Source organism: Arachis stenosperma, chromosome 10, assembly GCF_014773155.1.
Source record: "Arachis stenosperma cultivar V10309 chromosome 10, arast.V10309.gnm1.PFL2, whole genome shotgun sequence".
Classification (NCBI taxonomy): domain Eukaryota; kingdom Viridiplantae; phylum Streptophyta; class Magnoliopsida; order Fabales; family Fabaceae; genus Arachis; species Arachis stenosperma.
Window position 1 is genome coordinate 47,314,390 of NC_080386.1, and position 72,089 is coordinate 47,386,478.

General features: G+C 39.0%; 2 non-coding genes across 2 annotated transcripts; one reads left to right on the forward strand and one right to left on the reverse strand.

Annotated features, from left to right (window-relative positions):
• The first annotated feature begins 19,687 nt into the window (after window positions 1–19,687).
• LOC130959075 (small nucleolar RNA R71) lies at window positions 19,688–19,795 on the forward strand. The gene has a single exon (XR_009078170.1). It is a non-coding gene; the product is annotated as a small nucleolar RNA R71 (small nucleolar RNA).
• Window positions 19,796–34,741: 14,946 nt separating this feature from the next.
• On the reverse strand, window positions 34,742–34,845 carry LOC130958700 (small nucleolar RNA R71). Its single transcript, XR_009077808.1, has one exon. It is a non-coding gene; the product is annotated as a small nucleolar RNA R71 (small nucleolar RNA).
• Between the last annotated feature and the right edge of the window lie 37,244 nt (window positions 34,846–72,089).

Consider the following 72,089-nt stretch of genomic DNA (forward strand, 5'->3'; position numbering starts at 1 on the left):
GCGGGACTTGTAGCTTTTTGCTTCTGAACAGTTTTGGCATCTCACTTTTTCCTTTGAAGTTTAGAATGATTGGCTTCTCTAGGAACTTAGAATTTTGGATAGTGTTATTGATTCTCCTAGTTAAGCATGTTGATTCTTGAACACAGCTACTTATGAGTCTTGGCTGTGGCCCTAAGCACTTTGTTTTCCAGTATTACCACCGGATACATAAATGCCACAGACACATAACTGGGTGAACCTTTTCAGATTGTGACTTAGCTTTGCTAAAGTCCCTAGTTAGAGGTGTCCAGAGCTCTTAAGCACACTCTTTTGCCTTGAATCACGACTTTAACCACTTAGTCTCAAGCTTTTTGCTTGGACCTTCATGACACAAGCACATGGTTAGGGACAGCTTGATTTAGCCGCTTAGGCCTGGATTTTATTTCCTTGGGCCCTCCTATCCATTGATGCTCAAAGCCTTGGATCCTTTTTACCCTTGCCTTTTGGTTTTAAGGGCTCGTGGCTTTTTCTATTGCTCCTTCTTTTTTTTTTTTTCGCTAATTTTTTTTTTCACAAGCTTTCTTTTTCACTGCTTTTTCTTGCTTCAAGAATCAATTTCATGATTTTTCAGATCATCAATAACATTTTTCTTTGTTCATCATTCTTTCAAGAGCCAACAATTTTAACATTTCATAAACAACAAGATCAAAAGACATATGCACTGTTCAAGCATTCATTCAGAAAACAAAAAGTATTGTCACCACATCAAAATAATTAAACTAAATTCAAGAGCTATTTTCGAAATTTATGTACTTCTTGTTCTTTTGAATTAAAACATTTTTCTTTTAAGAGAAGTGAAGGATTAATGGAATTTATTCATAGCTTTAAGGCATGGTTACATACTAATGATCATGAAATAAAGACACAAAACATAGATAAACATAATACTAAAAACCAAAAAATAGAAAGAAATAAAGAACAAGGAATGAATCCACCTGAGTGAGGGTGGCGCCTTCTTGAAGGTCCAATGGTGCTCTTTGAGCTCCTCTATGTCTCTTCCTTGCTTCTGTTGAATGATTCATAGTAATTTTGGTGTTCCTCCCCTTAGTTGCTTCCAATATTTGTGTGGAGGACCACTTATCCCCTGAGGTATCTCAGGGATCTCTTGATTTGCAGCCACATGTTCTACCACTGAGCTATGATGGCTTATATTAGTCTTTCCATCTCCCATGACTTGGAGGTGGAAGCTTTTTTTTGTCTTCCCATTTTCTCTCTCTCTTTTTTTTTTTTTTGCAAGCCTTTTTCCTTGTTCCTGCTCATATAGGGAAGAAAAGAACAAGAAAAGAAAGAGGAATCCTCTATGTCACAGTAAAGAGGTTCCTTATTGTTAGTAGAAGAAGAAAGGAATAAAAGTGGAGAATCCAATCACAATGGTGAGGATAGAGGCAGTGATTGGAGATGAAGAGAGGTGAAGAGAAATGTTAGTAAATAATTAATTAAATAAAATAAGAAAAGAGAGGGAGAATTTTCGAAAATAATTTTGAAAAAGGGGTTAGTAATTTTTGAAAATTAAAGATAAGATAAAATTAAAATTAAAATTTAAAACAATTAATTAATTAAAAAGAATTTTTGAAAAAGAGGGAGGTATTTTCGAAAATTAGAGAGGGAAAAGTAGTTAGGTGGTTTTGAAAAAGATAAGAAACAAACAAAAAATTAATTAATTAGTTGAAAAAGATATTAAAATCAAATTTGAAAAGATAAGAGGATAAGAAGTTAGAAAAGATATTTTAAAATCAAATTTTTGAAAAAGATAAAATTTTGAAAAAAAATATGATATAAAAGATATGATTTAAAAAGATATGGTTTTGAAAAGATAAGATTGAAATTAGTTTTGAAAAAGATTTGAATTTTAAAATCACAATTAATGACTTGACTCACAAGAAATCACAAGATATGATTCTAGAACTTTAAAATTTGAATCTTTCTTAACAAGAAAGTAACAAACTTGAAATTTTTGAATCAAAACATTAATTTTTGATGCAATTTTCGAAAATATGATGTAAAGATAAGAAAAAGATTTTAAAAATATTTTGAAAAAGATTTTTTGAAATTTTCGAAAATGATAAAAAATGGAAAAGATATGATTTTTGAAAAAGATTTTAAAAAGATAAGATTTAAAAAGATAAGATATTTTTTTGATTTTTGAATTTTTTTTTTTGATGAGAGAGAAAAACACTAAAAATACTCAATGCATGAAAAATTTGGATCAAAACACATGTTGCATGCAAGAACACTATGAATGTCAAGATGAACACCAAGAACACTTTGAAGATCATGATGAACATCAAGAACATATTTTTGAAAAATTTTCAATGTAAAGAAAACATGCAAGACACCAAACTTAGAAAATTTTCATGTTTAGACTCTATGAATGCAAGAATGCATATGAAAAACACCATACAACACAAAACAAGAAAATATGAAGATCAAACAAGAAAGTTCATCAAGAACAACTTGAAGATCATGATGAATGCTATGAATGCATGAATTTTTCGAAAATTTTATGCAAGAAAAAAGATGAACATGCAATTGACACCAAACTTATGACTTGACACAAGACTCAAACAAGAAACACAAAATATTTTTGATTTTTATGATTTTCTAATTTTTTTGTATTTTATTTGATTTTTTCGAAAAACATATAAGAAAAGGAAAATAAGAAATTCAAAATTTTTAATATGAATTCCAGGAATCATGCAATGTTAGTTTAAAGCTCTGGTCCAGGAATTAGACATGGCTTAATAGCCAGCCAAGCTTTCAATGAAAGCTCCAGTCCAAAACACTAGACATGGCCAATGGCCAGCCAAGCCTTAAGTGACAAATCAAGCATACAGCAGTTGATATTTCATCCAACTCTATATACTTATTATTGGAAGCCTCAGTCCAAAAGAATTTAGACATGGCTTTACAGCCAGCCAGGCTTCAACATGCTTCATGAAACTCTAGAATGCTTATTAAAATTTTTTTTTTTTTGAATAATTTTCGAAAATAGGGAGAAGATTTTGAAAAGATTTTCAAAATTTTTTTTTTAATAAAATAAAAATTACCTAATCTGAGCAACAAGATGAACCGTCAGTTGTCCATACTCGAACAATCCCCGACAACGGCGCCAAAAACTTGGTGGACGAAATTGTGATCACTGTTCTTTGATTTGATTCATTGTAATTGGATTTATTCAATAATTGTCCTTATTTGAAGTCACAACTCCGTTCAACTAACCAGCAAGTGTACTGGGTCGTCCAAGTAATAACCTTACGTGAGTAAGGGTCGAATCCACAGAGATTGTTGGTATGAAGCAAGCTATGGTCACCTTGTAAATCTCAGTCAGGAGGATTAAAGATTTATGGGTTTGAAAATAGAAATAAATAATAAAAAGGATAGAAATACTTATGCAGATTCATTGGTGGGAATTTCAGATAAGCGGAATGGAGATGTTGTAGAGCTCTCGGACGCCTGCTCTCCCACTGCTTCTACTCAATCCTTCTTACTCCTTTCCATGGCAAGCTGTATGTAGGGCATCACCGTTGTCAGTGGCTACATCCCATCCTCGCAGTGAAAGCTAATGCTCACGCACTCTGTCACAGTACGGCCAATCACCGGTTGGTTCCCTCCCCTACTGGAATAGAATCCCTCTTTTGCGTCTGTCACTAACGCCCAGCAGGTTGCAGGTTTGAAGCTCGTCACAGTCATTCAATCCCAGAATCCTACTCGGAATACCATAGACAAGGTTTAGACTTTCCGGATCCTCATGAATGCCGCCATCTATCTAGCTTATACCACGAAGATTCTGTTGGGAAATCTGAGAGATACACATTCAAGCCTTGTTGCATGTAGAACGGTAGTGGTTGTCAATCACGCGCATTCATAAGTGAGAATGATGATGAGAGTTATTAGCTCATCACATTCATCATGTTCTTGGGTACGAATGAATATCTTGGAATAAGAATAAGATAGAGATTTGAATAAAAGAAAATAGAACTTCATTAATCTTTGAGATACAGCAGAGCTCCACACCCTTAATCTATGGTGTGCAGAAACTCCACCGTTGAAAATACATAAGTGAAAGAGGTCCAGGCATGGCCAAATGGCCAGCCCCCTAAAACGTGATCACTAGATCAAAAAAATACAATCCAGGATGAGATTATGATAGTAAAAAGTTCTATTTATAATAAACTAGCTCCTAGGGTTTACATGAGTAAGTAATTGATGCATAAATCCACTTCCGGGGCCCACTTGGTGTATGTTTGGGCTGAGCTTGATCAATCCACGAGCTGAGGCTTCTCTTGGAGTTGAACTCCGAGTTATGACGTGTTTTGGGCGTTCAACTCCGGATCATGACGTTTTTCTGGCATTTAACTCCAGACAGCAGCGTGTACTTGGCGTTCAACGCCAAGTTACGTCGTCAATTTCCGAATAAAGTATGGACTATTATATATTGCTGGAAAGCCCTGGATGTCTACTTTCCAACGCCGTTGAGAGCGCGCCATTTGGAGTTCTGTAGCTCTAGAAAATCCATTTCGAGTGCAGGGAGGTCAGATTCCAACAGCATCAGCAGTCCTTTTGTCAGCCTTTTTCAGAGTTTTGCTCAAATCCCTCAATTTCAGTCAGAATTTACCTGAAATCACAGAAAAACACACAAACTCATAGTAAAGTCCAGAAATGTGAATTTAACATAAAAACTAATAAAAACATCCCTAAAAGTAGCTTAAACTTATTAAAAACTTCCTAAAAATAATGCCAAAAAGCGTATAAATTATCCGCTCATCAGATACTCCGGCCTTAGGTGCCATTGATGGTAATGGAAAAACAAAAAGCTTATGCTTTTACCACACCAAACTTAAAATATTGCTCGCCCTCGAGCAAGAGAAGAAAGAAGAGAAGAAGAGGAAGAAGAAACTATGGAGGAAAAGGGGAAGTGATGGTTCGGCCAAGGGTGAGAAGAGGGGGTTGTGTTGTGTGAAAATGAAGTAAAATGGAAGGGTATTTATAGGGATAGGGGGAGTGTGTATTCGGCCATTTAGGGTGGGAATGGGTGGGAAATTGGTTTTGGGAATGGTGAAGGGAGTAATTGGGAAGAGAGATTGAGGTGATTGGTGAAGGGTTTTGGAAAAGAGTGTTTATTGGGAAGAGAGATTCAGAGATTGAAGTTGTTGGGAAGTGTGACATGGGGAAGAGTAAAATAGGATTAGGAGGTAAGGTGGAAATATGGTAGGTGGGGATCCTGTGGGATCCATAGATCCTGAAGTGATCTTGTGGGGTCCACAGGTCCTGAGGTGTCAAGGAATTCCATTCCTACACCAAATAGGCATGTAAAATGCCTTTGCACACCATTCTGGCGTTTAAACGCCCATTCTGGGCGTTCAACGCCCATGTAAAGCATGTTTCTGGCGTTGAACGCCAGTTTCATGCTTGTTACTGGCGTTCAGCGCCAGTTTTTCCTCTCTAGGCACATTCCTGGCGTTCAGCGCCAGAATGTTGCTTGTTTCTGGCATTCAGCGCCAGAATGATGCTCTGTTCTGGCGTTGAACGCCGGCCAGATGCATCTTACTGGCGTTGAACGCCAGCCTGTGCTTCCTCCAGGGTGTGATTTTTTTTCTTCTGCTGTTTTTGATTCTGTTTTTAATTTTTATGATTTTTTCGTGACTCCTCATGATCATGTACCTAATAAAACACAAAATAACAATAAAATAAAATAAAAATTAGATAAATAAAATTGGGTTGCCTCCCAACAAGCGCTTCTTTAATGTCAACAGCTTGACAGTGGCTCTCATGGAGCCACAAGGTGATCAGGTCAATGTTGTGTAGTCCCAACACCAAACTTAGAGTTTGGATATGGGGTCTTAACACCAAACTTAGAGTTTGGTTATGGCCTCACAACACCAAACTTAGAGTTTGACTGTGTGGGCTCTTCTTGACTCTAAACTGAGAGAAGCTCTTCATGCTTACTCTCTTCTGTCACAAAGGGATGGCCATGTGCCTTAAACACAAGGTAGTCCCCATTCAATTGAAGGACTAATTCACCTCTGTTGACATCTATCACAGCTCCTGTTGTGGCTAGGAAGAGTCTTCCAAGGATGATGCAATCATCCTCTTCCTTCCTAGTGTCAAAGATTATGAAATCAGCAGGGATGTAAAGGCCTTCAACCTTTACTAGCACGTCCTCTACCAATCCATAAGCTTGTCTCAATGACTTGTCTGCCAATTGTAATGAGAACAAGGCAGGTTGTACCTCAATGATCCCCAGCTTCTCCATTACAGAGAGTGGCATAAGATTTATCCCTGACCCCAGATCACACAGAGCTTTTGCAAAGGTCATGGTGCCTATGGTACAAGGTATTAAGAACTTGCCAGGATCTTGTTTCTTTTGAGGTAGAATTTTTTGAATCCAAGTATCCAGTTCATTAATGAGCAAGGGAGATTCACTTTCCTAAGTCTCATTACCAAATAACTTGGCATTCAGCTTCATGATAGCTCCTAAATATTGAGCAACTTGCTCTCCAGTCACATCTTCATCCTCTTCAGAGGAAGAATAGTCTTCAGAGCTCATGAATGGCAGAAGGAGATTTAATGGAATCTCTATGGTCTCTATATGAGCCTCAGATTCCTTTGGATCCTTAATAGGAAACTCCTTCTTGCTTGAGGGACGTCCCAGGAGGTCTTCCTCACTAGGATTTTCGTCCTCCTCCTCCCTTCTGCATTCGGCCATATTGATTATATCAATGGCCTTGCACTCTCCTTTTGGATTTTCTTCTGTATTGCTTGGGAGAATACTGGGAGGAGTTTCAATGACTTTCTTACTCAGCTGGCCCACTTGTGCCTCCAGATTTCTAATGGAGGATCTTGTTTCACTCATGAAACTGAAAGTGGCCTTTGACAGATCAGAGACTACATTGGCTAAATTAGATGTGTTTTGTTCAGAATTCTCTGTCTGTTGCTGAGAAGATGATGGATATGGCTTGCTATTGCTCAGCCTATTGCGTCCACCATTGTTAAAGCCTTGCTGAGGCTTTTGTTGATCCTTCCATGAGAAATTTGGATGATTTCTCCATGATGAGTTATAGGTGTTTCCATAAGGTTCACCCATGTAATTAACCTCTGCCATGGCAGGGTTCTCAGGATCATAAGCTTCTTCAGAAGCTGCCTCTCTAGTACTGTTGGATGCATGTTGCCATCCATTCAGATTTTGAGAGATCATGTTGACCTGTTGAGTCAACACTTTGTTCTGAGCCAATATGGCATTCAGAGCATCAATTTCAAGAACTCCTTTCTTCTGAGGTATCCCATTGTTCACAAAATTCCTCTCAGAAGTGTACATGAATTGGTTGTTTGCAACCATGTCAATGAGTTCTTGAGCCTCTTCAGGCGTTTTCTTCAGGTGAATAGATCCACCTGCAGAATGGTCCAATGACATTTTCGAAAATTCAGAGAGACCATAATAGAATATATCTAATATGGTCCATTCTGAAAACATGTCAGATGGACATCTTTTGGTCAGCTGCTTGTATCTTTCCCAAGCTTCATAGAGGGATTCACCATCTTTTTGTTTGAAGGTTTGAACATCCACTCTCAGCTTGCTCAGCTTTTGAGGAGGAAAGAATTTATCCAAAAAGGCAGTGACCAGCTTATCCCATGAGTCCAGGCTATCCTTGGGTTGTGAATCCAACCATATTCTAGCTCGGTCTCTTACAGCAAAAGGGAAAAGCATGAGTCTGTAGACTTCAGGATCAACTCCATTCGTCTTTACAGTCTCACAGATCTACAAGAACTCAGTTAAAAACTGATAAGGATCTTCAGATGGAAGTCCATAAAACTTGCAGTTTTGTTGCATTAAGGCAACTAGCTGAGGTTTCAGCTCAAAGTTGTTGGCTCCAATGGCAGGAATGGAGATGCTTCTTCCATCAAACTTGGACGTTGGCTTTGTGAAGTCACCAAGCATTCTCCTTGCATTATTATTATTTTTGGCTGCCATCTCCTTCTCTTGTTCGAAAATTTCTGAAAGGTTGTTTCTGGATTGTTGTAATTTAGCTTCTCTTAATTTTCTCTTCAAAGTCCTTTCAGGTTCTGGATCAATTTCAACAAGCGTGCCTTTATCCCTGTTCCTGCTCATATGAAAGAGAAGAAAACAAGAAAAGAAGAGGAATCCTCTATGTCACAGTATAGAGATTCCTTTATGTTAGTAGAAAAAGAAAGGGGAGAAGAGTGAAGAAGAATTCGGATTTTTAGATGGAGAGAGGTGAAGAGAAGTGTTAGTAATTAAATAATTAAATAGAATAAGAAAGGAGAAGGGATATTTCAAAAATAATTTTTGAAAAAGGAGTTAGTAATTTTTGAAATTTAGAGATAAAATGTAATTAAAATTAAAACATGAAACATTTAGTTAATTAAAAAGAATTTTTGAAAAAGAGAGAGATATTTTCGAAAATAGAAGAGGGAGAAGTAGTTAGGTGGTTTTGAAAAAGATAAAAGACAAACAAAAAGTTAGTTGATTGAAAAAGATATTGAAATTAAATTTTAAAAAGATAAGAAGAAAAGAAGTTAGATAAGATATTTTGAAATCAAATTTTGAAAAAGATAAAATTTTAAGAAGGATAAGATAAAAAGATAAGATAAAAATTTGAAGAAAAAGATATTTTGAAAAAGATTTAATTTTTAAAATGACTTAACTAACAAGAAACTACAAGATAACATTCTAGAATTTAAAGATTGAACCTTTCTTAACAAGAAAGTAACAAACTTCAAGTTTTTGAACCAATCACATTAATTGTTAGCTAATTTTCGAAAATATGATATAAAGATAAGAAAAAGATTTTGAAAAATATTTTTTTTTTTAATTTTCGAAAAATAAGAAAAAAAATGGAAGAGATATGATTTTTGAAAAAGATTTTGAAAAGATAAGATTTTTAAAATTTGAAATTTTGACTTGACTTGTAAGAAACAACTAATTTTGAAAATTTTTGACCAAGTCAACCCAAAATTTCGAAAATTTGGAGAGAAAAAAGGAAAAGATATATTTTTTGATTTTTGAATTTTTAATTATGAGAGAGAAAAACAACAAAAATACTTAATGCATGAAATTTTTAGATCAAAACAATGAATGCATGCAAAAATGCTATGAATGTCAAGATGAACACCAAGAACACTTTGAAGATCATGATGAACATCAAGAACATATTCTTGAAAAATTTTTGATGCAAAGAAAACATGCAAGACACCAAGCTTAGAAATCTTTAATGCATGGAAAATATGAATGTAAAGATGCACATGAAAAACAAGAAACGACACAAAACAAGAAAACATCAAGATCAAACAAGAAGACTTATCAAGAACAACTTGAAGATCATGAAGAACACTATGAATGCATGGAATTTTCGAAAAATGCAAGGAAAAATTTTAAAGCATGCAATTGACACCAAACTTAAAAATTGACTCAAGACTCAAACAAGAACACAAAATATTTTTGATTTTTACGATTTTATGATTTTTCTGATTTTTATTAATTTTTTCGAAAATAGAGTTTGGAAAAACGAAAAATAAAAGAAAAATTTTGAAAAGATATTTTTTTTTGAAAAGAAAATTACCTAATCTGAGCAACAAGATGAACCGTCAGTTGTCCATACTCGAACAATCCCCGGCAACGGCGCCAAAAACTTGGTGGACGAAATTGTGATCTATTGTCTTTGTACTTGTATGAAATTTAATAATTGGCTCTATTTGAATTCACAACTCCGTTCAACTAACCAGCAAGTGTACTGGGTCGTCCAAGTAATAAACCTTAGGTGAGTAAGGGTCGATCCCACAGAGATTGTTGGTATGAAGCAAGCTATGGTCACCTTGTAAATCTCAGTTAGGCAGATTAAATTGGTTTATGATTTCGAAAATTAATAATAAAAAGAAAATAAAAAGGGATAGAAATACTTATGTAAATCAATAGTGGGAATTTCAGATAGGTGTATGGAGATGCTGTGCTACTCTTGAAACTCTACTTCACTACTCACTTTTCCTTCAATCCTTCTTACTCCTTTCCATGGAAAGCTGTATGTAGGGCATCACTATCATCAATGGCTACTTTTAATCCTCTCGGAAAAATGGTCCTATGCGCTGTCACTGCACGGCTAATCGTCTGGAGGCATCACCCTTGGTTGATAGCTACATCCCATCCTCTCAGTGAAAATGGTCCAAATGCTCTGTCACAGCACGGCTAATCATCTGTCGGTTCTCAATCAGGTTGGAATAGAATCCATTGATTCTTTTGCGTTTGTCACTAACGCCCAGCCTTCAGGAGTTTGAAGCTCGTCACAGTCATTCAATACCGGAATCCTACTCGGAATACCACAGACAAGGTTAGACTTTCCGGATTCCCAGGATCCTACTCGGAATACCACAGACAAGGTTAGACTTTCCGGATCCCCATGAATGCCGCCATCTATCTAGCTTATACCACGAAGATTCTGGTGGGGAATCTAAGAGATATGCGCCCGGCCTAAAGTAGAACGGAAGTGGTTGTCAATCACGCGCGTTCATAGGTGAGAATGATGATGAGTGTCACGGATCATCACATTCATCAAAGTGTTGTGCAACGTATATCTTGGAATAAGAATAAGAGAGAATTGAATGAAAAGTAATAGTAATTGTATTGAAACTTGAGGTACAGCAGAGCTCCACACCCTTAATCTATGGTGTGCAGAAACTCCACTGTTGAAAATACATAAGTGAAAGGTTCAGGCATGGCCGGATGGCCAGCCCCCTGAGTGATCAAGAGACCGAATAATCAAAGGCTAAACAGTCAAGAGATTAAACTGTCAAAAGATGTCTAATACAATAGTTAAATGTTCTATTTATAATAAACTAGCTCCTAGGGTTTACATGAGTAAGTAATTGATGCATAAATCCACTTCCGGGGCCCACTTGGTGTATGCTTGGGCTGAGCTTGATCAATCCACGAGCTGAGGCTTCTCTTGGAGTTGAACTCCGAGTTATGACGTGTTTTGGGCGTTCAACTCCGGATCATGACGTTTTTCTGGCGTTTAACTCCAGACAGCAGCATGTACTTGGCGTTCAACGCCAAGTTACGTCGTCAATTTCCGAATAAAGTATGGACTATTATATATTGCTGGAAAGATCTGGATGTCTACTTTCCAACGCCGTTGAGGGCGCGCCATTTGGAGTTCTTTAGCTCTAGAAAATCCATTTCGAGTGCAGGGAGGTCAGATTCCAACAGCATCAGCAGTCCTTTTGTCAGCCTTTTTCAGAGTTTTGCTCAAGTCCCTCAATTTCAGCTAGAAATTACCTGAAATCACAGAAAAATACACAAACTCATAGTAAAGTCCAGAAATGTGAATTTAACATAAAAACTAATGAAAATATCCCTAAAAGTAGCTTGAACTTACTAAAAACTACCTAAAAACAATGCCAAAAAGCGTATAAATTATCCGCTCATCATAAATTCACTCCAACAAGTTATGATCAGATAATCAGAGTAGCATCATGAAGGTCAAGTTATGACTAGGTTAACCAATCTATCAATAAATATTTCATGATATCCATGGTACGTGCATGCCATTCAGCATGTAATTTAATCCAAAATAATCAGTTTATCCCAAGAAAGTAATCCAGCTTCCTCAAGAATAACACTAATAACAAATACCAAACCTGTTGGTACTTGGTTTCCAATTAGAGAATAACACTAATAACAACTAACAAACCCTAACAAATCAAGATGCAAAATAATAAAGCAAAATGCAAAATAATAAAGCAAAATGCAAAATAAAAAACCAAACCCTAACATAGTAAGAAGCAGAAATTACACAAGATTGTAAAACCCCAAATATCAAAACAACAAATCCTCAACAAAATTGCAAACCAGAAGTTTCATACACACCATTGATCTCTGTTCAGTGCTTATGTCTCGGTTCATCGTCACTACCATCTCAGTTCTCCATCGCGGTTCGTCATCACCAAGGCCAACTTGTCGTTCTTCACTGTTTTTCGTCACGGAGAACAAAGAATGAGCGGTTTTGACCCAGACCAACTGAGTGGTTACGAGAGGGATAGAGAGATTCTGAGACAATAGAATGTTGAGCCAGAGTGGTGAGTGGTTCCGGTCACATCTTCGCATCTCCACCCCATATCAGTCACCATCGCACCTCTTTCTCGCCCGCAGCTTAGTTCCCGTCGCAGCTCGCCTCGCCTCCTCTGTTCTGTTGCTCTCTACCGGTCGTGGTTTCGTTACTCAATGCCTCCCTGCCATTAGTCGTCGTCTGTCCAGTGCCGGCGCCGTAAATGAGTGTTTGAGAGATTAGAGTGTTTGGTTTTAGAGAAAAAGGGGCAAGGGTTTTTCAAGAGGATTAAAAGGGGAAAAGGATTTTTACTTTTTCGAGACATTAGAATGGTTTCAGATAATTAGAAGGGGAAAGGGAAAGGGTTTCTGCGCGATGGTGCAGTGAGAGCGTTTATGCGCGATGGTAGGTGGTCAGTGGCGATAGTGAGTGTGGTGAGAGGGTTTTTTCACGGGTCAGTGCAAGGATGAAGGGGCTTTGGAGGGGAGTGATGACCTAGGAGGGAATTGACAAAATTTTTGCTCAGTGTAGGTTTCCATTCGCGTAAAAGAGGAAAAAAAGTTACCAAGTGATAAGTATTTTGCTCAAGATACATTAGGCATCACTTTTTAAGTGCACCCAAAACTTAAAAAATAGGTTACTCTTTAAAAGCGTCTCCTTTGATACGAAAAGTGAATCTATAGATATCAACCTACGGCTACGCTTTATAAGTGATTTCTATAATACCTAAGGCTACGCTTTTTAAATGATGCCGCATTTGTGTATCCTTTTCTCTTATAAAAAGGCAACACGGAGAAAAGCGTAGCCTATTCTATGAATAGGCTACGCTTTTCAAATGTAGCTTAAAAAAGTGTGGCTGAATGGGTATTTTTCTTGTAGTGTATGATGGAGGAGGTTGCTGCTATAAAGATTGTTCATATACTTGAGGCTCCTCCCACCTTTGATTTTTCCATCCTTGATGCAAACCTTCATTGAAATTCCCATTTCCTACAACATAGTGAGAACTAAACTCACAGTAACAAGAGAAAATAGAAACAAAAGCTAACAAGAAATAAAGAGAACAAAATCCTACAACTAGCAAAAACTAACAAGGAAACAAAAAGCAAACATATTCACACTATTCACATATATACAATAACCAATAACAAGCGCACATTTGCGATTTCCCGGCAACGACACCAAAAACATGATGTGAGAGAAATCATCAGTTTATAATTTTCACAAAATAATCTCGTCGAAATATAGATCTAAACCAATAGATAACCCTCAATCAATGTTTAATTTGTTTGTTACTTAAGTCAAACCAATAAAAACCGAGAGTATTTAAATCTCGGGTCGTCTCTCAAAGGAATTGCAGGGAAGTGTGCATATTATCGTTTGTGAGATATTTTAGGCGTTTTGTGGTGTGCGAAATTGTGAACAATACTTTTCACAACTCTCATAATCCCTGGTCATGAACTCCAAAAACTTGGTGGTTCAATTCCATGGCATTACACAACTTCGCACAACTAACCAGCAAGTGCACTGGGTCGTCCAAGTAATACCTTACGTGAGTAAGGGTCGATCCCACGGAGATTGTTAGCATTGAAGCAAGCTATGGTCATCTTGTAAATCTTAGTCAGGCAAACTCAATTATATATGATGATGAACGAAAATAATATAAAGATAAAGATAGTGATACTTGTGTATATCATTGGTGTAAGAGCTTCAGACAAGCGTATGAAGATGCCTTCCCTTCCGTCTCTCTGCTTTCCTACTGCCTTCATCCAATCCTTCTTACTCCTTTCCATGGCAAGCTCGTGTAGGGTTTCACTGTTGTCAGCAGCTACCTCCCATCCTCTCAGTGAAAGCAATTGCATATGCTCCGTCACAGCATAGCGGAATTCATCTGTCGGTTCTCAATCAGACCGGAATAGAATCCATTGATTCTTTTGGCGTCTGTCACTAACGCCCCGCCCTCAGGAGTTTGAAGCACGTCGCAGTCATTCACTCATTGAATCCTACTCAGAATACCACAGACAAGGTTTAGACCTTCCGGATTCTCTTGAATGCCGCCATCAGGTCCTGCCTATACCACGAAGACTCCGATTAAAGAATCCAAGAGATATTCACTAAGCCTCAGATGCTTGTAGAACAAGAATGGTTCTCAGTCACCTTGTTCATGGGTGAGAATGGTGATGGGCGTCAATCATCACCTTCATCATATTGAAGAACAAGTGATATCTTGGACAAAGAACAAGCGGAATTGAATAGAAGAACAATAGTAATTGCATTAATACTCGAGATACAGCAGAGCTCCACACCTTAATCTATGGTGTGTAGAAACTCCACCGTTGAAAATACATAAGAACAAGGTCTAGGCATGGCCGAATGGCCAGCCTCCCAAAGGTCTAAGATAGCATAGAACAAAGATAGCTACCAAAAGTCTTCTAATACAATAGTAAAAGGTCCTACTTATAGAAAACTAGTACATAGATGAGTAAATGACATAAAAATCCACTTCCGGGCCCACTTGGTGTGTGCTTGGGCTGAGCAATGAAGCTTTTTTCGTGTAGAGACTCTCCTTGGAGTTAAACGCCAGCTTTAGTGCCAGTTTGGGCGTTTAACTCCCAATCAGGTGCCAGTTCCGGCGTTTAACGCTGGAATTTCTTGAGGTGACTTTGAACGCCGGTTTGGGCCATCAAATCTTGGGCAAAGTATGGACTATTATATATTTCTGGAAAGCCCAGGATGTCTACTTTCCAATGCCGTTGAGAGCGCGCCAATTGGGCTTCTGTAGCTCCAGAAAATCCACTTCGAGTGCAGGGAGGTCAGAATCCAACAGCATCTGCAGTCCTTTTGAGTCTCTGGATCTGATTTTTGCTCAGGTCCCTCAATTTCAGCCAGAAAATACCTGAAATCACAGAAAAACACACAAACTCATAGTAAAGTCCAGAAAAGTGAATTTTAACTAAAAACTAATAAAAATATACTAAAAACTAACTAGATCATACTAAAAATATACTAAAAACAATGCCAAAAAGCATACAAATTATCCGCTCATCACAACACCAAACATAAATTGTTGCTTGTCCCCAAGCAACTGAAAATCAAATAAGATAAAAAGAAGAGAATATGCAATGAACTCCAAAAACATCTATGAAGATTAGTATTAATTAGATGAGCGGGGCTTTTAACTTTTTGTCTCTGAATAGTTTTGGCATCTCACTCTATCCCTTGTAATTCAGAATGATTGGCTTCTTTAGGAACTCAGAATCCAGATAGTGTTAATGATTCTCCTAGTAACGTATGATGATTCTTGAACATAGCTATTTCTTGAGTCTTGGCCGTGGCCCAAAGCACTCTGTCTTCCAGTATTACCACCGGATACATACATGCCACAGACACATAATTGGGTGAACCTTTTCAGATTGTGACTCAGCTTTGCTAAAGTCCCCAGTTAGAGGTGTCCAGGGTTCTTAAGCACACTCTTATTTGCCTTGGATCACAACTTTATTTCTTTCTTTTTCTTTTTTTTTTTTTCGATTTTTTTTTTCAAGAATCATTTTTAATGATTTTTCAGATCCTCAGTAACATGTCTCCTTTTTCATCATTCTTTCAAGAGCCAACATTCATGAACCACAAATTCAAAAGACATATGCACTGTTCAAGCATACATTCAGAGAACAAAAGTGTTGCCACCACATCAAAATAATTAAACTATTATAAAATTCAGAATTCATGCAATTCTTTCCTTTTCAATTAAGCACGTTTTTATTCAAGAGAGGTGATGGATTCATAGGACATTCATAACTTTAAGGCATAGACACTAAGACACTAATGATCACAAGACACAAACATGGACAAACATAAAGCATAAAAATCGAAAAACAGAAGAATAAAGAACAAGGAAATCAAGGAACGGGTCCACCTTAGTGATGGCGGCTCTTTCTTGCTCTTGAAGATCCTATGGAGTGCTTGAGCTCCTCAATGTCTCTTCCTTGTCTTTGTTGCTCCTCCCTCATGATTCTTTGGTCTTCTCTAATTTCATGGAGGATGAGGGAGTGTTCTTGATGCTCCACCCTTAGTTATCCCATGTTGGAACTCAATTCCCCTAGGGAGGTGTTTAATTGCTCCCAATAGTTTTGTGGAGGAAAGTGCATCCCTTGAGGTATCTCAGGGATTTCTTGATGAGAGGGGTCTCTTGTGTACTCCATCTTTTTCTTGGTGATGGGCTTGTCCTCATCAATGGGGGTGTCTCCTTCTATGTCAGCTCCAACTGAATAATAGAGGCGACAGATGAGATGAGGAAAGGCTAACCTTGCCAAAGTGGAGGTCTTGTCCGCCACCTTGTAGAGTTCTTGGGCTATAACCTCATGAACTTCTATTTCTTCTCCAATCATGATGCTATGGATCATGATGGCCCGGTCTATGGTAACTTCGGACCGGTTGCTAGTGGGAATGATTGAGCGTTGTATGAACTCTAACCATCCTCTAGCCACGGGCTTGAGGTCATGCCTTCTCAATTGAACCGGCTTTCCTCTTGAATCTTGCTTCCATTGTGCGCCCTCTTCACATATGATTGTGAGGACTTGGTCCAACCTTTGATCAAAGTTGACCCTTCTAGTGTAAGGGTGCTCATCTCCTTGCATCATAGGCAAGTTGAACGCCACCCTCACACTCTCCGGACTAAAATCCAAGTATTTCCCCCGAACCATAGTGAGATAATTCTTTGGATTCGGGTTCACACTTTGGTCATGGTTCTTGGTGATCCATGCATTGGCATAGAACTCTTGAACCATCAAGATTCTGACTTGTTGAATGGGGTTGGTAAGTACTTCCCAACCTCTTCTTCGGATCTCATGGCGGATCTCCGGATATTCACCCTTTTTGAGTGAAAAGGGGACTTCGGGGATCACCTTCTTCAAGGCCACAACTTCATAGAAGTGGACTTGATGCACCCTTGAGAGGAATCTATCCATCTCCCATGACTCGGAGGTGGAAGCCTTTGCCTTCCCTTTCCTCTTTCTAGAGGTTTCTCCGGCCTTGGATGCCATAAATGGTTATGGAAAAACGAAAAAGCAACGCTTTTACCACACCAAACTTAAAATGTTTGCTCGTCCTCGAGCAAAAGAAGAAAGAAGAGAGTAGAAGAAGAAGAAATGAGGAAGAGGGGGAAGGTGGTGTGTTCGGCCAAGAAGGGAAAGAAGGGGTGTTTAGGTTGTGTGAAAATGAAGGGTTGAAGAAGGGTATATATAGGAGAGAGGGGGGTAATGGTTCGGCCATGATGGGTGGGTTTGGGAGGGAAAGTGGTTTGAATTTGAAGGGTGAGGTTGGTGGGGTTTTATGAAGGATGGATGTGAGTTGTGAAGAGAAAGATGGGATTTGATAGGTGAAGGGTTTTTGGGGAAGAGGTATTGAGGTGATTGGTGAATGGGGAAGAAGAGAGAGTGATGGTAGGGTCCTGTGGGGTCCACAGATCCTGTGGTGTCAAGGAAAAGTCATCCCTGCACCAAATGTTGCTCAAAATCACGTTTTGAGCTATTTCTGGCGTTAAACGCCGGGCTGGTGCCCATTCCTGGCGTTTAATGCCAGGTTGTTGCCCTTTACTGGCGTTTAACGCCAGTCTGGTGCCCCTTTCTGGCGTTAAACGCCCAGAATGGTGCCAGACTGGGCGTTAAACGCCCAACAGCTAGCATTACTGGCGTTTGAACGCCAGCTTCTTCTCCTCCAGGGTGTGCTGTTTTTCTTCCTGTTTTTCATTCTGTTTTTGCTTTTTTCATTGTTTTTGTGATTTCTTATGATCATCAACCTACAAAATAGATAAAATAACAAAAGAAAATAGTAAACTATAAAACATTGGGTTGCCTCCCAACAAGCGCTTCTTTAATGTCATTAGCTTGACAGAGGTCTCTCATGGAGCCTCAGAAATACTCAGAACCGTGTTGGAACCTCTCAACACCAAACTTAGAGTTTGAATGTGGGGGTTCAACACCAAACTTAGAGTTTGGTTGTGGCCTCCCAACACCAAACTTAGAGTTTGACTGTGGGGGCTCTGCTTGGCTCTGTTTTGAGAGAAGCTCTTCATGCTTCCTCTCCATGATGATAGAGGGGTGTCCTTGGGCCTTAAACACCAAGGATTCTCCATTCACTTGAATGATTAACTCTCCTCTATCAACATCAATCACAGCCTTTGCTGTGGCTAGGAAGGGTCTGCCAAGGATGATGGATTCATCCATGCACTTCCCAGTCTCTAGGACTATTAAATCAGTAGGGATGTAATGGTCTTCAATCTTCACCAAAACATTCTCTACAAGTCCATGAGCTTGTTTTCTTGAATTGTCTGCCATCTCTAATGAGATTCTTGCAGCTTGCACCTCAAAGATCCCTAATTTCTCCATTACAGAGAGGGGCATGAGGTTTACACTTGACCCTAAGTCACACAAGGCCTTCTTAAAGGTCATGGTGCCTATGGTACAAGGTATAGAAAACTTCCCAGGATCCTGCCTCTTTTGAGGCAGTTTCTGCCTAGACAAGTCATCCAGTTCTTTGGTGAGCAAAGGTGGTTCATCCTCCCAAGTCTCATTTCCAAATAACTTGTCATTTAGCTTCATGATTGCTCCAAGGTATTTAGCAACTTGCTCTTCAGTGACATACTCATCCTCTTCAGAGGAAGAATACTCATCAGAGCTCATGAATGGCAGAAGTAAGTCCAATGGAATCTCTATGGTCTCATTTTGAGCCTCAGATTCCCATTGTTCCTCATTGAGGAACTCAGAGGAGATTGGTACACGCCCACTGAGGTCTTCCTCAGTGGCGTCCTCCTCCTCTCTTTCCTCTCCATATTCGGCCATGTCTATGGCTTTGCACTCTCCTTTTGGATTTTCTTCTGTATTACTTGGGAGAGTGCTAGGAGGGAGTTCAGTAACTTTCTTGCTCAGCTGACCCACTTGTCCTTCCAAATTTCTGATGGAGGACCTTGTTTCATTCATGAAACTTTGAGTGGTCTTTATTAGATCAGAGACCATTGTTGCTAAGTCAGAAGTATTCTGCTTAGAACTCTCTGTCTGTTGCTGAGAAGATGATGGAAAAGGCTTGCTATTGCTAAACCTATTTCTTCCACCATTATTGTTATTGAAACCTTGTTGAGGTCTCTCTTGATTCTTCCATGAGAGATTTGGGTGATTTCTCCATGAAGAATTATAGGTGTTTCCATAGGGTTCTCCTAGGTAATTCACCTCTTCCATGGAAGGGTTCTCAGGATCATAAGCTTCTTCCTCAGATGAAGCATCCTTAGTACTGTTTGGTGCATTTTGCATTCCAGACAGACTCTGAGAAATCAAATTGACTTGTTGAGTCAATATCTTGTTCTGAGCCAATATGGCATTCAGAGTGTCAATCTCAAGAACTCCTTTCTTCTGACTAGTCCCATTGTTCACGGGATTCCTTTCAGAAGTGTACATGAATTGGTTATTTGCAACCATTTCAATCAATTCTTGAGCTTCTGCAGGCGTCTTCTTCAGATGAAGAGATCCTCCAGCAGAGCTATCCAAGGACATCTTAGATAGTTCAGAGAGACCATCATAGAAAATACCTATGATGCTCCATTCAGAAAGCATGTCTGAGGGACATCTTCTGATTAATTGTTTGTATCTTTCCCAAGCTTCATAGAGGGATTCTCCATCCTTCTGTCTGAAGGTTTGGACTTCCACTCTAAGCTTACTCCATCTTTGTGGTGGAAAGAACTTTGCCAAGAAGGCACTGACTAGCTTTTCCCAAGAGTCCAGGCTTTCTTTAGGTTGAGAATCCAACCATATTCTAGCTCTATCTCTTACAGCAAAAGGGAATAGCATCAGTCTGTAGACCTCAGGGTTAACCCCATTAGTCTTGACTGTGTCACAGATTTGCAAGAATTCAGCTAAGAACTGATGAGGATCTTCCATTGGAAGTCCATGGAACTTGCAATTCTGTTGCATTAGAGAAACTAATTGAGGCTTAAGCTCAAAGTTGTTTGCTCCAATGGCAGGGATAGAGATGCTTCTCCCATAAAAATCAGGAGTAGGTGCAGTGAAGTCACCCAGCACCTTCCTTGCATTGTTGGCATTGTTATTGTTTTTGGCTGCCATGTGTTCTTCTTCTTTGAAGAATTCGGTCAGGTTCTCTAAAGAGAGTTGTGCCTTGGCTTCTCTTAGCTTTCTCTTCAAGGTCCCCTCGGGTTCAGGGTCAGCTTCAACAAGAATGCCTTTGTCTCTGCTCCTGCTCATATGAAAGAGAAGAGAACAAGAGAAATGTGGAATCCTCTATGTCACAGTACAGAGATTCCTTGAAGTGTCAGAGGAAAAGAAAATAGAAGAAAAGAAGGTAGAAGGATTCGAACTTGATTAGTTTCGAGTTCGTATTGTGCATTAAGAAGGAGTAGTACTCCATAAATAGAAGGATGTGAGAAGGAGGGAAGACGATTTTCGAAAATTAATTAGAAAGATGTCAAAAACATTTTAAAAATTGATTGATAATTTTCGAAAATTGAAAGTGGGGAAGAATTAAAGTGATTTTTGAAAAAGATTTTTGAAATTAGAAGTCAAAAAGATTTGATTGAAAAGTTATGGTTTTAAAAAGATGTGATTGAGAAGATATGATTTGAAAACAATTTTTAAAAGATATGATTTGAAAGCAATTTGAAAAGATATGATTTTTTTAAAAAATATTAATGACTTGCCTAACAAGAAAAGATATGATTCAAACATAAAACCTTTCTTAATAGAAAAGGCAAAAAATGTTCAATCAAATCATTAATTGTTGGTAAGTATCTTTGAAAAAGGAAAGAAATTGATTTTGAAAACATTTGATTGAAAAGATATGATTTGAAAAAGATTTGGTTTTGAAAAACTTTGAAAACTTGAAAAAAAAAATTGATTTTGAAAACAAAATCTTCCTCCTAGCACCATCCTGGCGTTAAACGCCCAGAATGGTATACATTCTGGCGTTTAACGCCCAAAATGCTACCTCTTTGGGCGTTAAACGCCCAACCAGGTACCCTGGCTGGCGTTTAAACGCCAGTCTGCCTTCTTCACTGGGCATTTTTGAATGCTCAGCTTTTTCTGTATAATTCCTCTGCAGTATGTTCTGAATCTTCAATTCTTTGTATCATTGACTTGAAAAGACTCAAATAAAAAATATTTTTGGATTTTTAATAATCAAAATGCAACAGGAATCAATTAACAATGCATGCAAGACACCAAACTTAGCAGTTTGTGTGCTACTGACACTATATGAGACACATGAACACTCAAGTCAATAGAATTTAAAGATCAAAACAAAGAAGTACATGCATGGATTCGAAAAATATAACAAAAACATGCATTTGACACCAAACTTAAGATGAGACACTAGACTAAAGCAAGAAACATGAAGAAATAGAAAATATTTGATGTTTCTTGAAAATTTTTTTTTTTTATGGTTTTTGTGAATTTTTTTGTGTTTTTCGAAAATTAAGTGGGAAAAGGTATCAAAATTCTTAATGAGAATTCCAGGAATCAGTGCAATGCTAGTCTAAGACTCCGGTCCAGGCATTAGACATGGCTTCACAGCCAGCCAAGCTTTCAAGGAAAGCTTCGGTCCAAAACACTAGACATGACCAAAGGTCAGCCAAGCCTTAGCAGATCACTGCTCCAAAAGCAAAATTGATGAAAATCAACAAGCTCTTGTGGTGTTAAGTTGAAACCTCGGTCCAATCAGATTAGACATGGCTTCTCAGCCAGCCAGATTTCAACAAATCATCATGAAACTCTAGAATTCATCTTCAAGAATTTCGAAAAGATAAATACCTAATCTAAGCAACAAGATGAACCGTCAGTTGTCCAAACTAGAACAATCCCAGGCATTGTTACCAAAAGCTTGCTCAAAACTTGAACAATCCCCGGCAACGGCGCCAAAAACTTGGTGCGCGAAATTGTGAACAATACTTTTCACAACTCTCATAATCCCTGGTCATGAACTCCAAAAACTTGGTGGTTCAATTCCATGGCATTACACAACTTCGCACAACTAACCAGCAAGTGCACTGGGTCGTCCAAGTAATACCTTACGTGAGTAAGGGTCGATCCCACGGAGATTGTTAGCATTGAAGCAAGCTATGGTCATCTTGTAAATCTTAGTCAGGCAAACTCAATTGTATATGATGATGAACGAAAATAATATAAAGATAAAGATAGTGATACTTATGTATATCATTGGTGTAAGAGCTTCAGACAAGCGTATGAAGATGTCTTCCCTTCCGTCTCTCTGCTTTCCTACTGCCTTCATCCAATCCTTCTTACTCCTTTCCATGGCAAGCTCGTGTAGGGTTTCACTGTTGTCAGCAGCTACCTCCCATCCTCTCAGTGAAAGCAATTGCATATGCTCCGTCACAGCATAGCGGAATTCATCTGTCGGTTCTCAATCAGACCGGAATAGAATCCATTGATTCTTTTGGCGTCTGTCACTAACGCCCCGCCCTCAGGAGTTTGAAGCACGTCGCAGTCATTCAGTCATTGAATCCTACTCAGAATACCACAGACAAGGTTTAGACCTTCCGGATTCTCTTGAATGCCGCCATCAGGTCCTGCCTATACCACGAAGACTCCGATTAAAGAATCCAAGAGATATTCACTAAGCCTCAGATGCTTGTAGAACAAGAATGGTTGTCAGTCACCTTGTTCATGGGTGAGAATGGTGATGGGCGTCAATCATCACCTTCATCATATTGAAGAACAAGTGATATCTTGGACAAAGAACAAGCGGAATTGAATAGAAGAACAATAGTAATTGCATTAATACTCGAGGTACAGCAGAGCTCCACACCTTAATCTATGGTGTGTAGAAACTCCACCGTTGAAAATACATAAGAACAAGGTCTAGGCATGGCCGAATGGCCAGCCTCCCAAAGGTCTAAGATAGCATAGAACAAAGATAGCTACCAAAAGTCTTCTAATACAATAGTAAAAGGTCCTACTTATAGAAAACTAGTACATAGATGAGTAAATGACATAAAAATCCACTTCCGGGCCCACTTGGTGTGTGCTTGGGCTGAGCAATGAAGCTTTTTTCGTGTAGAGACTCTCCTTGGAGTTAAACGCCAGCTTTAGTGCCAGTTTGGGCGTTTAACTCCCAATCAGGTGCCAGTTCCGGCGTTTAACGCTGGAATTTCTTGAGGTGACTTTGAACGCCGGTTTGGGCCATCAAATCTTGGGCAAAGTATGGACTATTATATATTGCTGGAAAGCCCAGGATGTCTACTTTCCAATGCCGTTGAGAGCGCGCCAATTGGGCTTCTGTAGCTCCAGAAAATCCACTTCGAGTGCAGGGAGGTCAGAATCCAACAGCATCTGCAGTCCTTTTGAGTCTCTGGATCAGATTTTTGCTCAGGTCCCTCAATTTCAGCCAAAAAATACCTGAAATCACAGAAAAACACACAAACTCATAGTAAAGTCCAGAAAATTGAATTTTAACTAAAAACTAATAAAAATATACTAAAAACTAACTAGATCATACTAAAAATATACTAAAAACAATGCCAAAAAGCATACAAATTATCCGCTCATCATTTTGGTATGATGAACAAGAAAGTAAAGTTTATGACTAAGATCATATAAATGCTAAAAGAAACTCATGGCAAGGAGTAAGAGTCTAGGTTTCCTATCCTAGATCATTGACCACAACATGGTTATTACAAAGGGTTAATTCCACTTAGTTATCCTCTACATCGGAGGGTGAAGTCTAAGTGGACATAATTGATCCTAAAACCAACTAACAACCCTAAGTCCTCAATCTCAAGCTAAGAGTGCAAAAATCTACTCTAAAACCAAAAGAGGCATTTTAACGAACACTTGGAAGGTATAAAATAAAAGCATGATAAAATTGTAATAATAATAAAATCTAAAACTACCAGATGTAAGAAAATAATAATAATAACTCAAACAAACATCAAAAGAACATAAAACATCAAAATTGCATTAATAGAATCAAGATTAACAAGAGTTCATAAGCATAAAATCAACAAAATAAAGGAAATAACAAATAAAACTAAAAGAACAAGGATGCAATTAACCTAATCTAAGAGAACAAGAAAAGATCAAAACCTGAATCAAAACCTGAATCTAAGATGAAATTAACCTAATCTACCCTAATTCTAGAGAGAAGAGTAGAAAATAACCTAAAACTTGATTCTAAACTAAACCTAATTGCTCTCTCATTGTTCCTTCTTGAATTTGGCCTCAAATACTTCATAAATGAGTTGGATTTGGGCTTCAATGAGTTTAGAAATTGCTAGCTGCATTTTTTTTAAGTGAGTCATGTGCTGCGTGTCACGCATACGTGGGATGTCATGCGTACGCGCAACCGGTAGATTTTCAAAACTTCATTTCTTCATGAATTCTCTAGCTTTACATGCTTTTTCTTCATTTCTTTAATTCAATCTTTGCCTTCTAAGTCTGAAATCACTTAACAAACTTATCAAGGCATCAAATAGAATTAAAGTAAATTATGTTTGGCAAATTAAGGGCCTAAAAAGCATGTTTTTACTCTTAAGTACAAATTAAAAAGAATTCACAAAAGTATGCTATTTTAATGAATAAATGTGGAAAATGTTGATAAAATCCACTAAATTCAATACAAGATAAACTTTAAAATTATGGTTTATCAGCGAGACTGTACATTAAGGAGTTAGTGAGGTTGCACGGTGTGCCAACGATGATAGTTTTGGATCGAGATCCCCGTTTCACGTTAAGGTTTTGGGGAGCTTTTCAAAAAGCTTTCGGTACGAGACTATATCTCAGCACGACGTATTATCCACAAATTGCCGGACAATCAGAAAGAATGTAAGAACCGAAAGTTAGTAACCGTTTAATTAAAATAAAATAATAAATTAATTGCTCGGAATAGGTTCGAAAATTTAGAAGTATTAATTAGAAAATTTAAGGGTGAGTGATAAACCACTATTTTATAGTTTATCTTGTACTTAATTGAGTGGATTTTATCAACTCTTTACCCACTTATTCATACTATTTGCATGTTTTACAACTCCTTCCCAGAATTTGTTCTATGATTGAAAATATGCTTCTTTGGCTTTTATTTCCTTTTATTTAATCCTCTCTTATTACCATTAGATGCCTTGATATGTCTGTTGAGTGATTTCAGGAATTACAGGGCAAGAATGGCTTAGAGGATGGAAAGGAAGCATGCAAAAGTGGAAGGAATACAAGAAGTTGAAGAAACTGCAAAGCTGTCAGCCTGACCCTCTCGCACTAAAACGACTATAACTTGAGCTACAGAGGTCCAAATGACGCGGTTCCACTTGCGTTAGAAAGCTAACGTCCGAGGCTTCGATTTGATATATAATATGCCATTCATAATTCTCTTTTTATTATTTTAGATGTAGTTTTCAGAGAGAGAGAGGTTCTCTCCTCTCTCTAAGGATTAGGATTTAGGACTTCTCTTAGTTTTAAGAGTGACTCTCGATCCCAGGTTTTATATTCCTTTTACTTTATATTTTTCTTCCAATTGGGATACTCTAATGCTTTTATTTTATTACTTGAATTATTATTTATCTTTTCAATCTGGCTTATGCTACATTCATGTTATGATTTTCTTAATTAATATTATTTGAGGTACTTCAGATTTACTTTTGCCTTGCTTTATTTATACGAATGCTTTTAATTTAATTTAGATATTTTTCCCCCTTTTGGCTTGGGTTAAGTGATTGGTAACGCTTGAGCTGTCAAATAAAACGGTGGTTGAAATGGGCAGATTCTGATTGCATTAGGATTGCTCTAAAGCTAGCTTTTCCACAAGAGTTGACTAGGACTTGAGAATTAAGCTAATCAGTCCACTTAACCTTCCTTTGTTAGTAAAGGTTAACTAAGTGGGATTCAAACCCAATTCTCATCACAATTGATAAGGATAGGACTTCCAGTTCTTACACCTTGCCAAAAGTTTATTTTACAGTTATTTATTTATTTTTAATTATCATTTAAATTACTTGTCATACTTCTCCCTTATTTCTAGAACCCCTAATTTACAGGATTCATAACCAATAATAAGAACATACCTCCCTGCAATTCCTTGAGAAGACGACCCGAGGTTTAATACTCGGTTATCAATTTTAAAGGGGTTTGTTACTTGTGACAACCAAAACTTTGTACGAAGGGATTTCTGTCGGTTTAGAGACTATATCTACAACGCGACTGTTTTTATGAAATTCTTTACTGGCAAAAATCTTAACGTCAAAATGGCGCCGTTGCCGGGGAACTGCTAACGTGTGCCTTATTATTGGTTATTATAAATATTTTTCTTTTGTTTGTTTATTTATTTTTAATTTTTCTTTTTAATTTTATTTGCTACCATGAACTCTCACCCCTCTCGCTTTGAGTTTGGTTCTAATTTTGTTGAAGGAAATAGAAGTTATAGCAGGAATATGCATCAAGGTCAGACTAATCAAGGATGGATGGAGCCAAGAAGATCTAATCAACCCTTTAGGCAGCAACACCCTCCGAGATATCCTGGACAAAGACCATTCTACAGTGCATACCCAGCTAAAAGACATGGTGGACAACCTTGTAACTACCAACAAGCCCCACCCCGTGCATATAGGCCACCCTCTCAACATAACCTCGAACCACCACACTCACAAGCTTCTTTTCACCATTCGCCATCATATCATCCTTCCTTACCCCAATACCAACCCAATCACTCCCAATCACTACCATCATATTTTGTATCATGTCCAAGTCCAGCAACCCGAGAAGCAGAGGTTCGCCTAAAGGACACAGTAGATAATCTTCAAACAACCATTCAACAACTGGAGCAAGCAGTAATTCAATGGATTTCTAGGTGCTCAGATACACAAGGATCAGCCACAGCCCCATGTGGACAGTCTAATGAAGAGCGGAGCATGAAAGAGATACCAGAAACTCTAGTGGATAAGACAGAAATTGAATTTGTACTAGAACAAGTTGAAGAAGCTGTCATTGTTCAAGAAGAAGAGTTGGTTGAAGATCTAGGAGATGCTGAACCTCCATGGGAATCCAGAGCTGAGGATAACTCCGTTAGGGGCGTTACAATTGATGCTAAGGAGGATAGTACACAACCCACAAGGCAAGCCGTTTATGAAGAATCAGACGGAATAATCCAAGAAGCAAATTCCCTTAATGATGACAGCCACAAGTCTAGCTCTCTTGGTAATGAACTTGCATCCGCAAGTGAATTCTCTGAGATCGAAGAATCTTCCCCAAGTGAATGCGAAGATGATGCGGAGGTAGACTTCTCTCAACCTCCAATCTATGACTCAAGTGATGAGGAAGACATAGGAGACTTCGACTAGGACACAGATACAATTGAGCACTCTTGCAAGGGTGTGGAGGAATTCACAGAAGAGCATAAGGGAGTAGAACTTACAGAACCACCCGAAACACCTATCCCAAGGCCACTACCACCTAATACAAGCTTCAAGTGGGTACAATCCTTAACTTATAACTCTACTTATTCACTTGAATATGGTTTACTTGAAACAGATGGCCAACTTAGAGCTCTCTGCGGCTTTAAGAGTAAGAGGGAAATGGCTCGTACTCAGAGCTGGTGCACAAGGTTCAACAAGGTTCCACGCTTCACCTCGAAATACACGGATTGGTATCGTGCTCAATTGCATGGATCACGGAGAACGTTTGGTTACCATGGTGAGATTCTATTCTTTAAACCGCCCGGATGGAAATAGGTAGATCAAGACGGAGGCGGATTTAAAAGCAAGGCTTGGAATCCTGGAGTTTATTCTGACATTTATCACCCCGGGAACCTAAAAATCTGTTTGAAGCTGTTCAGAAGCTTCACATGCCTAGTTTGGGACCCCGGAGGCTATTGGCGTTCCAAGCACTGGTGGAGATTTTTGGACGAATTTAAACATAAGCCACCCTAACCGGAAGCTCCTCCAATGTCCAACTTAAGGACTCTAACTAAAAGTGCTAGGTGGGAGACAACCCACCATGGTATGGTCGTTTCTTTTTTTTAGTTTATTTCATCATTATTTGTTTTTATTTTTATTTCCTTTTCATTTTACTTTAGTAAACCTGGAATCATACATAGTACTCATATTAATCACTGCATTCTGCATTGTTCATGCATTAAAAAAAAAAATTTCGCTACGCGACGAGATCGCATCAGCGACGCGTCCGCGTCACTTGGAGAGAAAAGAAAATTAAAAGTGAACAGAGAGTCACGCTGGAGCGTGGCTGGAGGCGTGCTAATGGCACATATCGACCCACGCGACCGCGTCGCTGACGGGTCCGCGTCGAATGGGAAGTATGGCCTCCCACGCGACCGCGTGCCCCACGCGGGCGCGTGCCCTGGGTTTTCGACGTAAAAGGGTGCACAATGAAATATTGTGCGAGAGTGGTGCTGGATTGGTGCTGGAAGCACAATCGTTATCACGCGATCGCGTGCCCCACGCGATCGCGTCACCCCAATTTTGGCAAATAAATTAATTTGAACAGAGAGTTGTGCTGGCGCGAGGCTGCACTGGCGCCAGAAGAATAACATGGGTCACGCGATCGCGTGACTGACGCGATCGCGTGCCCATACTTAACGCGCATCCACGCGAACGCGTGCCCTACGCGGCCGCGTTGCATGCGCCGCACAGCTCACCCTAAAATTGCCACATATCTTATCTTTCTCTCCTCCAAATCCTAATTTTTCTTTTCCTTTCTTATTTACGTCCTCTTCCCTTCTTTCCCTTCTCATTCTTCTTATTTTTCTTTTTATTTTATTTTAATTTGTTTGCATACTTTCATTCATTGCATTATTTTCATTGGTGTTGGAGTTTTATTTGGGTCATTATGGATTGTTGCAAAATTGTTTGGCAATTATATTTTTAAAGGGTTGCTTGCATGTTCACTTTAATACTTTCTATACCGTATTCACCATGCGTGCTATGTGTTTGTGAAAAAGCTCATATAGCATTATGCACTACTCTATTTTACTTTATACTATTCAATGCTTGCTTTTCATAAACTCCCTTTACTATTTTATTAATTGACCATAATTGTCAATATAAACATGGTGATTTATTACCAGTAATGCTTGGTCTATGCTACTCATGCCCTTTGCCGGCATGCCAATAAACACCTTGCATTCACTTGTCCTTATATGCAGTAGCTATTTTCCATCGATGGCTTTTCACATGTACTCGCGAGCATGTGTTAATGTCAGTTACATCCTAATGTGCATCCATCACCACCTTTTCCGTTCTCTTCCTTGCTATAGTTATCTCTTTGAATTTAATTTACTTTCTCTTCCCTTTTTTAGGATGGCCACCAAGAAAGGAAAGGAGAAAGCTACTCCCAAACCACAGGCAAGGAGAGGAACAACAAGAGCCCCAGCTGAGGAACCCACAACCCCCATCCACTTGCACATCTTAGCATGCACCGAGGACGGTGCAATCTTTAAGTGTGGGGAGGTCGATACTGATCTCCATGGGTTAGTACTCTCTTGTCTCAACACCATTGTTTTATTTTCTTTGCTTGTTCATTATTGCATATGCATGTTTAATTGCATGTTTGTTTGATTTTATGCATTTAGTTGCTACTTAGTTAAAGTAATAAATTTCTTTTTAGGACCCTATTTTTGAAGATTTTCACTAATTTAAATTGAAAATTTTATGTTAAAAATTTGTTTGAAATTGTATTTGGAACATGGTTTTTGAGTTAAAGAACACACAACCTGTGAGATTTTGAGCCTATTTGAATTGGTTGCATTTTATCAACCAAAATTTTGTTTTAGTGTGTTTTTCTCTCTAAAATTGTGATCTTTATCTTGTTTAATTCTATATTTCCATTGTTTGATGTATACATGCACTGATATGATTGAGGCCTTATTTCACTGAGCTTACATACCCATATGGCCTTCCCTTCCATTATCCTTTGCAAACCAATTTGAGCCTAATACACCCATTTGTTCTTTACTTTAGCACATTACTAACTCTGAGCGGAAAACAATAATGTCCTTAATTTGAATCCTTAGTTAGCTTAGACTAGTAAAAGTACTCATGATTTAAGTGTAGGGAAGTTGGGTTTGGAAATATTTGGTTTGAATAATTGGGTGCTATATATTTTAGTGAAAATGTGCAAAATAATGGTTGAGCACATGTTATTGCATTCAATAAATTAATCATATGCATTGAGAAAAACAAAAAAAATATAAAAAAAGAGAAAAAAAGAGCAAAATAAGTGGAAGGGGACAAAATGCCCCAAAGTAAGTGGTGAAAGCAATGCATATGAGTTGTACTTGAAATTAGAATGCATGAATATGTGGAAAACATAGTTAATAGGATGTCAGATTTTATATTATGATTACATGGATTGTCCTAAGTTAGGTGGAATAGTTTATGTTAATTAAGGATTCAAATTTTAGTCCACTTGGCCAAATACAATCCTACCTTGACCCTAACCCCATTACAACCCTTAAAAGACCTCTTGATTTGTGTATTGATGCATTAAATTTTTGTTGATTGTTAGATAAAGAGCAAGCTAGAGAAAGCAAGATTAGTAGAGAATTGAGAGAATTGACCCTAGACACTTGAGAGTTAGAATGATATACACTACCAGAAAAGGTTCAGTGCTCAATTCTATGTTCCCTGCTTTCATGAGCTATCTTCTTCTTGCAAGATATTTGTATTGTATTTTTATGATTTGAATTAGTGAAATCCAGTTCATATTTATTCTTGAAAGATTTATTTACTTTTTCACCAAGTAAGTAGAAACATTTTTGCATTTAGTTGCATTCATAGGTTGCATCTCATACATTCTATCATTCCTTGATGAGCGGATAATTTGTACGCTTTTTGGCATTGTTTTTAGTATGTTTTTAGTAGTTTTAGTTGAGTTCTTAGTATATTTTTATTAGTTTTTAGTTAAAATTCACTTTTCTGGACTTTACTATGAGTTTGTGTGTTTTTCAGTGATTTCAGGTATTTTCTGGCTGAAATTGAGGGACCTGAGCAAAAATCTGATTCAGAGACTGAAAAGGACTGCAGATGCTGTTGGATTCTGACCTCCCTGCACTCGAAGTAAATTTTCTGGAGTTACAGAAGCCCAATTGGCGCGCTCTCAACGGCGTTGGAAAGTAGACATCCTGGGCTTTCCAGCAATATATGATAGTCCATACTTTGCCCAAGATTGGATGGCCCAAACCGGCGTTCAAAGTCACCTTCAAATTTCCCAGCGTTAAACGCCGGAACTGGCACCTAAATGGGAGTTAAACGCCCAAACTGGCATAAAAGCTGGCGTTTAACTCCAAGAAGAGTCTCTACACGAAAAATGCTTCATTGCTCAGCCCAAGCACACACCAAGTGGGCCCGGAAGTGGATTTTTATGTCATTTACTCATCTTTGTACACCCTAGGCTACTAGTTCTCTATAAGTAGGACCTTTTACTATTGTATCTTTAAAATCTTGGTAGCTATCTTCGTTCTTATGCTATCTTAGATCATTGGGAGGCTGGCCTCACGGCCATGCCTAGACCTTGTTCTTATGTATTTTCAACGGTGGAGTTTCTACACACCATAGATTAAGGTGTGGGGCTCTGCTGTACCTCGAGTATTAATGCAATTACTATTGTTCTTCTATTCAATTCCACTTGTTCTTTGTCCAAGATATCACTTGTTATTCAACTTGATGAATGTGATGATCCGTGACACTCATCATCATTCTCACTCATGAACAAAGTGACTGACAACCACTCTTGTTCTACAAGCATATGAGGCTCTAGTGTTTATCTCTTGGATTCCTGATACACGATGCATGGTTGATCGCCTGACAACCGAGTGCTCGCCTGACAAACGAGCCAGCCATTCCGTGAGATCAGAGTCTTCGTGGTATAGGCAAGAACTGATGGCGGCATTCAAGAGAATCCGGAAGGTCTAACCTTGTCTGTGGTATTCTGAGTAGGATTCAATGATTGAATGACTGTGACGTGCTTCAAACTCCTAGCAGGCGGGGCGTTAGTGACAGACGCAAAAGAATCACTGGATTCTATTCCGGCCTGACCGAGAACCGACAGATGATTAGCCATATGCTGTGACAGAGCATAGGAACGTTTTCACTGAGAGGATGGGAGGTAGCCACTGACAACGGTGAAACCCTTGCATAAGCTTGCCATGGAAAGGAGTAAGAAGGATTGGATGAAGACAGTAAGAAAGCAGAGAGACGGAAGGAAAGGCATCTTCATACGCTTATCTGAAGCTCTCACCAATGATATACATAAGTACCTCTATCTTTATCTTTATGTTTTATTCATCATCTATACCCATTTGAGTCTGCCTGACTAAGATTTACAAGGTGACCATAGCTTGCTTCATACCAACAATCTCCGTGGGATCGACCCTTACTCGCGTAAGGTTTATTACTTGGACGACCCAGTGCACTTGCTGGTTAGTTGTGCGAAGTTGTAGTGATCACGATTTCGCGCACCAAGTTTTTGGCGCCGTTGCCGGGGATTGTTTTAAGTATGGACAACTGACGGTTCATCTTGTTGCTTAGATTAGGTATTTTTCTTCAGAGTTCTTAAGAATGAATTCTAGTGTTTCATGATGATCTGTTGATGTCTGGCTGGCTGAGAAGCCATGTCTAATCTTATTGGACCGAGGTTCCAACTGATCATCACAATAGCTTGTTGATTTCTATCAATCTTGCTATTGGAGCAATGATTTGCTAAGGCTTGGCTGGCCATTGGCCATGTCTAGTGTTTTGGACCGAAGCTTTCTTCGAAAGCTTGGCTGGCTGTGAAGTCATGTCTAATTCCTGGACCGGAGTCTTAGACTAACATTGCAATGATTCCTGGAATCCAAATTGAGAATTCTGAAACCTTCATTTTCTATTTTCATATAATTTTCGAAAAAGCACAAAAAAATTTCAAAATCATAAAAAAAAAACCAAAAATATTTTATGTTTCTTGTTTGAGTCTAGAGTCTCATCTTAAGTCTAGTGTCAATTGCATGTTTCTATTGCATTCATGCATATGTCTTCATTGATCTTCAAGTTGTTCTTGATGATTTCATTGCTCTGATCTTTGAATTCTATTGACTTGAGTGTTTTGTGTCAGTAGTATACAAACTGCTAAGTTTGGTGTCTTGCATGCATTGTTATTTGATTTTAAGTGCATTCCTTATTATTAAAAATCCAAAAATATTTTTAATTTATGTCTTTTCAAGTCAATAATACAGAGAATTGAAGATTCAGAACATACTGCAGAGGAATTATACAAAAAAAGCTGGGCGTTCAAAACGCCCAGTGAAGAAGGACAGACTGGCGTTTAAACGCCAGCCAGGGTGCCTGGTTGGGCGTTTAACGCCCAAAAAGGTAGTGCATTGGGCGTTAAACGCCAGAATGTGCACCATTCTGGGCGTTTAACACCAGGATGGCACAAGGGGGAGGATTTTGTTTTCAAATCAATTTTTTTTCAAGTTTTCAAAGTTTTTCAAAATCAAATCTTTTTCAAATCATATCTTTTCAATCAAATGTTTTCAAAATCAATTTCTTTTCTTTTTCAAAGATACTTACTAACAATTAATGATTTGATTGAACATTTTAAGTATGTTGCCTTTTCTGTTGAGAAAGGTTTAATGTTTGAATCATATCTTTTCTTGTTAGGCAAGTCATTAATTTTTAAAATCAAATCTTTTTAAATTGTTTTCAAAATCATATCTTTTCAATCATATCTTTTTAAAACCATAACTTTTCAATCATATATTTTTAATCACATCTTTTTCAAAACAGTTTTTAATCATATCTTTTTTATTTCTAATTTCAAAATCTTTTTCAAAAATTACTTGATTTCTTTCCCACTCTTGATTTTCGAAAATCAATTAAAGTTTTTCAAAAATGTTTTTCAAAATATCTCACTTGATTTTCGAAAATTTCTTCCTCTCTTCCCACATCCTTCTATTTATGGAGTACCACTCCTTCTCAATGCACAATTCGAACTCTATCTCATTAAGTTCGAATTCTTCTACCTCTTTCTTCTATTTTTCTGTTCCTCTGACACCTCAAGGAATCTCTATACTGTGACATAGAGGATTCCATATTTTCTTGTTTTCTTCTCTTTCTTATGAGCAGGAGCAGAGACAAAGGCATTCTTGTTGAAGCTGACCCTGAACCTGAAAGGACCTTGAAGCGAAAGCTAAGAGAAGCTAAGGCACAATTCTCTGTAGAGGACCTGACCGAATTCTTCAAAGAAGAAGAACACATGGCAGCCGAAAACAACAACAATGCCAACAATGCAAGGAAGGTGCTGGGTGACTTTACTGCACCTACTCCCGACTTTTATGGGAGAAGCATCTCTATCCCTGCCATTGGAGCAAACAACTTTGAGCTTAAGCCTCAATTAGTTTCTCTAATGCAACAGAATTGCAAGTTCCATGGACTTCCATTGGAAGATCCTCATCAGTTCTTAGCTGAATTCTTGCAAATCTGTGACACTGTCAAGACTAATGGAGTTGACCCTGAGGTCTACAAACTTATACTATTCCCTTTTGCTGTAAGAGACAGAGCTAGGACATGGTTGGACTCACAACCTAAAGAAAGCCTGGACTCATGGGAAAAGCTAGTCAATGCCTTCTTGGCAAAGTTCTTTCCACCTCAAAAATTGAGTAAGCTTAGAGTGGAAGTCCAAACCTTCAGACAGAAGGATGGAGAATCCCTCTATGAAGCTTGGGAAAGATACAAACACTTGATCAGAAAATGTCCATCTGACATGCTTTCTGAATGGAGCATCATAGGTATTTTCTATGATGGTCTGTCTGAACTATCCAAGATGTCTCTGGATAGCTCTGCTGGAGGATCTCTTCATCTGAAGAAGACGCCTACAGAGGCTCAAGGGCTAATTGAAATGGTTGCAAATAACCAATTCATGTACACTTCTGAAAGGAATCCTGTGAACAATGGGACTAATCAGAAGAAAGGAGTTCTTGAGATTGACACTCTGAATGCCATATTGGCTCAGAATAAGATATTGACTCAACAAGTCAATTTGATTTCTCAAAGTCTGTCTGGAATGCAAAATGCACCAAGCAGTACTAAGGATGCTTCATCTGAAGAAGAAGCGTATGATCCTGAGAACCCTTCAATGGAAGAGGTGAATTACCTAGGAGAACCCTATGGAAACACCTATAATTCTTCATGGAGAAATCACCCAAATTTCTCATGGAAGAATCAAGAGAGACCTCAACAAGGTTTCAACAACAATAATGGTGGAAGAAACAGGTTTAGCAGTGGCAAGCCTTTTCCATCATCTTCTCAGCAACAGACAGAGAATTCTAAGCAGAACCCCTCGGACTTAGCAACCATGGTCTCTGATCTAATCAAAACCACTCAAAGTTTCATGACTGAAACAAGGTCCTCCATTAGAAATTTGGAGGCACAAGTGGGACAGCTGAGCAAGAAAGTTACTGAACTCCCTCCAAGTACTCTTCCAAGCAACACAGAAGAAAATCCAAAAGGAGAGTGCAAGGCCATCAACATGGCCGAATTTGGAGAGGAAGGAGAGGAAGTGAACGCCACTGAGGAAGACCTCAGTGGGCGTGCACTGACCTCCACTGAGTTCCCAAATGAGGAACCATGGGAATCTGAGGCTCAAAATGAGACCATAGAGATTCCATTGGATTTACTTCTGCCATTCATGAGCTCTGATGAGTATTCTTCCTCTGAAGAGGATAAGTATGTCACTGAAGAGCAAGTTGCTAAATACCTTGGAGCAATCATGAAGCTAAATGACAAGTTATTTGGAAATGAGACTTGGGAGAACGAACCCCCTTTGCTCACCAAAGAACTGGATGACTTGTCTAGGCAGAAATTACCTCAAAAGAGACAAGATCCTGGGAAGTTTTCAATACCTTGCACCATAGGCACCATGACCTTCAAGAAGGCTCTGTGTGACTTAGGGTCAAGTGTAAATCTCATGCCTCTCTCTGTAATGGAGAAGCTAGGGATCTTTGAGGTGCAAGCTGCAAGAATCTCATTAGAGATGGCAGACAATTCAAGAAAACAAGCTCATGGACTTGTAGAGAATGTTTTGGTGAAGATTGCAGACCATTACATCCCTGCTGATTTCATAATCCTAGAGACTGGGAAGTGCATGGATGAATCCATCATCCTTGGCAGACCCTTCCTAGCCACAGCAAAGGCTGTGATTGATGTTGATGGAGGTGAACTGATCATTCAAGTGAATGAAAAATCCTTTGTGTTTAAGGCTCAAGGATGTCCCTCTGTCACCATGGAGAGGAAGCATGAAGAGCTTCTCTCAAATCAGAGTCAAGCAGAGCCCCACAGTCAAACTCTAAGTTTGGTGTTGGGAGGCCACAACCAAACTCTAAGTTTGGTGTTGAACCCCCACATTCAAACTCTAAGTTTGGAGTTGGGAGGTTCCAACATTGCTCTGAGTATCTGTGAGGCTCCATGAGAGCCCTCTGTCAAGCTACTGACATTAAAGAAGCGCTTGTTGGGAGGCAACCCAATGTTATATTTTATCTATTTTCTTTTGTTATTTTATTTCATTTTGTAGGTTGATGATCATGAGAAGTCACAAAATCAATTGAAAAAGCAAAAACAGAATGAAAAACAGGAAGAAAAACAGCACACCCTGGAGGAAGAACCTACTGGCGTTTAAACGCCAGTAAGGTTAGCAGTTGGGCGTTTAACGCCCAGTCTGGTACCATTCTGGGCGTTTAACGCCAGAAAGGGGCACCAGACTGGCGTTAAACGCCAGGAAAGGGCAAGAACCTGGCGTTAAACGCCAGAAAGGGGCACCAGCCCGGCGTTTAACGCCAGAATTGGCTCAAAACGCAAATTTTCTTGCCACTTAGTGCAGGGATGACTTTTCCTTGACACCTTAGGATCTGTAGACCTCACAGGATCCCCACCAACCCCACCACCCTCCCTCTTCTTCACCCATTCACCAATCACCTCAATACCTCTTCCCCAAAAACCCTTCACCTATCAAATCCCATCTTTCTCTTCACCATTCACATCCATCCTTCATAAAACCCCACCTACCTCACCCTTCAAATTCAAACCACTTTCCCACCCAAACCCACCCTTACATGACCGAACCATGAGCCCCCCTCCTATATAAACCCCTCTTCACTCCTTCATTTTCACACAACCTAAACACCACTTCTCCCCCTCTTTGGCCGAACACAAAGCCATTCCCTTCTTCCTCATTTCTTCTTCTTCTACTCTCTTCTTTCTTTTTTTGCTCGAGGACGAGCAAACCTTTTAAGTTTGGTGTGGTAAAAGCATTGCTTTTTGTTTTTCCATAACCATTTATGGCATCCAAGGCCGGAGAAACCTCTAGAAAGAGGAAAGGGAAGGCAAAAGCTTCCACCTCCGAGTCATGGGAGATGGAGAGATTTATCTCAAGGGTGCATCAAGACCACTTCTATGAAGTTGTGGTCTTGAAGAAGGTGATCCCCGAGGTCCCTTTTTCACTCAAAAAGAGTGAATATCCGGAGATCCGACATGAGATCCGAAGAAGAGGTTGGGAAGTTCTTACCAACCCCATTCAACAAGTCAGAATCTTGATGGTTCAAGAGTTCTATGCCAATGCATGGATCACCAAGAACCATGATCAAAGTGTGAACCCGGATCCAAAGAATTGGCTTACTATGGTTCGGGGGAAATACTTGGATTTTAGTCCGGAAAATGTAAGGTTAGCATTCAACTTGCCCATGATGCAAGGAGATGAACATCCTTACACTAGAAGGGTCAACTTTGATCCGAGGTTGGACCAAGTCCTCACAGTCATATATGAAGAGGGCGCACAATGGAAGAGAGATTCAAGAGGGAAGCCGGTTCAATTGAGAAGGCATGACCTCAAACCCGTGGCTAGAGGATGGTTGGAGTTTATCCAACGCTCAATCATTCCCACTAGCAACCGGTCCGAAGTTACTCTAGACCGGGCCATCATGATCCATAGCATCATGATTGGAGAAGAAGTGGAAGTTCATGAGGTTATAGCCCAAGAACTCTATAAGGTGGCGGACAAGTCCTCTACCTTGGCAAGGTTAGCCTTTCCTCACCTCATTTGTCACCTCTGTTATTCAGTTGGAGTTGACATAGAGGGAGACGTCCTTATTGATGAGGACAAGCCCATCACCAAGAAAAGGATGGAGCAAACAAGAGACCCCTCTCATCATGAGATCCCTGAGATGCCTCAAGGGATGCACTTTCCTCCACAAGACTATTAGGAGAATTGAGTTCCAACATGGGACAACTAAGGGTGGAGCACCAAGAACATTCCATCCTCCTCCATGAAATTAGAGAAGATCAAAGAATCATGAGAGAGGAGCAACAAAGACAAGGAAGAGACATTGAGGAGCTCAAGCACTCCATAAGACCTTCAAGAGGAAGAACAAGCCGCCATCACTAAGGTGGACCCGTTCTTTAATCTCCTTGTTCTTTATTTTCTTGTTTTTCGAATTTTAGTGCTTATGTTTATTTATGTTTGTGTCTTATGATCATTAGTGTCTATGCCTTAAAGTTATGAATGTCCTATGAATCCATCACCTTTCTTGAATAAACAATGTTCTTAATTGAAAAAGATAAGAATTGCATGAATTTTGAATTTTATAACAGTTTAATTATTTTGATGTGGTGGCAATACTTTTGTTCTCTGAATGTATGCTTGAACAGTGCATATGTCTTTCGAATTTGTGGTTCATGAATGTTGGCTCTTGAAAGAATGATGAAAAAGGAGACATGTTACTGAGGATCTGAAAAATCATAAAAATGATTCTTGAAGCAAGAAAAAGCAGTGAATACGAAAAAAAAACGAAAAAGAAAAAAGAAATAAAGAAAGAAATAAAGTTGTGATCCAAGGCAATAAGAGTGTGCTTAAGAACCCTGGACACCTCTAATTGGGGACTCTAGCAAAGCTGAGTCACAATCTGAAAAGGTTCACCCAATTATGTGTCTGTGGCATGTATGTATCCGGTGGTATTACTGGAAGACAGAGTGCTTTGGGCCACGGCCAAGACTCATGAAGTAGCTGTGTTCAAGAATCATCATACTTAACTAGGAGAATCAATAACACTATCTGGATTTTGAGTTCCTAAAGAAGCCAATCATTCTAAATTTCAAAGGATAGAGTGAGATGCCAAAACTGTTCAGAGGCAAAAAGCTAAAAGCCCCGCTCATCTAATTAATCCTGATCTTCATAGATGTTTTTGGAGTTCATTGCATATTCTCTTCTTTTTATCTTATTTGATCTTCAGTTGCTTGAGGACAAGCAACAATTTAAGTTTGGTGTTGTGATGAGCGGATAATTTGTACGCTTTTTGGCATTGTTTTTAGTATGTTTTTAGTAGTTTTAGTTGAGTTCTTAGTATATTTTTATTAGTTTTTAGTTAAAATTCACTTTTCTGGACTTTACTATGAGTTTGTGTGTTTTTCTGTGATTTCAGGTATTTTCTGGCTGAAATTGAGGGACCTGAGCAAAAATCTGATTCAAAGACTGAAAAGGACTGCAGATGCTGTTGGATTCTGACCTCCCTGCACTCGAAGTGGATTTTCTGGAGCTACAGAAGCCCAATTGGCGCGCTCTCAACGGCGTTGGAAAGTAGACATCCTGGGCTTTCCAGCAATATATGATAGTCCATACTTTTCCCAAGATTTGATGGCCCAAACCGGCGTTCAAAGTCACCTTCAGATTTCCCAGCGTTAAACGCCGGAACTGGCACCTAAATGGGAGTTAAACGCCCAAACTGGCATAAAAGCTGGCGTTTAACTCCAAGAAGAGTCTCTACACGAAAAATGCTTCATTGCTCAGCCCAAGCACACACCAAGTGGGCCCGGAAGTGGATTTTTATGTCATTTACTCATCTTTGTACACCCTAGGCTACTAGTTCTCTATAAGTAGGACCTTTTACTATTGTATCTTTAAAATCTTGGTAGCTATCTTCGTTCTTATGCTATCTTAGATCATTGGGAGGCTGGCCTCACGGCCATGCCTAGACCTTGTTCTTATGTATTTTCAACGGTGGAGTTTCTACACACCATAGATTAAGGTGTGGGGCTCTGCTGTACCTCGAGTATTAATGCAATTACTATTGTTCTTCTATTCAATTCCACTTGTTCTTTGTCCAAGATATCACTTGTTATTCAACTTGATGAATGTGATGATCCGTGACACTCATCATCATTCTCACTCATGAACAAAGTGACTGACAACCACTCTTGTTCTACAAGCATATGAGGCTCTAGTGTTTATCTCTTGGATTCCTGATACACGATGCATGGTTGATCGCCTGACAACCGAGTGCTCGCCTGACAAACGAGCCAGCCATTCCGTGAGATCAGAGTCTTCGTGGTATAGGCAAGAACTGATGGCGGCATTCAAGAGAATCCGGAAGGTCTAACCTTGTCTGTGGTATTCTGAGTATGATTCAATGATTGAATGACTGTGACGTGCTTCAAACTCCTAGCAGGCGGGGCGTTAGTGACAGACGCAAAAGAATCACTGGATTCTATTCCGGCCTGACCGAGAACCGACAGATGACTAGCCATATGCTGTGACAGAGCATAGGAACGTTTTCACTGAGAGGATGGGAGGTAGCCACTGACAACGGTGAAACCCTTGCATAAGCTTGCCATGGAAAGGAGTAAGAAGGATTGGATGAAGACAGTAAGAAAGCAGAGAGACGGAAGGAAAGGCATCTTCATACGCTTATCTGAAGCTCTCACCAATGATATACATAAGTACCTCTATCTTTATCTTTATGTTTTATTCATCATCTATACCCATTTGAGTCTGCCTGACAAAGATTTACAAGGTGACCATAGCTTGCTTCATACCAACAATCTCCGTGGGATCGACCCTTACTCGCGTAAGGTTTATTACTTGGACGACCCAGTGCACTTGCTGGTTAGTTGTGCGAAGTTGTAGTGATCACGATTTCGCGCACCATTCCTCTTCATCTCTTTATAGTTTCTCTTGAGCTTAGCATGAGGACATGCTATTGTTTAAGTGTGGGGAGGTTGATAAACCACTATTTTATGGTTTATTTTGTGCTTAATTGAGTGGATTTTATCTACTCTTTACCCACTTATTCATACTATTTGCATGTTTTACAATTCCTTCCCAGAATTTGTTCTATGATTGAAAACATGCTTCTTTGGCTTTTATTTCCTTTTATTTAATCCTCTCTTATTACCATTAGATGCCTTGATATATGTGTTGAGTGATTTCAGGAATTACAGGGCAAGAATGGCTTAGAGGATGGAAAGGAAGCATGCAAAAGTGGAAGGAATACAAGAAGTTGAAGAAACTGCAAAGCTGTCAGCCTGACCCTCTCGCACTAAAACGACTATAACTTGAGCTACAAAGGTCCAAATGACGCGGTTCCACTTGCGTTGGAAAGCTAACGTCCGAGGCTTCGATTTGATATATAATGTGCCATTCATAATTCTCTTTTTATTATTTTAGATGTAGTTTTCAGAGAGAGAGAGGTTCTCTCCTCACTCTGAGGATTAGGATTTAGGACTTCTCTTAGTTTTAAGAGTGACTCTTGATCCCAGGTTTTATATTCCTTTTACTTTATATTTTTCTTCCATTTGGGATACTCTAATGCTTTTATTTTATTACTTGAAATATTATTTATCTTTTCAATCTGGCTTATGCTACATTCTTGTTATGATTTTCTTAATTAATATTATTTGAGGTACTTCAGATTTACTTTTGCCTTGCTGTATTTATACGAATGCTTTTAATTTAATTTAGATATTTTTCCCCCTTTTGGCTTAGGTTAAGTGATTGGTAACGCTTGAGTTGTCAAATAAAACAGTGGTTGAAATGTGCAGATTCTGATTGCATTAGGATTGCTCTAAAGCTAGCTTCTCCACAAGAGTTGACTAGGACTTGAGAATTAAGCTAATCAGTCCACTTAACCTTCCTTTGTTCGTAAAGGTTAACTAAGTGGGATTCAAATCCAATTCTCATCACAATTGATAAGGATAGGACTTCCAGTTCTTACACCTTGCCAAAAGTTTATTTTACAGTTATTTATTTATTTTTAATTATCATTTAATTACTTATCATACTTCTCCCTTATTTCTAAAACCCCTAATTTACAGGATTCATAACCAATAATAAGAACATACTTCCCTGCAATTCCTTGAGAAGACGACCCGAGGTTTAATACTCGGTTATCAATTTTAAATGGGTTTGTTACTTGTGACAACCAAAACTTTGTACGAAGGGATTTCTGTCGGTTTAGAGACTATATCTACAACGCGACTGTTTTTATGAAATTCTTTACTGGCAAAAATCTTAAAGTCAAAATGGCGCCGTTGCCGGGGAACTTCTAACGTGTGCCTTATTATTGGTTATTGTAAATATTTTTCTTTTGTTTGCTTATTTATTTTTAATTTTCCTTTTCAATTTTATTTGCTACCATGAACTCTCACCCCTCTTGCTTTGAGTTTGGTTCTAATTTTGTTGAAGAAAACAGAAGTTATAGCAGGAATATGCATCAAGGTCAGACCAATCAAGGATGGATGGAGCCAAGAGGATCTAATCAACCCTTTAGGCAGCAACACCCTCCGAGATATCCTGGACAAAGACCATTCTACAGTGCATACCCAGCTAAAAGACATGGTGGACAACCTTGTAACTACCAACAAGCCCCACCCCGTGCATATAGGCCACCCTCTCAACATAACCTCGAACCACCACACTCACAAGCTTCTTTTCACCATTCGCCATCATATCATCCTTCCTTACCCCAATACCAACCCAATCACTCCCAATCACTACAATCCTATTTTGTATCATGTCCAAGTCCAGCAACCCGAGAAGTAGAGGTTCGCCTAAAGGACACAGTAGATAATCTTCAAACAACCATTCAACAACTGGAGCAAGCAGTAATTCAATGGATTTCTAGGTGCTCAGATACACAAGGATCAGCCACAGCCCCATGTGGACAGTCTAATAAAGAGCGGAGCATGAAAGAGATACCAGAAACTCCAGTGGACAAGACAGGAATTGAATTTGTACTGAACAAGTAGAAGAAGCTGTCATTGTTCAAGAAGAAGAGTTGGTTGAAGATCTAGGAGATGCTGAACCTACATGGGAATCCAGAGCTGAGGATAACTCCGTTAGGGACGTTACAGTTGATGCTAAGGGGGATAGTACACAACCCACAAGGCAAGCCGTTTATGAAGAATCAGACGGAATAATCCAAGAAGCAAATTTCCTTAATGATGACAACCACAAGTCTAGCTCTCTTGGTAATGAACTTGCATCCGCAAGTGAATTCTCTGAGATCGAAGAATCTTCCCCAAGTGAATGCGAAGATGATGCGGAGGTAGACTTCTCTCAACCTCCAATCTATGACTCAAGTGATGAGGAAGACATAGGAGACTTCGACCAGGACACAGATACAATTGAGGACTCTTGCAAGGGTGTGGAGGAATTCACAGAAGAGCATAAGGGAGTAGAACTTACAGAACCACCCGAAACACCTATCCCAAGGCCACTACCACCTAATACAAGCTTCAATTGGGTACAATCCTTAACTTATAACTCTACTTATTCACTTGAATATGGTTTACTTGAAACAGATGGCCAACTTAGAGCTCTCTGCGGCTTTAAGAGTAAGAGGGAAATGGCTCGTACTCAGAGCTGGTGCACAAGGTTCAACAAGGTTCCACGCTTCACCTCAAAATACACGGATTGGTATCGTGCTCAATTGCATGGATCACGGAGAACGTTTGGTTACCATGGTGAGATTCTATTCTTTAAACCGCCCGGATGGAAACAGGTAGATCAAGACGAAGGCGGATTTAAAAGCAAGGCTTGGAATCCTGAAGTTTATTCTGACATTTATCACCCCGGGAACCTAAAAATCTGTTTGAAGCTGTTCAGAAGCTTCACATGCCTAGTTTGGGATCCCGGAGGCTATTGGCATTCCAAGCACTGGTGGAGATTTTTGGACGAATTTAAACATAAGCCACCCTAACCGGAAGCTCCTCCAATGTCCAACTTAAGGACTCTAACTAAAAGTGCTAGGTGGGAGACAACCCACCATGGTATGGTCGTTTCTTTTTTTTAGTTTATTTCATCATTATTTGTTTTTATTTTTATTTCCTTTTCATTTTACTTTAGTAAACCTAGAATCATACATAGGACTCATATTAACCACTGCATTCTGCATTGTTCATGCATTAAAAAAAAATTTTTCGCTACGCGACGCGATTGCATCAGCAACGCGTCCGCATCGCTTGAAGAGAAAGGAAAATTAAAAGTGAACAGAGAGTCACGCTAGAGCGTGGCTGGAGGCGTGCTAATGGCACATATCGACCCACGCGACCGCGTCGCTGACGGGTCCGCGTCGAATGGGAAGTATGGCCTCCCACGCGACCGCGTGCCCCACGCGGGCGCGTGCCCTGGGTTTTCGACGTAAAAGGGTGCACAATGAAATATTGTGCGAGAGTGGTGCTGGATTGGTGCTGGAAGCACAATCCTTATCACGCGACCGCGTGCCCCACGCGGCCGCGTCATCCATCTTCTGAAGCACAATCACGCGATCGCGTGCCCCACGCGATCGCGTCACCCCAATTTTGAAAAATAAATTAATTTGAACAGAGAGTTGTGCTGGCGCGAGGCTGCACTCACGTCAGAAGCATAACATGGCTCACGCGATCGCGTGACTGACGCGATTGCGTGCCCATACTTAACGCGCATCCACGCGAACGCGTGCCCTACGCGGCCGCGTCGCATGCGCCGCACAGCTCACCCTAAAATTGCCACATATCTTATCTTTCTCTCCTCCAAATCCTTATTTTTCTTTTCCTTTCTTATTTACTTCCTCTTCCCTTCTTTCCCTTCTCATTCTTCTTATTTTTCTTTTTATTTTATTTTAATTTGTTTGCATACTTTCATTCATTGCATTATTTTCATTGGTGTTGGAGTTTTATTTGGGTCATTGTGGATTGTTGCAAAATTTTTTGGCAATTATATTTTTAAAGGGTTGCTTGCATGTTCACTTTAATACTTTCTATACCGTATTCACCATGCGTGCTATGTGTTTGTGAAAAAGCCCATATAGCATTATGCACTTCTATATTTTACTTTATACTATTCAATGCTTGCTTTTCATAAACTCCCTTTACTATTTTATTAATTGACCATAATTGTCAATACAAACATGTTGATTTATTACCAGTCATGCTTGGTCTATGCTACTCATGCCCTTTGCCGGCATGCCAATAAACACCTTGCATTCACTTGTCCTTATATGCAGTAGCTATTTTCCATCGATAGCTTTTCACATGTACTCGCGAGCATGTGTTAATGTCAGTTACATCCTAATGTGCATCCATCACCACCTTTTCCGTTCTCTTCCTTGCTATAATTATCTCTTTGAATTTAATTTACTTTCTCTTCCCTTTTTCAGGATGGCCACCAAGAAAGGAAAGGAGAAAGCTACTCCCAAACCACAGGCAAGGAGAGGAACAACAAGAGCCCCAGCTGAGGAACCCACAACCCCCATCCACTTGGACATCTTAGCATGCATCGAGGACGGTGCAATCTTTAAGTGTGGGGAGGTCGATACTGATCTCCATGGGTTAGTACTCTCTTGTCTCAACACCATTGTTTTATTTTCTTTGTTTTTTCATTATTGCATATGCATGTTTAATTGCATGTTTGTTTGATTTTATGCATTTAGTTGCTACTTGGTTAAAGTAATAAATTTCTTTTTAGGACCCTATTTTTGAAAAATTTCACTAATTTAAATTGAAAATTTTATGTTAAAAATTTGTTTGAAGTTGTATTTGGAACATGGTTTTTGAGTTAAAGAACACACAACCTGTGAGATTTTGAGCCTATTTGAATTGGTTGCATTTTATCAACCAAAATTTTGTTTTAGTGTGTTTTTCTCTCTAAAATTGTGATCTTTATCTTGCTTAATTCTATATTTCCATTGTTTGATGTATACATGCACTGATTTGATTGAGGCCTTATTTCACTGAGCTTATATACCCATATGGCCTTCCCTTCCATTATCCTTTGCAAACCAATTTGAGCCTAATACACCCATTTGTTCTTTACTTTAGCACATTACTAACTTTGAGCGGAAAACAATAATGTCCTTAATTTGAATCCTTAGTTAGCTTAGACAAGTAAAGGTGCTCATGATTTAAGTGTGGGGAAGTTGGGTTTGGAAATATTTGGATTGAATAATTGGGTGCTGTATATTTTAGTGAAAATGTGCAAAATAATGGTTGAGCACATGTTATTGCATTCAATAAATTAATCATATGCATTGAGAAAAACAAAAAAAATATTAAAAAAAAAAAGAGAAAAAAAGAGCAAAATAAGTGAAAGGGGACAAAATGCCCCAAAGTAAGTGGTGAAAGCAATGCATATGAGTTGTACTTGAAATTAGAATACATGAATATGTGGAAAACATAGTTAATGGGAAGTCAGATTTTATATTATGATTACATGGATTGTCCTAAGTTAGGTGGAATAGTTTATGTTAATTAAGGATTCAAATTTTAGTCCACTTGGCCAAATACAATCCTACCTTGACCTAACCCCATTTCAACCCTTAAAAGACCTCTTGATTTGTGTATTGATGCATTAAATTTTTGTTGATTGTTAGATAAAGAGCAAGCTAGAGAAAGCAAGATTAGTAGAGAATTGAGAGAATTGACCCTAGACACTTGAGAGTTAGAATGATATACACTACCAGTAAGGGTTCAGTGCTCAATTCTATGTTCCCTGCTTTCATGAGCTATCTTCTTCATGCAAGTTATTTGTATTGTATTTTTATGATTTGAATTAGTAAAATCCAGTTCATATTTATTCTTGAAAGATTTTATTTACTTTTTCACCAAGTAGGTAGAAACATTTTTGCATTTAGTTGCATTCATAGGTTGCATCTCATACATTCTATCATTCCTCTTCATCTCTTTATAGTTTTTCTTGAGCTTAGCATGAGGACATGCTATTGTTTAAGTGTGGGGAGGTTGATAAACCACTATTTTATGTTTATCTTGTGCTTAATTGAGTGGATTTTATCAACTCTTTACCCACTTATTCATACTATTTGCATGTTTTACAATTCCTTCCCAGAATTTGTTCTATGATTGAAAACATGCTTCTTTGGCTTTTATTTCCTTTTATTTAATCCTCTCTTATTACCATTAGATGTCTTGATATGTGTGTTGAGTGATTTCAGGAATTACAGGGCAAGAATGGCTTAGAGGATGGAAAGGAAGCATGCAAAAGTGGAAGGAATACAAGAAGTTGAAGAAATTGCAAAGCTGTCAGCTTGACCCTCTTGCACTAAAACGACTATAACTTGAGCTACAGAGATCCAAATGACGCGGTTCCACTTGCGTTGGAAAGCTAACGTCCGGGGCTTCGATTTGATATATAATATGCCATTCATAATTCTCTTTTTATTATTTTAGATGTAGTTTTCAGAGAGAGAGGAGTTCTCTCCTCTCTCTGAGGATTAGGATTTAGGACTTCTCTTAGTTTTAAGAGTGACTCTCGATCCCAGGTTTTATATTCCTTTTACTTTATATTTTTCTTCCATTTGGGATACTCTAATGCTTTTATTTTATTACTTGAATTATTATTTATCTTTTCAATCTGGCTTATGCTATATTCATGTTATGATTTTCTTAATTAATATTATTTGAGATACTTCAGATTTACTTTTGCCTTGCTTTATTTATACGAATGTTTTTAATTTAATTTAGATATTTTTCCCCCTTTTGGCTTGGGTTAAGTGATTGGTAACGCTTGAGCTGTCAAATAAAACAGTGGTTGAAATGGGCAGATTCTGATTGCATTAGGATTGCTCTAAAGCTAGCTTCTCCACAAGAGTTGACTAAGACTTGAGAATTAAGCTAATCAGTCCACTTAACCTTCCTTTGTTAGTAAAGGTTAACTAAGTGGGATTCAAACCCAATTCTCATCACAATTGATAAGGATAGGACTTCCAGTTCTTACACCTTGCCAAAAGTTTATTTTACAGTTATTTATTTATTTTTAATTATCATTTAAATTACTTGTCATACTTCTCCCTTATTTCTAAAACACCTAATTTACAGGATTCATAACCAATAATAAGAACATACCTCCCTGCAATTCCTTGAGAATACGACCCGAGGTTTAATACTCGGTTATCAATTTTAAAGGGGTTTGTTACTTGTGACAACCAAAACTTTGTACGAAGGGATTTCTGTCGGTTTAGAGACTATATCTACAACGCGACTATTTTTATGAAATTCTTTACTGGCAAAAATCTTAACGTCTGTGAGATTTGAATTCAGTAGATTTTTTGAGTAGGAAAATGTAATTTTTTGCGAAAAATTGTCTAAAAATGCGTACTGGTGATTTAACCGACAGTACTAGTTTAAGTCTGTCTGGTACTGCGAGTGAGAAATTAAAACTGTAGAAAAACTTGGAAAAGCTTTTAGAATTGAAAATTGGGTGCTAATCTTAAAGGTTTTGGCCCAATGTTGGGCCAAACGAACCAAAAACGCTAAATAGTTGGACCGGGCCCTAGCTGGGCCCAAGCCCAACATATATAAACATAACTGATGAGCATTTTAGCTCATTTCTATTGCCGAAAAAGTTAGGGCACGCTGGTGAGAAGAGAGAAGGGAAGGGTTTGGGGTTTTACTATTCACCCCAACGTTGTTTTGATTATAACTTGCGTTCCAGAGCTTCGATTTGAATGTCATTTACAGCCACGAGAAGCTCTTGCTGAGACCGTCATTTCTATTTGAACAAAGTGGTAAGGAACTTTGAATTTCTCACCCAATTCTCTGCCCTAACAGATTTTGTGGTTTTGGTTCATTAGGTGGTATGTAGCATTGGTAAATTGTTGGGTTTCATCCTAATTCACAGTGGATAAGGTTAGAAAGCCCTGAACCCTTGTGGATTATTGATTTTGTGAACCCTAGGATTGATTTTGGTATATTGCAAGATATTAGATTGATATTTGTGATTTTTGGAGTTGGTCTTGGCAATTGGATTGAGCTTTGGTGTTTGGAGCTTTGTTGAACTTGGTTGGAAGTCAATTTTGGTGATTTGAGTTGTGCAGAAATCGACCAATGTTTGATTTCGGTTTTTTTTAGCTAATATGTATGTTTCGTGAAACTTAGGCTAGTGAACCTTAGGATAGGATTGAATTTATGATGATTGTTTATACTTATTGATGTTGGTGATGATTGTTGATGAATATTGACCTTGAGGATGAGTATTGATTATTATTGATGTTGATGAAAATTCATGATGATTGTGAGTTTCAATGATATTGATTTGAGGAATAATGACTGCAATGGATTGGGTTAATAGTTAATAGTGTTTTGTGATGAGTATGTTCATAAGGGTGATGATAAGGGCGGTGCGGATTTCGAATATCCACAACTGAACCGGCAAGCTCCAGGTCGTATCAAGTAATACCTCAGGTGAGTGAGGGTCGATCCCATTAGGATTGATGAACTGAGCAATAATGGTCGAATGACTCACTTAGTTAGTGGTGGACGAAAATTACACTCACACTATATAATTCCGCACAACTAACCAGCAAGTGCACTGGGTCGTCCAAGTAATACCTTACGTGAGTAAGGGTCGAACCCCATGGAGATTGTTAGATTGAAGCAAGCTATGGTTATCTTATTATTCTTAGTTAGGATACCAATAGGGTTCTTTAGTTTCAATTGTAAAAAGTGAAAGGGCATAAAATAAGTAATTGTTACGCAATAATGGAGAATATGTTGGAGTTTTGGAGATGCTTTGTCTTCTGAATCCCTGCAACATACTGCTTTCTTACTTTCAAACATGCAAGGCTCCTTCCATGGCAAGCTGTATGTAGGGCGTCACCGTTGTCAATGGCTACTTCCCATCCTCTCAGTGAAAATGGTCCAAATGCTCTGTCACAGCACGGCTAATCATCTGTCTGTTCTCGATCATGTTGGAATAGGATCCATTGATCCTTTTGCGTCTGTCACTACACTCAACACTCGCAAGTTTGAAGCTCGTCACAGTCATCCAATCCCTGAATCCTACTCGAAATATCACAGACAAGGTTTAGACTTTCCGAATTCTCAAGGATGCTGCCAATGGATTCTAGCTTATACCACGAAGACTCTAATTAAGGAATCCAAGAGATACTCATTCATTCGAATGTAGAATGGAGGTGGTTGTCAGGCACGCGTTCATAGATTGTGAATAGTGATGAGTGTCACGGATCATCACATTCATCATAGTAAAGTGCGAATGAACATCTTAGAGAGAAACAAGCGTGTTTGAATAAAAAACAGAAATAATTGCATTAATTCATCGAGACGCTGCAGAGCTCCTCACCCCAAACAATGGAGTTTAGAGACTCATGCCATCAAAAAGTACAAAGTTCAGATCTAAAATGTCATGAGGTATCAAAATAAGTCTCTAAAAGTTGTTTAAATACTAAACTAGTAACCTAGGTTTACAGAAAATGAGTAAACTAAGATAGATAGTGCAGAAATCCATTTATGGGGCCCACTTAGTGTGTGCTGGGGCTGAGACTTGAGCTTCTCACGTGCCTGGGCTATTTCTGGAGTTAAACGTCAAGTTGTAACCTGTTTCTGGCGTTTAACTCCAACTTGCAACCTGTTTCTGGCGTTCAATGCCAGAATGTAACATGGAACTGGCGTTAAACGCCAGTTTACCTCACTCATCTTCGCGCAAAGTATAAACTATTATATATTGCTGGAAAGCCCTAGATGTCTACTTTCCAACCCAATTGAGAGCGCACGAATTGGACTTCTGTAGCTCCAAAAAAGCCATTCCGAGTGTAGGGAGGTCAGAATCCAACAGCATCAGCAGTCCTTTTTCAGCATGAATAAGATTTTTGCTCAGCTCCTTAAATTTCGGCCAGAAAATATCTGAAATCACAGAAAAACACACAAACTCATAGTAAAGTCCAGAAATATGAATTTTTCCTAAAAACTAATAAAAATATACTAAAACCTAACTAAAACATACTAAAATCTATATGAAATTACCCCAAAAAAGCGTATAAAATATCCGCTCATCACAACACCAAACTTAAACTGTTGCTTGTCCCCAAGCAACTAGATAAATAAAATAGGATAGAAAGAGATCAAGAAGCAGTAATATCTCAGAGTTTTAAGTGAAGCTCAGATTCTAATTAGATGAGCGGGACTAGTAGCTTTTTGCTTCCGAACAGTTTTGGTATCTCACTTTATCCTTTGAAATTCAGAATGATTGGTATCCATAGGAACTCAGACTTCAGATAGTATTATTGATTCTCCTAGTTTAGTATGTTGATTCTTGAACACAGCTACTTTATGAGTCTTGGCCGTGGCCCTAAGCACTTTGTTTTTCAGTATTACCACCGGATACATAAATGCCACAGACACATAATTGGGTGAACCTTTTCAGATTGTGACTTAGCTTTGCTCAAGTCCCCAATTAGAGGTGTCTAGAGTTCTTAAGCGTACTCTTTTACTTTGGATCACGACTTTAACCACTCAGTCTCAAGCTTTTCACTTGGACCTGCATGCCACAAGCACATGGTTAGGGACAGCTTGACTTAGCCGCTTAGGCCTGGATTTATTTCCTTGGGTTCTCCTATCCATTAATGCTCAAAGCCTTGGATCCTTTTCACCCTTGCCTTTTGGTTTAAAGGGCTATTGGCTTTTTCTACCTCTTTTGCTTCTCTTTTTTTTTTTGCTTCAAGAATCAATTTCATGATTTTTCAGATCAACAATAATATTTCTCTTGTTCATCATTCTTTCAAGAGCCAATAATTTTAACATTCATAAAATTCAATATAAAAAATATGCACTGTTCAGGCATTCATTCAGAAGACAAAAAGTATTGCCACCACATCTAAATTATTAGAATTTTCCTTATTAAAAACTCGAAAAAGTATTGCATCTTTATTCTAAAAATCTACTATTTTATTTATATTTGATGATGATGAGAAAAATAAATTATAGCTTAATTGGAGATAAAATCAAAATAGATATACTAATTACTACTACTAATATATAACTTCTAAGGTAAATTCCTAATAAGAACAATTATCACAGAGTTAAGGCAAAGATTAGGACTCAACAACCTTTATTTTGGGAGGTGGATGCTCCTTTAATCTGTGGGTTGCTTGGCCCTTCAAGAGACAGTTTCTGACGCTTCAGTTCCCTCAGTTCACACCTTTGCTCTTCTTGTTCCTTAAACAGTTTGCAAAGCATGCTATTTTGATTTTGCTGTTCTTCCTTTAGTTGCTCCATAGCTTCTTGCGATTTGGTGACAGATGCTTCAAAGCGCTCCCAGTATTCAATTTGAGGGATTTCTGGGAGGAACTCCTGTGCTTTCCTCTTGATGGAGTCATCCTGCACTTGTTGTCATTCCATTGACTTTTTGGTGATTGGTCGCTCAACTGAGATATACTCAGTTACTCCCATCTTCACCCCAGCATCTTTATATAGCATAGAGATTAAGCTTGGATAAGCCAATTTGGCATCTTTGGAGTTCTTGTTTGCAATTGTGTAAAGTTCACAAGAAATCAGCTGATGAACTTCCACTTCTTTTCCCAAAATAATGCAATGGATCATTACTACTCTTTTGATGGGGACTTCAGGGCAGTTGCTAGTGGGCAGTATAGAACGCCCAATGAAGTCTAGCCAGCCTCTGGCGACTAGTTTGAGATCTTCTCTCTTGAGTTGATTTGGGACACCCTTTGTGCTGGTTGTCCACTTGGTTCCAGGGAGGCATATGTCCTCTAGAATTTTGTCCAAGCCCTTATTTGTTCTCATCATTCTCCTATTAAAGGAGTCTGGGTCATCTTTCAGCTGAGGTAGCTTAAAGATCTACCTGATTTTGTCAGGGTGAAGGTGAACAATCTTTCCTCTGACCAAAGTTCGATAGTCATAGAAGGCGGCTCTAGCTAATCTCTGCCTGTCTGTTTGCCACAGATTAGAGTAGAATTCCTGAACTATGTTCCTTCCCACCTTTGTTTCAGGATTAGCTAGGATTTCCCAGCTCCTGTTTTGAATTTGCTCTTGGATCTCCGGATATTCATCTTCTTTCAGATCGAATTTGACTTTCGGGATCACTGACCTTAGACCCATTATTTTGTAGTAATGGTTTGAATGTTTTTTGGTTAAGAACTTTCCTTGATTCCAAAGTGGTTTTAGAATATTCTCTTTCTTGCCTCTTGGAGTGGTTTGTTTTCCCTTAGGGGCCATGATCTTAGTGGGTATGGCTTAGTGATTACGGATAAACACACCAAACTTAGAGGTTTGCTTGTCCTCAAGCAAAAGAAAGAAAATGAGAGGGATAGAAGGAGAGCCAATTTCGAATGGTGAAAGAGAGGAGGGAGGCCGAATATGGATTTAAAGGGAGGAAGGGTGGGTTTTCAAAAATTTTGAAAAAGATAAGATAGAAGATAAAATTTTTGAAAGATAAGTATGATAGGAAAAAGATGTAATTTAAAATTGAAAAGTTATGAAAGATATTTGAAAAAGATAAATTTGAATTTTTATTTTTAAAAAAGATTTGAGATGAGTTTGAAAAGATAATTGAGTTTTGAAAAAAAAAATTGAAAAGAAGTTGGATGGGATTTGAAAAGGATTTATGTTTATGAATTAAGATACATTTGATATCTTTGAAAAAGGGTTTGAAAAATTAGGATTAAAATTTTTGGAATTGAAAGATGAGAGTTTGTAACATGGTTATGCAAGAAATCATGAATTGAAACATGAAAAATGGAAAAAATTTGAGTTGAAAATGAATTCACCTCCTCCCCACAATCCTGGCGTTAAACACCCAAACACTGCATGTTTTGGGCGTTTAACGCCCATTTGTAGCTTCTCCTGGGCGTTTAATGCCCAGTTGTTGCTTCTGGCTGGCGTTAAACGCCAGGAACTCCTTTGTCACTGGGCGTTTTTCTGAACGCCCAAGACGCTGTAAATCTGGCATTAAACACCTAGAAGATGCTTCTTTCTGTCGTTTAATGCCCAGATGGCTATCTCTACTGGTGTTGAACGCCTAGTAGATGCTTCTTTTGGGCGTTCAACGCCCAAAACAGCTCTTACTGGCTTTTTCGCACCAGTGAGCTTTTTTTGCTGTTTTATCCTCTGAATCCTTCTGTAACTCTGTATCATTCACTGAAATGTATTATCTAATTTAAAATTAAAATTACAAATAAAATAAACTCATGATTGGGTTGCCTCCTAGCAAGCGCTTCTTTATTGTCTTTAGCTGGACTATTACTGAGCTTTAATCAAGTCTCAGTTTTGAGCATTCTTGCTCAAAATTTCTTTCAAGATAATGTTTGACTCTCTGTCCATTAACAATGAACTTTTTGTTAGAATCATTATCCTGAAGCTCTACGTAACCATATGGTGATACACCTATAATCACATATGGTCCTCTCCACCGGGATTTCAATTTCCCGGGGAACAATCTAAGCCTAGAATTAAACAGCAGAACTTTTTGCCCTGGCTCAAAGACTCTGGATGACAGCTTCTTGTCATGCCATCTTTTTGCTTTCTCTTTGTAAATTTTTACATTTTCGAAAGCATTGAGTCTGAATTCCTCTAGCTCATTTAACTGGAGTAATCGTTTTTCTCTAGCTAACTTGGCATCAAGGTTTAGGAATCTGGTTGCCCAGTAGGCCTTATGTTCCAGTTCCACTGGCAAGTGACAGGCTTTTCCATACACAAGCTGGTATGGAGAGGTCCCTATAGGAGTCTTGAATGCTGTTCTGTATGCCCATAGAGCATCATCCAAGCTTCTTGCCCAATCCCTTCTACAGTTAATCACAGTCCATTCTAGGATTCTTTTAAGTTCTCTATTAGAGACTTCAGCTTGTTGGTGCACGAAATTGCAATAACACTTTTGCAATCCCGCACAACTAACCAGCAAGTGCACTGGGTCGTCCAAGTAATACCTTGCGTGAGCAAGGGTCGATCCCACGGAGATTGTTGGCTTGAAGCAAGCTATGGTTATCTTGTAAATCTTAGTCAGGATATCAGAAATTATCAGGATTGATTGTGAAAAGGCAAAAAAGAACATGAAATTAGTACTTGTTCAGCAGTAATGGAGAATAGGTTGAGGCTTTGGAGATGCTCCATCTTCTGAATCTCTGCTTTCCTACTGTCTTCTTCATCAAACACGCAAGGCTCCTTCCATGGCAAGCTGTATGTAGGGTTTCACCGTTGTCAGTGGCTACCTCCCATCCTCTCAGTGAAAATGTTCCTATGCTCTGTCACAGCATGGCTAATCAGCTGTCGGTTCTCGGTCAGGCCGGAATAGAATCCATTGATCCTTTTGCGTCTGTCACTAACGCCCCGCCTGCTAGGAGTTTGAAGCACGTCACAGTCATTCAATCATTGAATCCTACTCAGAATACCACAGACAAGGTTTAGACCTTCCGGATTCTCTTGAATGCCGCCATCAGTTCTAGCTTATACCACGAAGATTCTGGTTAAGGAATCCAAGAGATATCTACTCAATCTAAGGTAGAACGGAGGTGGTTGTCAGGCACACGTTCATAGTTGAGAATATGATGAGTGTCACGGATCATCACATTCATCCGGATTAAGAACAAGTGATATCTTAGAATGGAAGCAAGCATGATTGAATAAGAAACAGTAGTAATTGCATTAATCCATCAAGACACAGCAGAGCTCCTCACCCCCAACCATGGGGTTTAGAGACTCATGCCGTGGAAAGTATACAATGAAATGTGTAAAAATGTCATGAGGTACAGATACAATGTCAAAAGATCCTATTAATAGTAAACTAGTATCCTAAGGTTTACAGAAATGAGTAAATGACAGAAAAATCCACTTCCGGGCCCACTTGGTGTGTGCTTGGGCTGAACAATGAAGCATTTTCGTGTAGAGACCTTTTCTGGAGTTAAACGCCAGCTTTCATGCCAGTTTGGGCGTTTAACTCCAAGTTTTATGCCAGTTCCGGCGTTTAACGCTGGAATTTCTGAGGCCGAATTGCTACGCAGGTTTGGGCCATCAAATCTTGGGCAAAGTATGGACTATCATATATTGCTGGAAAGCCCAGGATGTTTACTTTCCAACGCCGTTGAGAGCGCGCCAATTGGGCTTCTGTAGCTCCAGAAAATCTACTTCGAGTGCAGGGAAGTCAGAATCCAACAGCATCTGCAGTCCTTTTCAGTCTCTGAATCAGATTTTTGCTCAGAACCTTCAATTTCAGTCAGAAAATACCTGAAATCACAGAAAAACACACAAACTCATAGTAAAGTCCAGAAAAGTGAATTTTAACTAAAAACTAATAAAAATATACTAAAAACTTAACTAATTATAGTAAAAACATACTAAAAACAATGCCAAAAAGCGTATAAATTATCCGCTCATCACAACACCAAACTTAAATTGTTGCTTGTCCCCAAGCAACTGAAAATCAAATAAGATAAAAAGAAGAGAATATACTATAGATTCCAAATTATCAATGAAACTTAGCTCCAAATTAGATGAGCGGGACTAGTAGCTTTTTGCCTCCGAACAGTTTTGGCATCTCACTCTATCCTCTGAAATTCAGAATGATTGGCTTCTTTAGGAACTCAGAATCCAGATAGTGTTATTGATTCTCCTAGTTAAGTATGATGATTCTTGAACACAGCTACTTTATGAGTCTTGGCTGTAGCCCAAAGCACTCTGTCTTCCAGTATTACCACCGGATACATACATGCCACAGACACATAATTGGGTGAACCTTTTCAGATTGTGACTCAGCTTTGCTAGAGTCCCCAATTAGAGGTGTCCAGGGTTCTTAAGCACACTCTTTTTGCCTTGGATCACAACTTTATTTCTTTCTTTTTCTTTCTTTTTCTTTTCTTCTTTTTTTTCGAATTTTTTTTTTGTATTCACTGCTTTTTCTTGCTTCAAGAATCATTTTTATGATTTTTCAGATCCTCAGTAACATGTCTCCTTTGTCATCATTCTTTCAAGAGCCAACAATTTTAACATTCATGAATAACAAATTCAAAAGACATATGCACTGTTCAAGCATACATTCAGAAAACAGAAAGTATTGTCACCACATCAAACCAATTAAGCTAGTTTCAAGGATAAATTTCGAAATCCTGTACTTCTTGTTCTTTTGTGATTAAAGCATTTTTTCATTTAAGAGAGGTGATGGATTCATAGGATATTCATAGCTTTAAGGCATAATCTTTAAATTTTATTAATTATGAATTAAGAACAAGACTCAAATATAGATATAAAATGAAATTAAAAATAGAAAACAAAACGAAAAAATAAAAAAGGCAAAACATAGGCTCCTAATGATAGAGGTTTTCACAGAGTTAGGACTCAACAACCTTGATTTTGAGAAGTGGATGCACCCTCAGCTTGAGAGGAGAGCTTTTGGCGTTTCATCTCTTGGAGTTCACGCCCCTGCTTCTCTTGCTCCTTCAGCAATTTGCAGAGCATGCAGTTCTGATTCTGCTGTTCTTCCTTAAGTTGCTCCATAGTCTCTTGCAACTTGTTGATAGATGCTTCTAGGCTGGCCCAGTAGCCAATTTCAGGAAATTCAGGGAGGAACTCCTGCGCCCTCCTTTTGATAGAGTTGTCTTGCACTTGTCCTTCTATTGACTTCTTGGTGATTGGGTGTTCAATGGGTATGAATTCATCTACTCCCATCTTCACCCCAGCCTCTTTACAGAGTAAGGAGATCAAGCTTGGATAAGCCAGTTTGGCTTCAGTGGAATTTTTATTTGCAATTGTGTAGATCTCACAAGCAATCACATGATGAACCTCCACTTCTTTTCCAAGCATAATGCAATGAATCATCACTGCTCTCTTGATGGTGACCTCAGAACGGTTGCTAGTGGGCAATATGGAACGCCCAATAAAGTCTAGCCAACCTCTTGCAATTGGTTTGAGGTCTCCCCTCTTGAGTTGGTTAGGGACGCCCTTAGAATTGGTTATCCACTTAGTTCCAGGGAGGCATATGTCCTCTAGAACTTGATCCAACCCTTTATCTACTCTCACCATCCTCCTATTAAAGGAGTCAGGATCATCTTGCAGTTGAGGTAACTTGAAGATTTCTCTTATTTTGTCCAGATGGAAGTACATAACTTTCCCTCTGACCATGGTTCTGTAGGTATGGTAAGCGGTTCCAGTCATTCTCTGCTTATCTGTCAGCCACAGATTTGAGTAGAATTCCTGAACCATGTTCCTTCCAACCTTTGTCTCAGGATTGGTTAGAACTTCCCATCCTCTGTTTCGAATTTGCTCTTAGATCCCCGGATATTCATCTTCTTTCAGATCAAATTTTACTTCCGGGATCACTGACCTCAGACCCATTATTTTGTGATAATGGTCTTCATGTTCTTTGGTTAAGAACTTCTCTTGATTCCAAAGAGTCTTTGGATTATTCTCTTTCTTGCCTCTTAAATTGGTTTGTTTTCCTTTAGGAGCCATGATATTGATGAATCTTGGCTTAGTGATCACGGAAAAGCACACCAAACTTAGAGGTTTGCTTGTCCTCAAGCAAAAGAAAGGAAAGAAGAGAGAGAGAGGAAGAGGAAATTCGAATGGTGTGGTGAAAAGAGGGAGCCAAACGTGAATTTATAAGGTGGGGAGGGGAGTTTTCGAAAAAAAAAAAAGAGAGATTTGAAAGGAGATTTGAGAAGATATGGAAAGAAATTGAGAAAAGGGTGAGTTTTTGAAGAAGATTTGGGATTAATTTGAAATAGATTTGAAGAATGGTTTTGATTTGTGAAGATGTGAAAGTGAATGATGAAAGGTTGAAGTGCATTTATGTAGAAGAGTATGGGTAAGAAAAGGAAAGTTTGAAAAAATCTGAGTTGAAAGCAAAATTGTGGTCCCCCCACCTTTCTGGCGTTAAACGCCCAGAATGGCACCCATTCTGGCGTTTAACGCCCATTTGTTACCCCTTTTGGGCGTTTAACGCCCAGCCAGGTGCCCTGGCTGGCGTTAAACGCCAGAAAACCTTTATCACTGGGCGTTTTTCCAAAACGCCCAGGATGCTGCACACCTGGCGTTAAACGCCCAGAATGGTGCCCATTCTGGCGTTTAACGCCCAAAATGGCACCATTCCTGGCGTTAAACGCCCAGAATGGTACCCATTCTGGCGTTTAACGCCCAAAATGCCCCTTACTGGCGTTTTTTCGCCAGTAAGCTCATTTTCTCTGCTTTTTGAGCTGAATCCTTCTGTAACTCTGTGAATTCCTTCATTTTTGATACTTGCCTCTGTAAGAACAACTCATATAGCCTCCTAATGACTGGGTTGCCTCCCAGCAAGCGCTTCTTTACTGTCTTTAGCTGGACCTTTACTGAGAATCACTCGAGTCTCAGTTTTGAGCATTCCTGCTCAAAATTGCCTTCAAGATAATGCTTGATTCTCTGTCCATTAACAATGAACTTTTTGTCAGAATCAATATCCTGAAGCTCAACATATCCATATGGTGACACTCCTGTGATCACATACGGACCCCTCCACCGGGATTTGAGTTTTCCTGGGAACAATTTGAGCCTGGAGTTGAAGAGCAGAACTTTTTGTCCTGGCTCAAAGACTCTGGTTGACAATTTCTTGTCATGCCACTTCTTTGCCTTTTCCTTATAAATTTTTGCATTTTCAAAGGCATTGAGTCTGAACTCCTCTAGCTCATTTAACTGGAGCAATCTTTTTTCACCAGCTAACTGAGCATCCATGTTTAGGAATCTGGTTGCCCAGTAGGCTTTATGTTCCAGTTCCACAGGCAAATGACAGGCCTTCCCATACACCAGTTGGTATGGAGAGGTTCCTATAGGAGTCTTGAATGCTGTTCTGTATGCCCACAGAGCATCATCCAAGCTCTTTGCCCAATCCTTTCTTCGGGCTATCACAGTCCGTTCTAGGATTCTTTTTAGCTCTCTGTTAGAGACTTCAGCTTGCCCATTTGTCTGTGGATGATACGGAGTTGCCACTTTATGGCGGATTCCATATCTAACCATAGCAGAGTATAGCTGTTTGTTGCAGAAATGAGAGCCCCCATCACTGATTAGTACTCTGGGAACACCAAATCTGCTGAAGATGTGTTTTTGGAGGAATTTTAGCACGGTCTTGGTATCATTAGTGGGTGTAGCAATTGCTTCTACCCACTTAGATACATAGTCCACCGCCACCAGAATGTAAGTGTTTGAGTATGATGGTGGGAATGGCCCCATGAAGTCAATTCCCCATACATCAAACAATTCTATCTCTAATATCCCTTGTTGAGGCATGGCATATCCGTGAGGCAGGTTACCAGCTCTTTGGCAACTGTCACAGTTACGCACAAACTCTCGGGAATCTTTATAGAGAGTAGGCCAGTAGAAGCCACATTGGAGGACTTTAGTGGCTGTTCGCTCACTTCCAAAATGTCCTCCATAATGTGATCCATGGCAATGCCATAAGATCCTTTGTGCTTCTTCTCTGGGTACACATCTGCGGATCACTCCGTCAGCACATCTCTTAAAGAGATATGGTTCATCCCAGAGGTAGTACTTGGCATCTGAAATTAATTTCTTTCTTTGCACATTACTGTACTCCTTGGGTATGAACCTCACAGCTTTATAGTTTGCCATATCTGCAAACCATGGAGCTTCCTGAATGGCAAAGAGTTGCTCATCTGGGAAAGTCTCAGAGATCTCAGTAGAAGGGAGGGACGCCCCAGCTACTGGTTCTATTCGGGATAGATGATCAGCTACTTGGTTCTCTGTCCCTTTTCTGTCTCTTATTTCTATATCAAACTCTTGCAGAAGCAACACCCATCTGATAAGCCTGGGTTTTGAATCCTGCTTTGTGAGTAAGTATTAAGAGCAGCATGGTCAGTGTACACAACCACCTTGGATCCTACTAGATAAGATCTAAACTTGTCAATGGCATAAACCACTGCAAGTAATTCTTTTTCTGTGGTTGTGTAATTCTTCTGTGCATCATTTAGAACACGGCTAGCATAGTAAATGACATGCAGAAGTTTGTTATGCCTCTGTCCCAACACTGCACCAATGGCATGGTCACTGGCATCACACATTAATTCAAATGGCAATGTCCAATCTGGTGCAGAGATGACTGGTGCTGTGACCAGCTTAGCTTTCAGGGTCTCAAACGCCTGCAGACACTGTGTGTCAAACACAAATGGTGTGTCAGCAGCTAGCAGGTTACTCAAAGGTTTTGCAATTTTCGAAAAATCCTTTATAAACCTTCTATAGAATCCTGCATGCCCCAGAAAGCTTCTGATTGCCTTAACATTGGCAGGTGGTGGTAATTTTTCAATTACCTCTACCTTTGCCTTATCCACCTCTATTCCCCTGCTTGAAATTTTATGCCCAAGGACAATTCCTTCAGTCACCATAAAGTGACATTTCTCCCAGTTTAAAACCAGGTTAGTCTCTTGGCACCTTTTCAGGACAAGTGATAGGTGGTTAAGACAGGAGCTGAATGAGTCTCCATATACTGAAAAGTCATCCATGAAGACTTCCAGAAATTTCTCTACCATATCTGAGAAGATAGAGAGCATGCACCTCTGAAAGGTTGCAGGTGCATTGCACAGACCAAAAGGCATCCTTCTATAGGCAAACACGCCAGAAGGGCAAGTAAATGCTGTCTTCTCTTGGTCCTGAGGATCTACTGCAATTTGGTTGTAGCCTGAATAGCCATCCAAAAAGCAATAGTAATCATGACCAGCTAGTCTTTCTAGCATTTGGTCTATGAATGGTAAAGGAAAATGATCCTTTCTGGTGGCTGTATTGAGCCTTCTGTAGTCAATACACATGCGCCACCCTGTGACTGTTCTTGTAGGAACCAGTTCATTTTTTTCATTATGAACCACTGTCATGCCTCCCTTTTTGGGGACAACTTGGACAGGGCTCACCCAGGGGCTATCAGAAATAGGATAAATAATCCCAGCCTCTAGTAATTTAGTGACCTCTTTCTGCACCACCTCCTTCATGGCTGGATTTAGCCTCCTCTGTGGTTGGACCACTGGTTTGGCATTATCCTCCAACAGGATCTTGTGCATGCATCTAGCTGGGCTAATGCCCTTAAGATCACTTATGGACCACCCAAGAGCTGTCTTGTGTGTCCTCAGCACTTGAATCAGTGCTTCCTCTTCCTTTGGATTTAAAGCAGAGCTTATAATCACTGGAAAAGTTTCACCCTCTCCCAGAAATGCATATTTCAGGGAAGGTGGTAGTGGTTTGAGTTCAGGTTTGGGAGGTTTATCCTCCTCCTGAGGAATTTTCGAAAATTCCTTTGCTTCCTCTAGTTCTTCTTGATCAGGTTGAGCATCCTTCAAGATGTCCTCAAGCTCTGATTCTAGGCTTTCAGCCATATTGATCTCTTCTACCAGAGAGTCAATAATGTCAGTGCCCATGCAGTCATTTGGTGTGTCTGGATACTGCATAGTTTTTACAGCATTCAACTTGAACTCATCCTCATTGACTCTGAGGGTTACTTCCCCTCTTTGTACATCAATGAGAGTTCGTCCAGTTGCTAGGAAAGGTCTTCCTAGAATGAGAGTTGCACTCTTGTGCTCCTCCATTTCCAGCACCACAAAGTCAGTGGGAAAGGCAAAGGGCCCAACCTTGACAATCATGTCCTCTATTATGCCTGATGGGTGTTTAATGGAGCCATCAGCAAGTTGGAGGCATATCCTGGTTGGTTTGACTTCTCCAGCCAACCCAAGCTTTCTGATAGTGGATGCAGGTATTGGATTGATGCTTGCTCCAAGATCACATAGAGCTGTCTTGGTGCAAGTACCTTCTAATGTGCATGGTATTATAAAGCTTCCAGGATCTTGAAGCTTTTCTGGTAAGCTTTTCAGAATGACTGCACTGCATTCTTCAGTGAGAAACACTTTTTCAGTTTCTCTCCAATCCTTCTTATGACTTAAGATATCTTTCATGAACTTAGCATAAGAAGGTATTTGCTCAAGTGCCTCTGCGAATGGAATCTTTATTTCAAGAGTCCTTAGATAGTCTGCAAAGCGAGCAAATTGCTTATCCTGTTCCGCTTTGCGAAGTTTCTGAGGATAAGGCATCTTGGCTTGATATTCTTCAACCTTAGATGCTGCAGGTTTATTCCTTACAGAAGTGGTTGAAGAAGCCTTGTTAGAGGGATTATTATCAGCACTCTCAGGTGTCTGATCCTCCCTTGGCGTTTGAACGCCAGGAATGGGTGAAGTTTGGGCGTTAAACGCCAACTTCTCTCCCTTTTCTGGCGTTTGAACGCCAATAACATTCCTCTCTGGGCTCTTACTGTCCTCAGAGGGATTTTGAACAGTGGTTTGGTTGTCCTCTGTTAATTGTTCCTTGTTTGGCTTTTTGCTCCTTTGAGCAGTGGTATTCAGTGTTCTCCCACTCCTCAGTTGAACTGCTTGACATTCTTCTGTTATTTGTTTAGATATTTGCTGTTTTGCTTGATTCAACTGCAGTTCTATGTTCTTGTTAGCAACCTTAGTATCATGGAGCATTTCTTTAAATTCTGCTAACTGTTCAGTCATCAGGAGCAATTGTTGATTAAGCTCATTCATCTGTTCTTGAGTATTAGGATCAGTGACTACTGTCATAACTTCCTCTTTTGGAACGAACTCATTGCTAGAATATAAGTATTGGTTTCTAACAACAGTGTCTATGAGCTCTTGAGCTTCTTCAATTGTCTTCCTCATGTGTATAGATCCACCAGCTGAGTGGTCTAAAGACATCTGAGCTTTTTCTGTGAGCCCATAGTAGAAGATGTCTAACTGCACCCACTCTGAAAACATTTCAGAGGGGCATTTTCTAAGCATACCTCTATACCTCTCCCAAGCATTATAAAGGAATTCATTATCCTCTTGTTTAAAGCCTTGGATGTCCAGCCTTAGCTGTGTCATCCTCTTTGGAGGGTAAAAATGATTCAGGAATTTATCTGACAGTTGTTTCCATGTCTTTATGCTTGATGTAGGTTGGTTATTTAACCACCTTTTAGCTTGATCTTTTACAGCAAATGGAAATAGTAACAGTCTGTAGACATCCTGATCTACCTCTTTATCATGTACTGTGTCAGCAATTTGTAAGAACTGTGCCAAAAACTCAGTAGGTTCTTCCTGTGGAAGACCGGAATACTGGCAATTTTGCTGCACTATGATAATGAGTTGAGGATTTAGCTCAAAGATGCTTGCTTTGATGGAAGGTGTACAGATGCTACTCCCATATGCAGCTGTAATGGGGTTAGCATATGACCCCAGAGTCCTTTTGGACTGATCAATCCCTCTTAGGTCCATAATGGACAAAAGGGAAATGATAATGATTGCAAATAGATAAATTTTGTTTTTTTTTTTTTTTTTTGAATTAACAAAAAAAAAATTTAAAATAAAACAAAAGAAAATTAAAATAAAAATTCGAAAATCAGAAAGAAAATAAGATCAAAGCAAATTGAGAACTGAATCAATTAGTTAATTAAAAAGATTTTGAAAACAGCAATTAAAAAGATATGATTGAAAAATTTTTTATGAAAAAGATTTGATTTTTGAAAAGAGGAAAGAGAAAAACAACAAAAAGACACCAAACTTAAAATTTTTAGAAAATCTAGCACTAATTTTCGAAAATTTTAAAGGGAAAACACAAAGAGGACACCAAACTTAGAATTTTTATGAATCAAAAAGGGACTAAGAACATGCAAAGTCGAAAATTTTAAAAGAAAAACACAGGCATGCAATTGACACCAAACTTAAAATATGAAACTAGACTCAACTAAAAGACTCTAAACCAACAAAAATAAAACAGTCCTAATCTAAGCAACAAGATAAGCCGTCAGTTGTCCAAACTCGAACAATCCCCGGCAACGGCGCCAAAAACTTGGTGCACGAAATTGCAATAACACTTTTGCAATCCCGCACAACTAACCAGCAAGTGCACTGGGTCGTCCAAGTAATACCTTGCGTGAGCAAGGGTCGATCCCACGGAGATTGTCGGCTTGAAGCAAGCTATGGTTATCTTGTAAATCTTAGTCAGGATATCAGAAATTATCAGGATTGATTGTGAAAAGGCAAAAGAACATGAAATTAGTACTTGTTCAGCAGTAATGGAGAATAGGTTGAGGCTTTGGAGATGCTCCATCTTCTGAATCTCTGCTTTCCTACTGTCTTCTTCATCAAACACGCAAGGCTCCTTCCATGGCAAGCTGTATGTAGGGTTTCACCGTTGTCAGTGGCTACCTCCCATCCTCTCAGTGAAAATGTTCCTATGCTCTGTCACAGCATGGCTAATCAGCTGTCGGTTCTCGGTCAGGCCGGAATAGAATCCATTGATCCTTTTGCGTCTGTCACTAACGCCCCGCCTGCTAGGAGTTTGAAGAACGTCACAGTCATTCAATCATTGAATCCTACTCAGAATACCACAGACAAGGTTTAGACCTTCCGGATTCTCTTGAATGCCGCCATCAGTTCTAGCTTATACCACGAAGATTCTGGTTAAGGAATCCAAGAGATATCTACTCAATCTAAGGTAAAACGGAGGTGGTTGTCAGGCACACGTTCATAGTTGAGAATATGATGAGTGTCACGGATCATCACATTCATCCGGATTAAGAACAAGTGATATCTTAGAATGGAAGCAAGCATGATTGAATAAGAAACAGTAGTAATTGCATTAATCCATCAAGACACAGCAGAGCTCCTCACCCCCAACCATGGGGTTTAGAGACTCATGCCGTGGAAAGTATACAATGAAATGTGTAAAAATGTCATGAGGTACAGATACAATGTCAAAAGATCCTATTAATAGTAAACTAGTATCCTAAGGTTTACAGAAATGAGTAAATGACAGAAAAATCCACTTCCGGGCCCACTTGGTGTGTGCTTGGGCTGAACAATGAAGCATTTTCGTGTAGAGACCTTTTCTGGAGTTAAACGCCAGCTTTCATGCCAGTTTGGGCGTTTAACTCCAAGTTTTATGCCAGTTCCGGCGTTTAACGCTGGAATTTCTGAGGCCGAATTGCTACGCAGGTTTGGGCCATCAAATCTTGGGCAAAGTATGGACTATCATATATTGCTGGAAAGCCCAGGATGTCTACTTTCCAAAGCCGTTGAGAGCGCGCCAATTGGGCTTTTGTAGCTCCAGAAAATCTACTTCGAGTGCAGGAAGGTCAGAATCCAACAGCATCTGCAGTCCTTTTCAGTCTCTGAATCAGATTTTTGCTCAGAACCTTCAATTTCAGTCAGAAAATACCTGAAATCACAGGAAAACACACAAACTCATAGTAAAGTCCAGAAAAGTGAATTTTAACTAAAAACTAATAAAAATATACTAAAAACTTAACTAATTATACTAAAAATATACTAAAAACAATGCCAAAAAGCGTATAAATTATCCGCTCATCACTTGTCCATTTGTCTGTGGATGATATGGAGTGGCCACACTGTGGCTAACTCCATATCGAACCAAAGCAGAGTAAAGCTATTTATTGCAGAAATGAGTGCCCCCATCACTGATTAGTACTCTAGGGATACCAAATCTGCTGAAGATGTATTTCTGGAGGAATTTCAGCACTATCTTAGTATCATTAGTGGGCGTTGCAATAGTTTCCACCCATTTAGATATATAATCCACTACCACCAGAATATAAGTGTTTGAGTATGATGGTGGGAAAGGCCCCATGAAGTCAATACCCCATACATCAAACAACTCAATCTCTAAGATCCCTTGTTGAGGTATGGCATAACTGTGAGGCAGATTGTCAGATCTTTGGCAACTGTCACAATTAAGTACAAACACTCGGGAGTCTTCATAGAGAGTAGGCCAGTAGAAGCCACATTGGAGGACTCTCGTGGCTGTTCGCTCACTTCCAAAATGTCCTCCATACTATGATCCCTGGCAGTGCCAGAGGATCTTCTGTGCTTCTTCTTTAGGCACACATCTACGGACTACTCCATCTGCACATCTCTTGAAGAGATATTGTTCATCCCAAAGATAATACTTTGCATCCGTGATCAATTTCTTTGATTGCTGCCTACTGTACTCTTTGGGTTTGAATCTCACTACCTTGTAGTTTGCAATGTCTGTAAACCATGGCATTTCCTGGATGGCAAAGAGTTGCTCATCAGAAAAGTTTCTAGAGATCTCAGTAAGAGGGATGGACGCTCTTTCTACTGGTTCTATTCGGGACAGGTGATCTGCTACTTAGTTCTCTGTCCCTTTTCTGTCTCTTATTTCTATATCAAACTCTTGCAGAAGCAACACCCATCTTATGAGTCTGGGTTTTGAATCCTGCTTTGTGAGTAGATATTTAAGAGCAGCATGGTCAGTGTACACAATCACTTTTGATCCTACTAAGTAGGATCTGAACTTGTCAATGGCATAAACCACTGCAAGTAACTCTTTTTCCGTGGTTGTGTAGTTCTTCTACACGTCATTTAAAACACGACTGGCATAATAAATGATGTGCAGAAGCTTGTCATGTCTTTGTTCCAACACTACACCAATGGCATGGTCACTGGCATCACACATTAGTTTAAATGGTAATGTCCAGTCTGGTGCAAAGATGACTGGTGTTGTGACCAGCTTAGCTTTCAAAGTCTCAAATGCCTGCAGACACTCTTTATCAAAGATAAATGGCGTGTCAGCAGCTACCAGATTACTTAGAGGTTTGGCGATTTTCGAAAAATCTTTTATAAACCTCTTATAGAAATCCGCATGCCCTAAAAAGCTTTTGATTGCCTTAACATTGGCAGGTGGTGGTAATTTTCTAATTACCTCTACCTTAGCTTGATCCACCTCTATTCCCTTGTTCGAAATTTTGTGCCCAAGGACAATTCTTTCAGTCACCATAAAGTGACATTTTCCCAATTTAAAACCAGGTTGGTCTCTTAGCACCTTTTTAGAACAAGTGCTAGATGGTCAAGACAGGAGTTGAATGAGTCTTCAAATACTGAAAAGTCATCCATGAAGACTTCCAGAAATTTTTCCACCATATCAGAGAAAATAGAGAGCATGCACCTTTGAAAGGTTGCAGGTGCATTGCACAAACCAAATGGCATCCTTCTGTATGCAAATACTCCGGATAGACATGTGAATGCTATTTTCTCTTGATCCTGAGGATCTACTACAATTTGATTATAACCTGAATATCCATCCAGGAAGCAGTAGTATTCATGACCTGCTAGTCTTTCTAGCATCTGGTCTATGAATGGTAAAGGAAAATGATCCTTTCCGGTAGCTGTATTGAGCCTTCTATAATCAATACACATACGCCACCCTGTAACGGTTCTTGTAGGAACCAGTTCATTCTTTTCATTATGAACCACTGTCATGCCACCCTTCTTAGGGATGACTTGGACAAGGCTTACCCAGGGGCTATCAGAAATAGGATAAATAATCCCAGCCTCTAGTAATTTAGTGACCTCCTTCTGCACCACCTCCTTCATGGCTGGATTCAGCTGCCTCTGTGGTTGAACCCCTGGCTTAGCATCACCCTCCAATTGGATTTTGTCCATGCATCTGGCTGGGCTAATGCTCTTAAGATCACTGATGGACCACCCAAGAGTTGTCTTATGTGTCCTTAGCACTTTAATTAGTGCTTCCTCTTCCTGTGGTTCTAAGGTAGAACTTATGATTACAGGAAAGGTATCACCTTCTCCCAGAAATGCATATTTCAAAGATGGTGGTAATGGTTTGAGCTTGAGTTTGGGAGGTTTCTCCTCTTCTTGAGGGATTTTCAGAGGTTCTATTATTCTCTCTCGTTCCTCCAGATCAGGCTGAGCATCTTTAAAGATATCCTCTAGCTCTGATTCGAGATTCTCATTCATATTGACCTCTTTTACCAGAGAGTCAATAATATCAATGCTCATGCAGTTATTTAGGGTGTCTGGATGTTGCATAGCTTTGACAACATTCAACTTAAACTCGTCCTCATTGACTCTCAGGGTTATTTCCCCTTTTTGGATGTCAATGAGGGTCCGTCCAGTTGCTAGGAAAGGTCTTCCCAGAATGAGAGTTGTACTCTTGTGCTCCTCCATTTCCAGCACCACAAAGTCAGTGGGAAAGGCAAATGGCCCAACCTTGACAATCATGTCTTCAATTATGCCTGATGGGTATTTAATGGAGCCATCAGCAAGTTGGATACATATCCGGGTTGGTTTGACTTCTTCAGTCAAGCCAAGCTTTCTGATAGTAGATGCAGATATTAGGTTGATACTTGCCCCAAGATCACATTGAGCTTGTTTGGTACAAGTACCCTCTAATGTGCATGGTATCATAAAGCTTCCGGGATCTTTAAGCTTCTCAGGTAAGCTTTTTAGAATGACTGCACTGCATTCTTCAGTGAGGTAAACGTTTTCAGTTTCCCTCCAATCCTTCTTATAACTTAAGATCTCTTTCATGAACTTAGCATAAGAGGGTATTTGCTAAAGTGCCTCTGCAAACGGGATCTTTATTTCAAGAGTCCTGAGATAGTCTGCAAAGCGGGCAAATTGCTTATCCTATTATGCTTGGTGGAGTTTCTGAGGATAAGGCATTTTGGCTTTGTACTCCTCAACCTTAGTTGCTGTAAGTTTATTGCCTACATATGTGGGTTGAGAAGCCTTTTTAGAAGGGTTGCTATCAGCACTTGTATGTGTCTGATCCCCCACTGGCGTTTGAATGCCAGGGGTGGAAGCTGGAGTGGCGTTAGACGCCAACTCTTTACCTGTTTCTGGCGTCTGAACGCCAGAACTGAGCTTTCTTTGGGCGTTCAACGCCAACTTCTTGCCTATTTCTGGCGTTTGAACACCAGAATTGAGAATGGGTTGGGCGTTCAACGCCAGCCCTTCACCCTTGTCTGGCGTTTAAACGCTAGAATTGTTCCTCTCTGAGCTCTTACTGTCCTCAGAGGGATTTTGGGTAGCAGTTTGTTCATTTCTTGGCTTTCTGCTGCCTTGAAGTGAGGTATTTAATGTCTTCCCACTTCTTAATTGAACTGCTTGGCACTCTTCTGTTATCTGTTTTGATAACTGCTGTTCTATTTGCTTCAACTGCACTTCCATATTCATATTAGCCAGTCTTGTGTCTTGCAATATCTCCTTGAATTCGGCTAGTTGTTTTGTTAGAAAATCTAATTACTGATTGAATTCAGTAACTTGTTCTGCAGGACTGAGTTCATTAGTTACTATTTTAGCCTATTCTTTCATGGAAGGCTCACTGCTTAGGTACAGATGCTAATTTCTGGCAACTGTATCAATGAGCTCTTGAGCTTCCTCAATTGTCTTTCTCATGTGTATAGATCCACCAGCTGAGTGGTCTAGAGAAATCTGAGCTTTCTCTGTAAGCCCATAATAGAAGATGTTTAACTGTACTCACTTTGAAAATATTTCAGAGGGGCATTTTCTTAGAATCTTTCTGTATCTCTCCCAGGCATCATAAAGGGATTCATTATCTCCTTGTTTAAAGCCTTGGATGCTCAACCTTAGCTGTGTCATCCGTTTTGGAGGTAAATATTGATTTAGAAATTTTTCTGACAGTTTTTTCCAGGTCCTTATGCTAGCTTTAGGTTGGTTTTTTAACCACCTATTAGCTTGATATTTTACAGCAAATGGGAACAGTAACAATCTGTAGACATCTTGATTTACTTCCTTATCATGTACTATGTCAGCAATTTGTAAGAACTGTGCCAGAAACTCTGTAGGTTCTTCCTGTGGAAGACCGGAATACTAGCAACTTTACTGCACCATGATAATAAGCTGAGGATTCAACTCAAAGCTACTGACTCCGATGGAGGGTATACAGATACTACTCCCATATGAAGCAGTAGTAGGGTTAACATATGACCCCAGAGTCCTCCTGGACTGTTCATTTTCACTTAGGTCCATGATGGAGAAAGGGAGATGATGTGGATTTATTTTATTTATTTTATTATATAAGAAAAAATATTTTTCTAAATAATAAAATGAAATAAAATAAAAACTAAAACAAAAAGAAATTTGAAATTATTTTATGAGGATTTTCGAAAAAGTGAGGAGAGAGAAAGTGGTTAGGATATTTTTGAAAAAGATATAATTTGAAAAATTTTGACCAAGTCAACCCAAGTAATTCGAAAATTATGAGAAATTAAGGGAAAAGATATTTTATTTTTTTATTTTTGAAAATTTTTTATGAAAGAGAAAAACACACAAAAGACACAAGACTTAAAATTTTTAAATCCAATGCTCCTTGTTTTCGAAAATTTTGGAGGAAAAACACCAAGGCACACCAAACTTAAAAATTTTAAGATCAAAACACAAAGAAGACTCAAGAACACCTTGAAGACTCACAAGAACAACAAGAACAAAAGAAAGAACACCAAACTTAAAATTTTTAGAAAACCACAATAAAATTTTCGAAAATTAAAGAAAAATTAACAAGAGAACACTAAACTTAAAGTTTGGCACAAGATTTAATCAAAGAAAAATTATTTTTGAAAAACGTTTTAAAAGGAAGATACCCAATTGTCAAGAACATAAGCCAACACTTGAGCCAACTGAGCTATAAATTTAACGTATTTTAAAAAGGTATTTAATAAATAAAAATTTTTGAAAACTAAAAATTTGAAAATGCACAAGAAAAATAGGAAAAGACACAAAACAAGACAAACCCAAGATCAAACAAGAAAAATTGACAAGAACAATTTGAAGATCAAGGAAAAACAAAGAACATGCAATTCGAAAATTGAAAGACAAAGAAAAGCATGCAATTGACACCAAACTTAAAACATGACACTAAACTCACACAAAAGACTCCAAGAAAAATTAAAAACTAATAAAGAAAAATAATATTTTTGAAAATTTTTTTTAAAAGGAATAATAGAAGATGCAATCCTAGTGACTCTAAACAAATAAAGACAAATTTTCCTAATCTAAGTAACAAGAAAAATCGTCAGTTGTTCAAACTCAAACAATCCCCGGCAATAGCGCCAAAAACTTGGTGGACGAAAATTACACTCACACTATGTAATT